The 60948-nt window shown below is 38.7% G+C and overlaps 1 protein-coding gene across 1 annotated transcript; it reads left to right on the top strand.

Moving 5' to 3' along the window:
* Nucleotides 1-13099: 13099 nt before the first annotated feature.
* LOC150089258 (uncharacterized) lies at nucleotides 13100-36128 on the top strand. The gene is made up of 2 exons (XM_090388681.1): nucleotides 13100-13274; nucleotides 32908-36128. Exons 1-2 carry the CDS (start codon nucleotides 13112-13114, stop codon nucleotides 35910-35912), a joined length of 3168 nt encoding a protein of 1055 aa, XP_090244807.1. The 5' UTR covers nucleotides 13100-13111; the 3' UTR covers nucleotides 35913-36128.
* The last annotated feature ends 24820 nt before the right edge of the window (nucleotides 36129-60948 follow it).

The raw sequence follows: 60948 nt of genomic DNA, 5'->3' as shown, positions 1-60948 counted from the left end.
CATCTGACAACCATTTAGGCCTGAACCTTGAACAATATTTCTTGGTTGGTATGTAAAGCCTGGTAGCTTCCAAGATTAGTTCCTTGAATGCTTCCCATTTTGAATTTGCTGTTGGTAACATCATCAGTTGGTCCCACTGTATAGAATTTAAATACTGTCTCAGACCAGCATAGTCGCCTTTACGAAAGCAAAAACCCTTCCCTTTACCTCTGATGGTAGTTACCTCCTTGAGTAAATCCCACTTCAGCACACTGTGATCACTGCCACCCAGTGGTTCATTTATCTGCAGATTCCTAATGCATGAAGAATCACTACTGATAATCAGATCAAGAGTATTACTCCCTCTAGTTGCCTCCCGAACATGCTGGTGTAGAAAACAATCATCCAGTAAATCCACAAAAGCCTTGCTAGTGTGTGAGTGACCAACCCACAAATTCCAGTCAATATCTGGGAAATTGAAATCCCCCATTATAAGACTCTCTGATTTACTGGCCCATTCTATTTCCCTGTACAGTATCTTATTATACTCATCAGAGTCATTAGGCCTATAGCACACTCCTACTCTCAATTTTGATTTACCTATGCTTATGTCACACCAAACTGACTCAACACTGCACTGTCCAGCGATGTCAACTGGCTTCACTTCCTTGGATTTTATGTGTTTTTTAACTAATAGCATAACCCCTCCTCCCTTCCTATCCTGTCTATCCTTTCTGTAGACGTTGTACTCCCCAAATTCCAGTTCTGCATTCCTTATATCTGTGTGACACCACGTCTCTGATATCCCAACAATATCTGCCTTTGATGTTTTGAGTAATACCTCAAATTCATCAAATTTATTTACTAAACTCCTAGCATTAGTGTACATGCAAGTATACATGCACCTGTTTCTATTCTTAGCTACCCTAACACAACCCATGTGTTTACTTGTACCGCAATGACTTCCAGCAGTCTCTGAAATATCCTGCATCTTGTTTTTCAGGCTTCTGCTCATTCCAATAGAAGCAGTGCAAGAATCTCTTTCACCTCTGCCCGTGGCTACTGTTAATCCATTAGTCTTTGTCTCCCCCCAAGCTAGCAGTTTTCCGACCCACCTAACACTGCCTCGATAGCATCAGCAAATATTCTTGCACCCTTTCTATTTAAGTGTATCCCATCCCTGTAGAAGCAATCTCTCCTGTTAACAAGTACAGTCCAGGCTGAAAAAAATTCTACCCCTTCAGCCTTGCACAATCTTTCCAGGGCCGAATTGATCGACAAGGCTCTCATCATATACTCCCTCCTATCGTGTCTGGGCAGAATTGCAGACACTTTCAAATTCAACCCTACTTCACGGCTTTTTTTCAACAGTGACCTGTACTTGTTAAGTAATTCCGCTGGTCTCCTACTCTTAATATCATTAGTGCCAACGTGTACAACTATATCACCTTTTGTGCCCTTAAAAGATGATATCTGCTCTACAACGTCATCAACCTTTGCCCCTGGCAGACATACCCTGGTCCTGTTCCACCTATCCTTTTTACAAAGCATGTTCCCCGTTTCCCTGACAATTGAGTCACCAACAACTACTAGTTCCTGTTGGACCAGCGCATTCTGCCTTGGGGGCTGCCTCTGTGTTGCAAGATGACCAAGTCCAAGCTCTGGTGTTGATGTGGGCAGCTGAGAGCTTGATGGGCCCCTCAATTTATTTCCTTCGAGGGCATCCACCCTGTCCTTCAAGGTCTCATATAGGCCCATAACAACGCCGAGTTGTTGCCTAATTTCCTTGCACTCCTTGCATCGTGCACACACAAAGACATCCCCCATGGCAGTATCATGTCCCGTACCCGATTGCTCCGCAAACATCAAGCAAACAGTGCATCTTAACAGGCCGTGATTCAGGGGGCAACCGCCCCCCTCAGTTCTCCCCTGAGTCACAGCACTTCCATTAGCTTGAGCCTTTTGCTTTGCTGCTCTGGTCAGAGTCATGATTTCGATTTAAATGTCAATAAAATTACAATTTCAGAACAAAATTAAAACCTTAAACTTGTATCTTAACACAGTTATAACGCTATATTTATTTTTCGGTATCGAGTGTTATCTACGAGTTCCCTTTATATAACTTCCGTATCAAGTATGTATTAATTATTTGTTACGTTTGTACTCTAAGTCGTTATATATATATAGTTAAAAGTACAATTTAATTGACAATGAAGTTTAACAAGATTAATAGATGTACTGATTAATTGACAATATTATATTATGCACTATACTATACAAAGCTAATGCTATCGAATTCCGGATATGCTGTATCGCGCTTCAGTAACGAGTGTATCTACGAAATCCCTTTATATAACTTCTGTATCAAGTTATGTATTAATTATTTATTTTTACTAATTATTTATGTTCCGTAACCTAAGTGGTTATATGTATAGTTAAAATTACAATTTAATTGCCAATGAAGTTCGACAAGATTAATAGATTTTACTGATTAATTTTCACGTAGCAATGGCGGCCGTTTATGAACGGTAAACACGTGGATTTGATACCCTTTCCGATACTAAGTAATACCTACAAAATCTCTATCTAAGTTATTTTAACTTTAAGTACCGTAAATAGGAATATAAAGCTACTCTAGAAATAAGTTAATATGTCAATTTAAACTAATAAAGCAGAAAATAAATCAGAAAAAACTTCTCTATTCCAAGAGCGGCAGAAAGGCACGTCCGCACAGGAAATCCTCGACCTCAGATATCCTTGTGTTTGACAATTTACTTGTGTTTTGTCAGTTGTATCACTATTCTAGCTAACCCAAAATCCCTGGACTTGTATAAGCAGTCAGAGGCCCAAGGGTAACATATAGTTACCGAAATAATAAATTAACAGTAGGTGGTAAAAATATATATATATATATAAATTAATTAAACAATTATATATATACTATAGTACACAGAGTAAAAGACTGTATGCCTACAAACTTTTCTCAGGTCTAGATGTTCCGACGTTCCCAGGGATAAAGAATTCATTGGAGAAGCAATAGGAAGAACACACGACACAGCTTAGTTGCAGGTTGGGCAAACAAATCCAATTCAGACATCGAGCTCCATTATTGAAAAAGATCCTGGTATTTCCAACGTCTACCACCTTTCTGATTGCGGACGTTTTGCTTAATAGCTTGTCACACTTCAGATGCTTGATTTATAAATTCTCGCTTTACCGGCACTCCAGAAATAACATTGTCGACCTGGCTGACAGCACCTAGCGACTGGTCTGAGAAGAGGAGGAAGAAATGTATAGGCTGAACGGAAAACACTGTCCAGCCCATGGCCACTATTGATCAGAGGCCCTGTGTAGTATGGACTACTATCAGCCTGTACACTGTAGTATTGAACGTAGCCATTCATTGCTGTCGGAAATGCAGCTTAATTAAGTTTTCCCACCTCTGAACGGAAAAAGCTGATCGCTGTCTGTGTATTTGAATAGATATGGAGTGGAAAGCTGAAAGTAGCAAAGGGTAATAATCTAGACGCGAGAAATCACCTCTGTTTCCGAAAGGTCAACTCGTAAAAGGGCGCTTTAGTGTTGCCAACAATCAGGTCTTCGTTCACGTCGCTGTAAATGAAATATGATTTGACGCCCCTATTTATATCGCTGGAGTATTTAGATCTCACAGTCCCTTCAAAGGGCGGAGATGGGAGAACCCCCCCCCCCGGTGCCATCAGACAACTAATGCAGTCCCTTCAAAGTCGCAGCCTGTGTTGTCAAAGCCTAAGAGATCCCCAAGGCATGTCTTTGGGAAGCGAAGATACACCCCACTTTTAATTTCGAGAGAGACAAATCCATGGGTATTTACACTTTCGGGTAAATTACTGTGGGAAATTTTACACTTGCGTCTGGTGCCACTTCATGGTCCACCGAACACTATTCTCCTTTCATCTGATTTCGGGGGAAAACACAATTTTATCATTAGGTATCCATTTTCCATACGTACAGTTAAAAACGTTCTGTGTTTTGTATTAACCTCATTCCTCGGTGTTGATTTCTGGTACAAGCCTATAACGTTAACAGTTCGGTACAGAATCACCAGCTCGCTTCCATTCTTGATGTAGAGGGTAAACCTCTCTCTTAACTTGGTCTGAAAACTTTCAACTCTATGTTATTGTTAAGATTACACATGTATTTGACCAGTTTGGAGGAATTTTCGTACTCTGGTTCCAAAACGTAAAATTCTGTTGTCGGGATGATAAACTTTTTTGGAAAACTGTAAACTCTGCCCAGCCTTTGGAAATATTATTCTAAGAACTAGGAACATGGATTTCTGCTAATGTCACCTCCCAAGTGCCTCTGAGTGTCACTGCATTAAGCAAAACAACTGTAAAATTTGACTATGTGTTCTCTGGATGTAGGTCCATACAAGAGTTACTTGGCAATGTTAAGAACATCGTCGGCATTAACCCAGGAGTTATTAGGAGGCAGGATATCGAAACCACTTAACCAGTAATTGCCGTTGACCACATCTTTTTCTCTCCTAAAATATGTTTTTGATCAGGAAAACGTCTGTCGACAGATCGTCTTTGAGATTAACTCTATGTAATCGTTGTTCGTAGAATGTTCCTTCGATCTTTCACTACACAACTGGCTGTGTTATTTTCAAAACTTGAGAAATTGTGAACACTTCACGGCTCCAGTTACCCCAGAATCCTTTGCAAAAGGGATGATAACCACTGCTTTGCAAGATGCGAGGTACTTTAATGAGCTTTTTTCACTCCATGGGCTGAGTTAGTCGGTCTCAGGAGGTTTCCTGAGAAACGGGTTTTTCATCCAGCAAAACAAACAAATCGACCAGAGAACACATGCCATTAAGAGACATAAGATACACAGCACGGCAGATGGATTTAATTATTCGGGTGGCCTAAAAAATAATATTTTGGTGTCGATTCATGAACGTAATTCTTACTTTTAGAATAAGTTATCCATTTATCCATTTTTTCTCTTTCAGGGTTCTGATGAAGTGCGCAGCTGTGGCCTAGTCTTTACCCCTTTATTTGTAAACTCCTTTCCTTGATCAGTGTTGTTATTGAAGGGTGTTTCTGATGTGAAAATAGACTTGAATGCCTTAACCAGCTCTTTTGAAGTCTTATTTTTAATAGTCCTAACCGAAATATATCTTGGAAAGCAATCTATACAAACCAGAGATTTCATATACCCCCATCCCCTTTAGACAGATTGGAAAGGTCTGCTAAATCACACTGAAATGTATGATGATATCCCAAAAATATTTTGTTCCTCGGAATATTAACTCATTGCGGTCTATTCTGAACATCAGTAGGCTGACTGTTCAAGTACTCTTTCACGATACGTTGAGGTGACCTTGTATGCTTTTACAAAGCATTAACAGAACTAAAACTACCCACTATACATGGGTTATTATAAATTGCCAAGATCTTGTTCTTTTTCAGATAACAACTATACGAAAACGCTTCGCTATTCTGATTGGTCCTTATCTCACTCGTGATCGGTATATTTTATGATGTCATTCTAGAAGAGCTACAGAGATGCATGACCGTCACAAAGGATATGCCCAAAGCAACCTTGAATGTGTCTTTGTTCAAATCCATTTAATGTGTACATAGGTGTTCAATAAAACTATGCTCTTTTAAATCTCTATTTGTCTGTGTGGTTCTTTAGTATTATTGGAAGATAATAAGTTTTAATTGCTAAACTATTGACAATAAAAACTAACTTATTACTACTTTTGGAAAATAAACAATCATTGCAAGAACACACTTGAAAAGAGACAAACACAACTTTTATTTACAGCTTTCAAACAGTTAGAACTAACGAGGAACTTCACAATTTTTATTTAATAATGATAATGACAACAGAGAACTTTGTCACGAAAAGAAAAATCGAAACATGAAGAATATTCACATACAGATACAACCACACTTGAAAAAAGGAAAAACAATTTTATTTTCAGATTTCAGACAGATGGAACCAGTGAGAAACTACACAATTTTTATTTCAAGTAGTGACAACAGACAGGAAATTTGTCAGGAAATAATCTAAACTTTAAGTATATCCACTTACAAACATAGTTTTAATCGTGGAAGAAAAGCAGCAAACACAATTTATAGTTTCAGGAAGTGACATCACAGAAGAAGTTTAAGGCCACATGGCCCCCATATGCACCACTTGATGCCAGTGGATTGCGACCCCAAAATGTATGAAACATTCGTCCCAGACGCTCCAAAAATACCCATAATGCATTGCCACAACTTTCAAAATAGTGAAGGTCCTGCACAAACCTTCCATCCCAGAATGCAACACTCCTGTGCCAAAAATAAGGTTCCCAGAATACATCTTCCTAATTATGTATACACTATCACATAACTTCCAAAATATTCACAAAAATTCAGTTTCATGTCACAACCGATACATCTAACCTTAAACTAATAGGGGGCATCAGCCGAGAGGAAACATCACCAACACCTCAGTTCGATTCCATCTCAAGGTAATATAAAAATTAAATTTTGAAAATACTAATGCCATCTAGCGAGAGAAAACTAAACCAACGACGTGAAATACATTTTTTTTTTCCCATTCATACCCTCGGAAACTGAAAGTGGCCGCCATTAATATCGATTCTCTTTCAGTTCATTAAAACTCTTTCAGTTCAGAATAAGCAATACCGATTCTTGCCTTTGTCTCCAACTGGAAGACTGGAACCACCTGCTTTATCACTGCCCTCTTTATGCTAATCTACGGAAATCCCTACAAGACTGTATAAACACCTTCTCACCTGGCAACGAAAAACATCTAGTAGAATCTGCCTCACACCTTAGAATCCTACAACAATTTGCTTCTGATTTATTTGCTAGAAGAAAACTTCTGTTGGCCAATCCTGCTTCAGCTTCACCTCCTACGGTTCCTCCAGCACCTTCAATAATGTCAGCCTTAACAGTGAGCGGCGTCTTACAAAGATAAAATATTGTCACCTTGAATCGCTCTTAGAAGATCACATAGATCCAGTTTTTTATTTTATTTTTTTTATTACTTTTTTTTATTTAATGGCGTCCACACCTTGCAGAGGAATGCCGTACCTCTGTGTTACAAGGCGATACGAAGTGATAGATGACTTTCATCAACTGGTGCAATACCACCACTTTGATTATTGCACGCTCGAAGTGGTGAAACCCATGTTTATCCCCAAAACAAAGCTCTGGCAATCCCCATCTCTTCCATGATGCAGAATGATTGATGTCTTTTGAGGTTATGATGGTCATCACAGCGAGATCCAATTTTCCTTACATTTCGAGGGTACTGCTCTAAAACGGTTTCGCAGGCTAGTTAGTCCGTAGGACCGAAACTATTGGTTACTCTCTAGGGGGTAACCAGATCAGATAGTGTATATTCTTGGTGTCTCTACTCTGCCAGAGAGTAACTGGAGGGAATCTGAGTAGTTTGCATGCAGGGGGAGGCATTGTCGAGGCCATGTTATGTCAAGGAACTGGGTATAATCTTGCCATGTGTACGCCATATCCAAAAATTTCATTACTTCACACATGTATTCCCTACCTTTTCTCACTACTGAATACATCATCATTAGCCAAACTCATAGAATATACGTATCTGCGAAAAGATCTAAAGACCCAAACACGTCCTCATTCATTTCACAAATATACGTGGTCTCAGTTCTAATCTAAATGATGTCCATTTCCACTGATAGTCTGCCAAGCCTCACTTACTTTTTTTGACATAATCTCAGTTATCGGTTGAGTGAATCACTGCTCATAACAATTGTCTTAACCATTCGCTGTCGATTCCTTTTCGCTTCAAAGGCGGTATTTGTGCATGTGTGCGCTCTGAAGTTCCCACTCAGATACCTAGCAATTTGAAAATTCCGCTTTTCAATAATTTCTGGCTTAAAATCTCTTTACCCCCATTCTGTTCAATTTATCTATTGCGTCTATCGTTCTCAGAACTCTAGTGACCACTTGGAACTATTTGACTTCCTCTCTTTGAAACCTCACTTTCTCCAGTTCACCTCTCTTAAGGGCGAGGCAATTTTCCTTGGCAATTTAAATATTCATAACGGCTGGCTTACATTTTCTAGTCACACGGACCCAGACGGTCGAGATGCTGAAGCTTTCGCAATTACTAATGACTTCACGCAGATTGTTATTTATTTACCAGTTATTTATAAATAAATAATTGGTAAATAAATTGTTATTTATTTACCAATTATTTATTTACCAATTATTTATTTACCAGTTATTTATTTATTTAGCAGATTGTTATTTATTTACGCTTGAGCTTTTTATGGCAAACAACAACAACACTTCTAACTTTATGGTCGAGGTAAGTGGTTCGAAATCTAGGCACCTAAAATGACAATCTGGTAATAATCTCTTCTCCAATTTCCTCTTGTGGCGGATCTAAACCTCAAGTTAATTGGCATTACAAGAATTCAAAATGAGGTGATCTGCAAGATTTCTATTCTTCTTATCCTTGATTAGATTGCCGTTTTTAAATCTTCTGATGTCAATGTTTGCTCAGATAGAGTCAGTGAAATTATTCTTGTCCCAATCCTTTATTTCACACTCCACCTTAAAATCGCATCCTTTATTTAAAGCTTGGTTTTCCAATACAAGTTCTAATGGTATTCAGCATAAGAATGTTGCATATCGCAATTGGGTTGTATCCAAATCTCCAGTACATTTTCTGCCTAACTAAAGTTTTCAATAATTGTAAAGCAACTAGTCGTCACTCTAAACTAGATTTTGAACAGTTTTGTTAAACTATATTTTGGGTAGAAAACTTGATTCGTATCCAAATTTTAGTCCAGCTTTCTGTTCTCTTGATATAGCTATTGACCACAACTTTTACATATCTCTACTCCTACCTCTATTAAAACCCAGTGGTTCTCTTGCGACCTCAGCTAAAGATAAAACCGACCTGTTAGTATCCTACTTTTCTTCAAACTCGTGTATGGAAGATCTTGGCAAACCACTTCCTACCAATCTGAATACCCTCCATTCATTGCCTCCTGTATTCTCCCATCAACAGGATGCCATAACAATTTTCAGCAGTCTTAATGCAAAGAAAGCGCCAGGTCCTAATGGTATTTCTCCACTTGTTCTCAAACTTGTGCTCCTAAGCTTACTCCTGTTCGATGGGCCCTTTTTACACTTTCTTATTTCTCTGGTGTTTATCTTTCTTTATGGAAATCTGCTGACATCCAGCCAGAACAGTCCCTAAAATGGAAGACAAATTTCTCTTCCCAATTATCATCCCATTGCACTTTTTTTCTAAAGTAAGAGAAAGAGAAATACATTATCCGCAAACTCCTAAACTGCATCTGCGTGGGTAGCACATTGGTATCGTCAAGGGCTTCTCAACACCGGGTAGAAAAGGCCCGTCGATGACGAGGAATTTATTTTATTTTATTATTATTATTTTTCACTCCGTGGCTGAGTTTGTCGGTCTCAGGCGTAGATAGCAAGGTTTTTCACCACAGAACCCGGGTTTTTCGTCCAGCAAAGCAGCCAAATTGACCAGAGAACACACACGCAATTTACAGGCACAATACACACATGGATAGTTGAATTAACATTCCGGGTGACCGTATAAATAGTTTTTTTTTTTTTTTTTTGTCCTCTTGGCCAGAAATCTCCCGTCTGTGGATTAAAGCCTAACAGCTTTACTTTATTCGTCAAAATTTATAATGTTTTTCATTTTTATTTATTTATTTTTTTCCTGAGTTTTGTGACCAACATTGCAACCATTTTAAAATGGACACGAGAAAGCTTAGGGACAGTAGTTCCTTTCTGCAAAACGGATATAATAACTTGCGCTCTGGAAAACTACGGAAACCTTAGACTGAGAAAGATCGGAACCCGGAATGAATTATGCCATACACAAGTATGGCATATTTCTAGTCCAAATATTTGGTCAATTTATGAGTTTAAAGAATAAATTTTGAGTAAGGAATAATTGAAAATTGATGAATATGTGAACAGCCTTTTGATGAATGTGAATGAAGTATGTGTGTTAAGCTTTACTCTATGGCAGCCATCGGCAACGTGCCAGTAGGTGTAGTGTGGGAAGATTTTTTGCAGCACGCCAATGGTATCACATTTATTTTAATTGCTTATTTATAAGTTCGCACACCTGTCCAAGTTGTACACCTGATATTTTTTATAGTTGTAATGAATGAATTATCCCCAGGGGCTCACATCTGGTGATTATAGGCTTGGCAACCCCACAGTCCTGAGCTGGATATCATCATTCTTCTCTTTTTTGCTTTAGCATTACATTAGGCATTTGATGCAAGAAAGCAAGCTTATGCAGCATCAGCCAAAAAATTAAAAAAATAAATAAAAAATAACCATTTCCGCTTCACCCCACTGTTCGTTCGAAATACCTGTCCAGCTGAGCCTTAAACTTATTCAGGCTATCAACCTCCACGACAAGGGATGGAAGTCTGTTCCACCAACCAACCACCCGCTGGCTAAAGGCAAATTTCCTCACGTCTATCCTACATCTGTCTTTCCTCAATTCGAATTTATGCCCTCTCGGGTGATTATTCTGAGCTAGAGGAAGAATCCCATCAGCATTGAGCATGCTTAAACCATTCAAGGCTTTATACACCTCTATCAGATCACCTCGCTGGTGCCTAGTCTATAGACACTGTAATTTGCAAAATTTAAGCCTTTCTTCGTAAGAGCACCCCTTTGTTCCATTCACCAATCTTGTTGCCCTTCTCTGTACTCGTTCCAGCATCTCTACATTCTTCTTGAAATGAGGCCTCCAGACCTCTTTACAGTACTCTAGGTGTGGCCTGACCATTGCCTTATACAAGGGAATAATCACCTCCTTATCCATGCTAGAAACATTCCTATATATCATAGACAATACACCATGAGCTACCCTTGCCGCCCGTCTGCACTGCTCAGAAAACTTCATATCTGCCTGCTCAACCACCCCCAGGTCCCTTTCATTCTCTACCACTGTCAGTGTAGTACCACAGAGTTGATACGTTGCTCTGGGGTTGCTGTTTCCCCATATGTAGTACTTTACGTTTGTCAATGTTAAACTTCATTTGCCACCTCTCAGCCCATCTGCTTAACCTTTCCAGATCCTGTTGCAGTAGCATAGTGTCAGTAGTGTCCTTGACAACCCTGTCAACCTTCGTATCGTCTGCAAACTTTGACATTAAGTTTGATATACCATCATCAATATCATTTATAAATACAGAAAACAATAATGTATCCAATACTGAACCATGAGGGACTCCACTAATAAAATTAGTCCACGATGAGCAGTGTCCATTGATTACCACTCTCTGTCTTCTCCCCCTCAACCGCCCCTTTATCCATAGCAGCAATTTGCCTCCAATGCCACACTGCTCCAATTTGTGCAGCAGTCTTCCATGTGCAACAGTATCAAAAGCCTTTCTAAGATCCAAGTATATAATATCAAAGTTATTCCCTGCATCCAGTTCTTTTGTGACTGCATCATAGTATCCAATCAAATTGGTCAGGCAAGACTTCCCCTTAACAAAACCATGCTGTGTCCGAGCTATAGCTGAAGTCTTTTCTAAATGATCCTGCAATGCTTCTTTAACTAGTGCCTCCATTAATTTTCCTGGAACAGAAGTTAAATTGACAGGTCTATAATTACTTGTGTCGCCCTTTGATACTCCTTTGTGAATTGGGGTCACATTTGCACATCTCCAGTCCATGGGTACTTCCCCTGAGTCCATGGAAGCTCTCATAATTATGGCTAAGGGTTTGCTTACTTCCTTTGCTGCCTCCTTTAATATAACTGGATAGATCCCATCCACCCCAGGTGCTTTTCTTGTATTTATCTTCAACAATTTCTCCTCCACTTTACTCTCAGTTATTGCAAGATTCTCTAGCTTACTGCCAGAGTTGAATACACCTCTGGCATTCCCCTCGCTGAATAACTCCTCATGTGTGAATGTCGATGCAAAATATTCATTTAGTTTGTTAGCTACCTGAGCAGGATCATCAACAGTTGACCCATCGATATCAAGTGGACCAATCTGATTCATCCCCTTCCTTCTAGAGTTTACATAAGTAAAGAACTCTTTACTGTTTTTCTTTGCATCCCTTGCCAAAGATTTCTCGTAGTCTGCCTTCGCCTGCCTAACCTCCTTTGTAACTTGGTTACAGATCAACTTGTATCTATCATAGGCTTCTGTGTCACGTGTTAATTTGTATGTATCCCATGCATTTTTCTTCTCTGCCATATGTCTCATTAGTTCATCTGACATCCACTTAGGCCTAAACCTTGAAAAATATTTCTTAGTTGGTATGTAAAGCCTAGTAGCTTCCAAGATAAGTTCTTTACGAAAGCAACAACCCTTCCCTTTACCCCTAATGGTAGTTACCTCTTTGAGTAAATCCCACTTCAGCACACTGTGATCACTGCCACCTAGTGGTTCATTTACCTGCAGATTCTTAATGCATGAAGAATCACTACTGACTTTCTTGGTGATTCCCTTCTACTTCTCTCTTTCTCAGGGTAACGCAGGAATTTTTTTTCTTTTTTGGCTAGTGCAGCTTAAGCCGCAGGCTTCCTTGCACCATATTATTATTATTATTATTAAAATCCATATGATGCAAGGAAGCCTGAGGCTTATGCTGCACCAGGAAAAAAAAAAGTTCCCGAATAACCCTGTGAGAAAGAGAGAGTGAGTTAAAAGTAGAAGGGAATCACCAAGAAGGAGAAGAATGATGATATCCAGCTCAGGACCCTGGGTGTGCCAAGCCCATACTCACCAGATGTGAGCCCCTATGGAATAATATGGCATTCTCTTTCTTGGTGATTTCCTTTTGATTCTCTCTCTCAGGGTAACTTTTTTTTTTTTTTTTTTTTTTTTGGCTGGTGCAGCATATGGTGCAAGAAAGCCTCAGGCTTTTTTGCACCATATGCTTCACCAGCCAAAATTATTATTAGTAATTATTATTATTATAATTAAGCTAATAATAAAAATAATTAGGAAAATAGTTATTGGCTCCTCCTGTATGACGTCAGGGCAAATATCATTAAAGCATTGAGTTTTAAAGTCACAAAGGGGGAGCCACTGTATTTACATTCAGAAATGGCAGACTTATCTAATGTGAGTGTTGAAGAGCTTATGAAATTACGCGTTACAGATTTGAGGGAAAAGCTTTCGAAATTAGGATTACCTGTTTCCGGTCTAAAAGCTGATCTCGTGAAGCGGTTTCACGAAGCCGTCAACGAAAAATCAAGAAAGAATGAGTGTAAGTTTCATTTGATATTCGACTTTCATTGTTTTGATAAAAGCAAAGCAAAGCTACAGACGTAGCCCAGTGGTCAGGAGCGGGAGTGCATAGCACGCGTTCCTTGAGTGGACCGGGGTTCAAGCCCGTGACTACTAAATACGATAAATATTTGTATTGACGATTTACTGTAAACTCTACTGACTTGGTTGTCGTGCCGGAGTATAAAAAGAAAATTTATTTCTCGATATTGTCCACTGATGTTGTTTATACTCGTAAGTAACGCTACTTTCGTAAAATACTCATGCAGTGCCTGACAGTTGTCAGGCTACTCTACTTGGGCTTTTGATAGAGTAACAAAGGCACTGGATGCAAAAAATAATTTTGATTATATTTCAGAAAAGGTTTAGATACTATTCCACATAAAAGACTGCTGGGCAAATTAGAGCAGTGCAGCATTAGGGGAAAGCTACTGCTATGGAGTGGTTAAATGGGCACTGCTGTTCTTGGACTAACGTTATTAGTGAATCCCCAGTGTTCAGTATTGGGCCCATTGTTTTCATTATTTATTAATTATATTGGTGAAGGCATACCAGGCTGTCTAAGTTTTGGCAGGGGGTTAATGGCACTAAACAGGGTATGCTACTGCAACAAGATCTAGGAAAAATGGGCTGAGAAGTGACATTTAACCTCGATATATGCAGAGTACTGCATATGGGTAGCATTAATCACAGAATAACTTCCATCTGTTATTGTGTGTTGCTTAGTTTAAATAAATTTAAGTAAAAACTAGACAAACCGTTGAGGGGAATGGACAGGTGATGTGCTGTTATTATTATTATTTTTTGCACTGATGCTATATAAGCCTGCTTTCTTGCATCATTTACCACTACTAATAACATACCAACCAGGTGGTATCATACTCAGGGTAGTGGAAAACGAAGAAAAGACCTGGGGTAACTGTGCAGTCAGACATGAAGTTCTCTGAGCAGTACAGATGGCCACTACAATAGTTCATGGAGTTTTTTTCAATGATATACAGAAGTTTTGTGAACAGGGATAAGGGGGTAATTATTCTGTTGTATAAGGCATTGGTAAAGCCACATCTTGAGTACTGAATACAGATCTGGAAGCCTCATTTTAGGAAGGATATGGATCTGTTAGAATGGGTGCAGAGAAGAACAACAAGATTAGTGTGGGAGAACAAAAAAGGGTACTCTCACTAAGAAATATTTAGTTCTTCAAATTGCAGCATATGGAAATTAGCCACATGTGAGAGGGTTTAATTGATGCATTTTAAGGCTTTGAATAATGAAGACATCCTTACTCTTACTTAGATAGCACATGTGAAGTGGCATAAATTTAAATTAGGGAAGTATGATTGAAGGATAGATCTGCAGAAATTTGCTTTCAGCCAGTGAGTAGTTGATTTTTGGAACAAACTCCCATCTGGTGTTGTGGAAGTGGGTAGTTAACATCTAACATTTGTATTTTATGGTTAAAGTTATCATATGGTCTAAGAACTTATGTCTGAGACTCTTGCAACCTCCCTTCATGAAAGCAAATATCTTTCTCCTTTATCAGTAGTAAATTTCTTTAACTGGCATATCAAACATCTACCTGGAATATCAAAGAAAGTAAAACTTATAAATTATCCATTGTTATGGTAACTTAACATTGAGTTTGGTTTTCTCCTTTTGTCAGTGCTTGCAGCCTTGACTTTTGAATACGTATACATAGTTGGCCGTGAAGTACTTTTATTTTGATACCAAGAATATTGTTTCTGATGATATTTTTAAGAATAGATATGTATATTTCCCCATTTCATGTCCCCCCCCCCCAAAAAAAAACTGATTTTTGAAGTAATGCCAATTGTACAACTGCTGCTGCTGTTGTTTTTTCTGTACCCACTAGACTGTTAAATAGATCCCACATTAATACATTGTGATCACTGTTTATTAGCAGTTCCTTTACTTGAAGATGCTGAATATCTGATAGATGTTTAATGATAAAGAGATCAAGAATATTTCTTTCCCTTGTGAAATCTCTAACATGTTGATATAAGACGCAGTCATCCAGCAAATCCTGAATTGGACAACTACTAGGTGGATGTCTAGTCTAAAAGTTCAGTCAGTATTTGGACAATTAAAGTCCCCCATAATAACATTTTGATTTAATGGCCCTCTTGTGTCAGTCCATTGTAGTCATCACAGTCACCTGATCTATAACACACTTCTGCTATCATCTTTGTTTTTCCAGTGTTTACGTCACACCATATTGATTCAATATAGTTATCTACTGGATATTCTTGTCTCAAATCTCTATACTTAGTAGTTAAAAGCATAACCCCTCCACTTCTATAGTGTCTGTCACTCATGTGATAGACACTATAGAAGTGGAGGAGTTATGTTTTTAACTGAATTTTAAATATGGAAATACATATTGCATTTCCATTTTCAAATTCTACCTCCAGTATATCAGAATAACATGTTTCTGATAATTCCATGATGCCTGCATTTTTTACTTAACCAGCATCTCAAATATCTTAGTTAAGAATCATATAAAATCGAAGGTAGTGCATCCAGTTGACATGGGTAGCCAGTGCAACGTTGAGTCAATTTGGTGTGACATAAGCACTGAGAAAACCAATATGAGGTGGGAGTGTGCTAAAAGTCTAATGACTGTGATGAGTATACCAAACAACTATACAGAGAAATAGTGGGCCAGTAAATGAGAATGTCTTTTAATGGGGGATTTTAACTTTCCAGATATTCACTGGAACTTGTAGGTTGGTCACTCACAGACTAGCAAAACTTTTGTTGATTTATTGGATGACTGTTTTTCTACAGCAGCAGCATGTTAGAGGAGCAACAAGAGGGAGTAATACTCTTGATCTGATTATCAGCAGGGATTATTCGTGCATTAAGAATCTGCAGATAAAAGAACCATTAGGTGGCATAATCACAGTGTATTGAATTGGGATTTATTTAAAGATGTAACTACCATCAAAAGGTGAGGGAAGAGCGTTTTTTTCTTTCATAAAGTGGGACCAACTGATGATGATTCTACAGTGGGACCAACTAATTTGTTACCATCAGCAAATTCTAAATGGGAAGTGTTCAAAGAATTAATCATAAAAGTTACTAGGCTTTTCATACCAACTAAGAAATACTCTTTAAGGTATCTAAATGGGTGGCAGAGAAGAAAAGTGTATGGGATGCATATAAATTATCAGGCAACAAAGGCCTATGGTAGATATACACTGGTGTTCAAAGAAAGTGCATCACCCCTTAAAATTGTAATTGTCGACCAAATAATGTAAGTGTATGGCAGTATTTCTTACAGATTGCATCAGATAAGATTGACACACGTAGGTGATGATGTAACATTGCATCAGCTATTGCTTTCAGCTATACAGGGTGTCTCAAAAATGTTGGTACAAACGTTTAGGGGAGGTAGGTAACATTTAAAGGAATGTGAATCGCATAGGAACCCATAACCGGAAACGTCACTGTAAGTCGGTAGACAGCACTGTTCATCAGTTCGCGAGAGAGAAAATTTCTGGTTTACTCATTCAAGCAGTAGTCGCTGCACGAAGAGCATGCATCGATATACAAACTGTGAGCTGGCAGACATGCACCTAGTGTATGGATTAGCAGAGGGCAATGGACGAGCCGCTCAACAATTTATGGAGAACGCTTCCCAGACAGACATGTACCGGACCAACGTTTGTTTGCGTGTGTGCATCAAAATTTGTGCGATTATGGGTCATTCAGAGGTAACAGGAGTAGTGCGGGCATACCACGTTTGACACAAACTCCCACCATGGAAGAAAGTGTGTTGAATGCCGTCCAGAATAATCCTACTACCAGCACACGTGCCATTGCCTCTGCCTTAGGAGTGTCTCGTTGCAGTGTACAGCATGCCTGTAATGACAATTCCTTACACCCCTTTCATCTCCAAAGGTTTCAGTTACTGCTCTCCCAAGATCATCCTGCAGGTGTGGCTTTTGCACAGAGGTTTCTCCAAGAAAGTGTTCAAGACTTGAATTTTCCAGCCTATGTTTTGTTAATGGATGAGGCTTATTTCACTCGGGAAGGCTTATTCAGTCAGCAAAATGCTAATGTGTGGGCACACGACAACCCACACGGTGTGTGCCCCCATGCGGCACAACATCGCTTCACAATAAATGTGTGGGCAGGTATGGTCGGTGATTGCTTAGTTGGCCCATACCTGTTAACATCCCGCATGAACTTTGCTAAATATCGAATCTTTCTTGAACAAGTTCTACCAGGGTTACTTGACGATGTTCCAGCAAATGTGAGACGCAACATTTCGTTTCAACATGACGGGGCGCCTGCTCATTACGGAAGGTGTGTTCGTGACCATTTGAACAGGCGTTATGGGCGTCGATGGATTGGCCATGGTGAACCCGTTGCCTGGCCCCCACGCTCACCTGATACATCGAGCCTTGATTTCTTTCTGTGGGGGAGCCCTCAAATCTATCGTGTATGAATCGCCAGTGGAGACGGAAATGGATCTCGTGGTGAAACTTGTCTGCGCTGCTGCTACCATCAAAGAAACTCAAGGTGTGTTCGACCGTGTCCGCCAATCCATGCTGCGTCGGTGTCACACATGCATCGCGTCTCATGGTGGAACCTTCAAGCATCTGTTGTAACATCATGAAATGCATCCATCTCTTACTCCATTGTTAATATTATGTCAAATAAATGTTTGCCACTAATTACTGTCTTGTGTCATTTCTGCTTCTTGTGCCCCTGCTACTACTTTCCCGTGACTTTTCAGGATATGGGTTCCCATGCGATTTGCATTCCTTTAGATGTTACCTACCTCCCCTAAATGTTTGTGCCAATATTTTTGAGACACCCTGTATAAACATGCTCAGCAAGAGTTAGTCATTTCTTGCTTGTGTCAGGATGGTGAGTTACGTGCAGTTGATGCCACGAAAAAGAGTGCTATTGTTGCTTTATGTGAGGAAGGATGTTCTTCCCATCATATTGCTATAGAGTGTCTTGTAATCAGTCGACAGTGAGTAGATTTCTTTCCAAACTCAAGAATACAGGTTCTGCTGATAGGAAAAAAGGAACCTGATGCAAATGAGTCTACTCCAAAACAGGACTGCATTTTGAAGCACTTATACCTTAAAAACCGTAAGGCTTCTTCATCTGAGCTGAAAAGAGAATGGGAAGAACATACAGTGGTAGCAAGTGCAGTAACAGTCAGAAGACGCCTCTTCAAAAATGGACTTGTAGCCCGTCATCCTAAGAAGAAGCCCCTCCTCACACAAAAAATGAAAAAGGTCCGATTAATTTGGTGTAAGGAGCATGTCAAATGAACCCCCAAGCAGTGGAAGTCAGTTATTTTCTCAGATGAGAAGAAATTCAACCTGCATGGCTCTGATGGGTGACAAACAAATTGCCGTAGACTTGGTGAAGAATTCCGTCCAGACTATGGTGTATACAGTGAAATTCACTACCAGTCAAATGATATGGGGTTGCATTTCGTATCATGGAGTAGGTCACCTGTAGTTTATAAAAGGTTCCGTAAATGCCAGTGGATACCTGGCTATATTGGAAGGCAAATTGCTGCCAACCATTAGAGACCATTTCAACGGGCCAAGTAACTGCATCTTTCAGAATGACTTTGCTCCTTGTCGTCGGGCGAAAAGTGTAAGTAGGCACTTCTGTAGTTACTTTAGCTTCATTTCTGCATTAGAGGTTTGACAGTAATGTGTTTACATTTGTTACAGGTGAAAAAATGGTTGGAAGAATAGTCCATTACAACTGCTAGCTGGCCAGGAAACAGCCCGGACCTGATTCCTCTAGAGAACTGTTGGCATCGTGTGGAATCTGCAGTTGCCAGAAAGAAACCAAAGACCCTTAATGAATTTCAGGAAGCCATAATTCCTGTTTGGAACCATGAACTATCAGTTGATTATCTTCAGAAATTGATGTTGTCAATGCCTCAACGGTGTGCTGCTGTCATCAGGGCCAGAGGTGGTTTAACTAAATATTAGTTTGCACCTGGTGAACTTTTCATTTTGTTTTCCATTTAAAATGATAAACTTGAAGCAAATTTAGGGCTTCTGATAACATTTCAGCCATAATTGTCGTGTTTACCAAAACTGTTGTATAAAGGTTGCAAATGCTCATTTTGGAATATTTTGAGGGCACCTGTAAAATATTACTTAGCTTTGCCTTAACTATTAATAAATATCTTTTGTTTATATTTCTATTTGTGATGCTAGTCATTAATGTAACATACCATTGCGAAAAGGGTTAGAAATGTGAAATTCCTAGGTGATGCACTTTCTTTGAACACCAATGTAAACTAGTCTGTAATCAAGTCACAAATGAGGTCAGGCAAGCAAAGGCAGATTATGAGAAATTTTTGGCGAAGGATGCAAAGAAAAACAACAAAGACATTTACTTATGTGAACACTAGAAGGAAGGGATGAATCAAATTGGTCCACTCGATATCGATGGTTTGGCTGTTGATGATAAACTGACAGGTTGATGACTTTTAATTTAAGTTACATTATACAGGGTGCAGAGAAATTCTACCGACAAACTTGAACAGGTGACAGAAGGTACCAAACGAAACATTTTTTGTCTAGTAAACATAGGTCGTAAATGAGTCATTATAGCAGCAGAAGCTATTAAAGGTTTGTAAAAATCAGAATAACATTCTGTAATTTAATGTCGTTTAATCCATACAAATCATTTGCTGTTGCACACAAAATAGAAAAAACAATCCATAGCATAGTGCTCGAACGTATGACTACCATCAACATTAACCTATGCATGCATTGAGAGGTCTTTGGAGTGGTGCGTATCTGCCGCTAATAGCATAAACGTGTAATGTCGATTATGATCAATACGGGTATAGACATGGAGTGTTTCGCCTTAACTATACATCTTGCAATATACAGTCAAGGCATGCAGAACAATCTTGACACAAGCTCTGCAGGTACTGGCTGGAGCATTACCTTTAGATTTGCAGGTTACTTATAGAGGATTTTTATACAGACTGAAAAACCAGATTGATACCGAATTTCTGAGAATAACCATCAACCTTCAAGATGATGCTAAATGAGAAAGAAGGAGACTGTGGAACGAGTTGGTTAATATCTGGCTGTCTCAATGGGATACAGCTCCCGTTGGTGCAACGAGGAAAATTTTTACCGCAAGTTTCATTTTTCCTGGATAAATGTGTTTGATTGTGGTTCTGCATGGATATATTCATGTCTTACCTGTTGACAGGACATGTATCAATGAATCAGTCTTTTTAGGTTCAATTTATCACAAACAGATCTCTGTTTGTGTAGATCACCAGAGAGTTGGGATCACATCTTGTATCATTGCTCCTTGTATGATGATCTCAGACTTCCTCTTCATGCACTTACTAATTTTCAACCAGGACAGGAGTCGTCTCTGCTTCAAAGCTCAATGTCATATCTGATTCTTCAGGCTTTCGCTCAAGGCATTCAGTGTTGACAGATCTCAACAGGAGGCAGCACAATGGCCCTGCTGATGCATAGCTGGTTAGATATTCTATAATAATGGATATGTAAATTCAAATCCTCAAGAAGTGTTAATTTTTCCCCTGGATGCCTGCAGACAAAATTAAGTGCTTTTCTTTTTTTTTGCAGAACCACTACTTTCTTTCTTTTATGTATTTATTTATTATTATTATTATTGTTTTTTTTTTTTTTAGCAGCACCACCACTTTCTTTTATTTCTTTATTTTTTATTATTTTTTTAATTTTAGCAGCACCACTACCTTCTTTCTTTTTATTTATTATTTTTTTTGTCTTATTTTTATTATACATGTTTTATTTTATTTTCTTCTACTTCATTTATTATTTCATTTTTATTCATTTCTTTTCCATATACAACACCATGGGTGGTCATGGTTCCCCCCTCCCCCTCTGGAATGGACCTCCAGAGGATCCTCGCCTGCCTTCTGATAACACCAGGTGGGTCAGTCTCTTTTGAGACAGTACGTGCTTTACATGGACTGGCCCACCTTCCTGTGGTGTGGATGAGTACCCAGAATCATCTGGGTACTCATCCACACCACAGGAAGAGTACCCAGAATCATCTCTCCAGGTGATTGATGCTTCTGGGTAGCCAAGAGGCCAGAACAGAACATACACACATACCTATGTCATTCACATTTCTGGCCCTTGTATAGCGTGGTACTATTCTTCACAGAGATAAGAGGCAATGTCGAACTGAAGTTCTAGGAGCTGCCCTTCACATATACACATGTCCACAACCCTTTTAAATGCTTTATACATTTAAATTAGCTGACCATATTCCTTATATTGATTTCTACAATTTTTCATTGCAAAATATTGTAGTTTAGCAAGGGAGGGGACATGGGTCCCTTGCTGCAATGGAATCCCAAAATTTACTTATACAGTGGTGTTTCAAAGTTACATGGAACAAATGTAGGAGCATATTCTACAGTTAAAGAATAAAAAGTTCCTATTGTTGCTATGGGGGCTTAACGACACATATGCTGCTAAGGCTATAATGTGCCTATTCACTTATTATATTTAGAGATGAGAGATTTCCATAAAGTCAGAAGAAATTCTGAAATCAAAAATTATTAAAAAGCCCAGTTTGCCTGAGGAAGTTAAAAAATTCAGTTAAGAAATATTTGCCTTATCACCAATGAGATTTTCAAGAGTTATTGGTTTTTGAAGATTTACCAGTGATCAAGGTTGAAGTTCTGTCTTGTTTATAGTAGGGACAGTCAGTGAGAATATGTTTAACAGTCAAATTGTTAGAACAATGTGTACACTGTGGTGGATCATCTCCTGTGAGTAAATGAAGGTGGGTCAGATGGGTATGATCTATTCTTGCCCTTGAAAGGACTACTTCTCGTCTTGATGTACGGACACTGGAGTGCCAAATTTTCGGATCTTGTTTAAACTGAAGAGTTTATTATTAGTGCTGTCCATTCTTATAGGCAAGTGGCATGAACGGTTAGTGCATAATCTGATGCTGGAACAGGGATATTGGTTAAATACAAGGTAGTTGGATTTTTTGCAGCTTTATCAGTCAGTTCATTGCCTAAAATACCTGAATGTGCTGGAATCCAACGAAAAGTGACCAGTTGGTGGCATTCTTTAATTTGTAGTAATAAGCTTCTGATTTTATCTAGAACAGGATGAACTTGATCTGAGAAATTACATAACGTCATGATTGAGCTGAGGGAATCAGTGTAAATAACAGATTTTAAGGAACAGTCAGAATAGAGATTTTCTAAAGTTAGTTTGATTGCATATAACTCATCTGAAACGATACTAAATTCTGATAGAAGGGATACTGATACAATTATATTTGGAAACACTGCAGCTGCTCCACATTTGAATTAGATTTAGAGCCATCTGTAGAAATTGGGGAAAATCAATATATCTTTGAGTGTTAACTGCATGAAGTTATTTGATATTTGATGCTTGCAAAATATTCTTTCTCCATTGACAGAGGTAAGTGTCACAGGTCAGAAGAGGAGGTGCCCAGTAGTTGAGTATAAGTTGCTACCTGTTGTACGGAATGGAGGGAAACATTCCAAAAATCATTCCTATGGGCATATCTCAAAAGTTTAATATCTCAGAAATAAACTCTTAAAAATTATAAAACAAAAAGAACCTGAAATAAACCTCTAAAAGAAAATATCTAAGGTAGTTTTTCAAAGTGATCCATTTTGTTTAGTGCAGTCTTCAACTCGATGAAGCCACTATTTCCTGAAATGTCTTACCATATCAGGACTATTAATTGTTCAGCAACTTCTAAAATGTTATTTCTGAGTTTGTCTTGTATGGAAATATGTGTAGAGCAAACTATGAATTTCATGTGACCCCACACAAAGTAATATATGGGTGTGAGGTTGGATGATTGTAGTAGCAGTTGTACAGGCCATTCTGCCTAGTCCATCTGTTATTGTACTCGGTAGCCAGAAGCATCACGAGAAAAGGAGGCTGGTGCACCACATGCTTAAACCACATCCTGTACTAATTTTAGAGGGTTATGTCTAATTTTAGAGGGTTCCAATGGGTCCCACAAGTTTCTCAAAAAAATGTAGGTATAAAATTCCTTGAAACCATACTATAAAAAAAAAATTAAGGATCAATAAGATTGTCTGCAAGAATATCACACCAAACGTTAATGGAAAATGTACAGTGATCATGAATACCGATAATCGTATGTGGGTTTTCTTTGGCACAGTCATGAATGTTTCTATAGTTGAGAATTCTATTTCTTGTAAAATATAATTCATCTGTAACCAGGTCATGGGTAAGAAATATACGTGGTCTCAATTCTAATCTCAACGATGTCCATTTCTACTTACAGTTGGCCAAACCCCATGTACTTTTTCTGACAGAATCTCAGTTATCGGTTGATTCAACTACTGCTCATCTCAGATGCCCAAATTATTCGCTGTATGATTATCCTTTTTCCCCAGAGGTGGTACTTGTGCATATGTCCGTTCTGATATTCCCTGTCAGACCTGGTAATTTGGAATCTCCTCTCTTCGATCTTCTCTGGCTTAAAATCTCTCTACCTCATTGTGTCAAATTCATCTGTTGTCTCTACCGTTCTCCCAACTCCACTAATCACTTGGAGCTCTTTGACTTCCTCTCTTTGCAACTTTACTTTCTCCAGTCCAACTTTCCTAACAGTGAGGTAATTTTCCTTGGTGATTTTAATGTTCACAACTCCAGCTGGCTTCCGTTTTCTAGTCACACTGACCCAGCTGGTCGAGATGCTGAGGATTTTGCAATTACTAATGACCTTGCACAGATTGTTCATATACCTACAAGAATACCGGACAATCCTAACCATACAGCCAACACGCTTGATCTTTTTCTCACAAACAATCCTTCTAAGTACACAATCGAAGTGAGAGATCCTTTAGTCACCTCAGATCACAACATGGCGATTTTCTCTTCTCCAATGGAGCCTTTATCTCATGGCTACTCCCAACCTCTTATTGTTTGGCGTTACAAGAATGCAAAATGGCCTGCAAGATTACTTTTCTTCTTTTCCTTGGTCGGATTACTGTTTCAAAACTTCTGATGTCAACGTTTGCTCAGATCGTGTAAGTGAAATTATTCTTGCAGGAATGGAATCCTTGATCCCACACTCCTCTTTAAAATCTTGCCCTTTATCTAAACCTTGGTTTTCCAATAAATGTGCTAAGGCTGTTCAAGAGAAGAATGTTGCATATCGTAATTGACTTGTTTCTAATTCTTCAGCTTCATTTTCTGCCTACACCAAAGCTTGCAACAATTGTAAAGCAGTTATTAATCAGTCGAAACTAGAGTTTAAACAGGCTAAGAGTAGAAAACTTGCTTCTTGCCCTAATGGTAGCCGAGCATTCTGGTCTCTTGCCAAAGCTATTGGCCGCAACTTTTGCCCATCTCTGCTCCCACCTCTGTCCAAACCAGTTGGTTCTGTTATCACTTGAGCCAAGGATAAGGCTGACCTGCTAGCATACCATTTTTCTTCCAACTCATGTATTAATGATCTTGGTAAAATACCTCCCTCCATTCCCAACACGCTCTATTCAGTGCCTCCTGTGGTCTTCCATTAGAAGGATTTTGACGAATTTTGATGCTAAGAAAGCTCCAGGTCCCAATGGTGTTTCTCCACTTGTTCTCAAAATCTGTGCTCCTGAACCTATTCCTATTCTTTTCCGCCTTTTTTCACTTTCTTATTCCAAAGATGTTTTTCCTTCTGCTTGGAAATTTGCTCATATCTAGCCAGTTCCTAAAAAGGGTGACAAATCCCTCCCATTCAATTATTGTCCCATTGCAATTACTTCTACTTTTTCTAAAGTAATGGAGAAATCATTTAACCACCAACTTTTAAACTACCTAGAAACCTTCCGTCTGATCAATGATCGCCAGTATGGATTCTGTCAGTGTCGATCCACTGGTGATATTCGGGCTTATGTTACCCATTTATGGACTAATTCAATGGAAAGGTTCGGTGAAACAAGTAGTTGCTCTTGATATATCAAAGGCTTTTGATCATGTTTGGCATAAAGGTCTTCTAAACAAACTTTCATCTTATGGTTTGCCATCTGTTTTTTGTAATTGGTTATCCAGTTTTCTCCCTAATCGCTCATTGAGGGTGATGGTAGATGGCTCTCTGTCTTCTAACTTCTCCACTAATGCCGGTGTCCCCCAAGGTTCAGTTCTTTCCCCCACTCTTTTCCTCTTGTATATTAATGACCTTCTTCCATTGACTGGAAATCCTATCCATAGTTTTGACGATGATAGCACATTGCTTTCCATTTTGAAAAACCTTGCTCTGCCCTATCAGCTTCAACTTCTTGAAAACCTGCTACCAATTCCTTAAATGCCGATCTTCAGGTAATTCTCCAGTGGGGCAAAGACAACTTAGTTGATTTCAATCCTTCTAAAACTCAGTCTTGTCTTATATCTTGCAAAAAGGATTCTTCTGCTCCTAAGCTTATCTTTGGTGACACTCCAATTTCTAGGCAAAATGATATATCTCTTTTGGGGATTACCCTGACTTCTAATCTCTCTTGGCACAAGCACATTACAAATATTGCTTCCTCTGCATCTAAAAAAATTTGATTTTCTCTTTCGCTTTCGGTGTTACTTTTCTTCCAACAGCTGTTCGCTCTGTACAAATCACAAATCCGCCCTACCATGTAATATTGTTCCCACATGTGGGGTGGTGCCCTCAAAACCTCTCTCAGACTTCTTGATTCCATTCAGAAGAGGGCAGTTAGGTTAATTAATGATTCATCTCTAACAGAGTCTCTCCACTCGCTGTCTCATAGACGTACTGTTTCTGCTGCATGCCTCTTCTACAGATATTTCCATGGGCACTGTTCTTCTGAATTGGCTTCTATAATTCCTGCTCTCTCTTTCAAAACAGTCCGAACACGTGCAGCCCCAAGCCAACATCCATTTACTGTCCAACTTCAAACTCACATAACCAACTTTTCATCTTCCTCGTTTATTCATTCAACTGCCATTTTCTGGAACAACCTTCCTTCGTACGTATTTCCTGAAAATTACAATCTACAGAAGTTTAAGTCCAATATCAACAAATATCTTCTTTCATCTTCTCAACCTCCAATTCAAGCACGGTACTAAGTACTATAAGTTCTAGGCGCCTCCGTAGCCAGGTGGGAAGGAGCAGCAGTGCGTAGCACACGCTTCTTGATTAGACCGGGGTTCGAGCCCGTCACCACCAAATACGGAGGATGCGGAAAGGTCAGGGAATGACCAACGCACTTCCCGGAGCAATATGGCCTTAGTTGCTAATGCTCCTAAAAACCAGATAACAATAACAATAAGTTCTAATACCTCTCATGTTTGGGGTTTACATAAAAAAAAAAAAAGAAAAGAAATTGAGGACCATGTGTACATTGCAAAATAAGCCACTAACAGAAGTTTGGGTTTATTCATATCTCATAGTAACAGTTCTTGTACAGGCATACTACAAAATGGATATAATTAGTGTTCATTTAATGTCTTCCATTTGCTTATATGTTTCATTGTAGATGAAACATTGACGTGACCTAACAACCTTCTGGTACTTGTGGTAGAAGCTACTTGTACAACAGAAAGTGTATTTACAATTCAACTTTTGCAGTTTGTCAAAATCTCTCTGTCAGCATTTACTTTTAATGGTTTCAGCTCACGTTTCTCTAATCTCTTCATAGTAGCAAATATTTCATGATTTGGTTCACATATACACCAGAATTTTTCAGCAAACAGTGATACAGAATGTTATGAATCTAATCATAAATTAAAATAATATCAGTTTGACAGAAGTAAATAGATTTGTAGTCTCATATAATATCACTTTAACAAATGACATACTGTCAAAAAAAGGGCCGTCATCATGGAATCTGAAACTCAAGTAATGGATATTTTGAAACTGCTAGTATGTACCTTTACACACACACTGGTTACTTAAAACCAATTGTTATACATATAGTAAAATATCACTGTTTGTCAGTTTGACTTATTGCACATAAAATGTTTAGCAGTTTTAGAGTTTTGAAATATGTGATTAATGTTTAATATTTAGATACACAGACACAAGGTAAAAAGTTGCCGCAAGCAGAGGCAAAAGTGATTCTTGCACTGCTTCTATTGGAATGAGCATCAGCATGGAAAGCAAGGCAATGGATATTTCCAGGACTGTTGGGAGTGATAGTGGAACAAATAAATACATGGGCTGTGTTAGGGTGACTAAGAGTAGAGACAGGTGCATGTATACTTGCATGTACACCAATGCTGGGAGTATAATTAATAAATTCGATGAGCTTGAAGTGCTAGTCAAGACATCAAAGGCAGAGATTGTTGGAATATCGGAGACATGGTGTCACCCAGATATAAGCAGCGCAGAATTGGAAATTGGGGAGTACAATGTGTACAGAAAGGATAGACAGGACAGGAAGGGAGAAGGGGTTATGCTGTTAGTTAAGAAACATAAAATCTAAGGAATTGCATCCAATTGATGTTGGTGAACAATGCAATGTTGAGTCTATTTGGTGTGACATAAGCACTGGGAAAGGAAAAATGAGAGTAGGTGTGTGTTATAGGCCTAACGAATCTGATGAGTATAATGAGCAATTGTGCAGAGAAATAGAGTGGGCCAGTAAATTAGAGTGTCTTATAATGGAGGATTTTAATTTCCCGGATATTGACTGAAATTTGTGGGTTGGTCACTCACACACTAGCAAGGCTTTTGTGGATTTATTGGATGATTGTGTTTTTACAGCAGCATGTTCAGGAGGCAACTAGAGGGAGTAATATTCTTGATCTGATTATCAGTAATGATTCTTCATGCATCAAGAATCTGCAGATAAAGGAACCACTAGGTAGCAGTGATCACAGTGTGCTGAAGTGGGATTTACTCAAAGAGATAACTACCATCAAGGCTAAAGGGAAGGGCTTTTGCTTTCATGAAGGTGACTACAGGGGTCTCAGACAGTTTTTAAATTCTCTACAGTGGGATCAACTGATCTAAATAGGAAGCCTTCTGGGACTTAATCTTGGAGGCCACTAGGCTTTTCATTCCAACTAAGAAATACAGTAAACCCCCGCTATTCGCCGGGGTTACGTTCCTGAGAAATGCGAATACTGAGTTATGGCTCCCATAGTAATAAAAGGGTTCCATTCCAAAGTATGAAATATATATGAAAAATTAGTCTAAAATTTTGTCTATGTATGTGTTATATGTACCTTCATAATATGACTATGTACATAGACAGTACATAGTGAAATACAAAGGGTACTAGGAAAGTTTTGCAATATGACGCAACAATGAATCACAGGAAGCTGCTTGTTGCTGCATGTTGAGACATGTTCATACGTGCATAGTAGCCGCCGTGCCAAGTCGATGGGCTCAGTTATTCATTAGTAGTGAGAGTGTAAAGTGCTTGCGATGGCATCGTGGTCACGAAATGAGATAAGGACAGTTTTGCGGTATAATTTTGTGCATGGTTTAACCATAGACCAGTGCTTAGAAGAAATGACTCTTGCACTAGATGATGATTGTCCACATCGTACAACGATATTCAGGTGGTATAGAGAATTCCAAAGGGGAAATTTCACTCTGGAGGATTCTGAGAGGCCGGGAAGGCCACGAACGTCAGTTACGGAGGAAAACGTTACTGCTGTGAGGAAAATGCTTGATGAAAACAGGCGAGTGACCTACCAACAGATAGAGGATACTTTGGGCCTAAATGCACCAGCAATTCGTTCGATTCTGCAAGATCATTTGCACGTGAAGAAACTTTGTTCTCTCTGGGTGCCGCATCAACTGACTGAAGAGTAGATGACACGACGTGTGACTTGTGCCGGGAGATGTTAAAAAAGTTTGATAAGGGACAATCTCGGTATGTGAACAACATCGTGACAGGTGACGAGACTTGGCTGTACTATTACCATCTGCCGACCAAAGCTCAAAACAAAGTTTGGGTCTTTGATGATGACGACACACCCGTAATTGTCAGAAAATCCCGATCTGTAAAGAAGAAAATGATAGCTGTATTTTTCAAATCGAGTGGAATTGTGGAACGTGTCGTTTTGGACACGCAGAAGACAGTCACAGCTAAGTGGTATACTGAACAATGCCTGCCTAAAGTCATTGGATCTATGAAGAACCTGCGGCCAAAGTCAAGAATGGACACCTGGTACCACCATCACGATAATGCTCCAGCTTACCGCGCCAAAGCCTGCACCGAATATTTGACCACGACAGGACTGAAACTTCTCGAGCACCCTCCCTACAGTCCAGACCTTGCTCCCTGCGACTTTGCACTGTTCCCGCATGTGAAAATGAAGCTAAAAGGGAGGCGGTTTTCCAGTGATGAGGACCTTCTATGGGCTTGGGACAACGAGTGTGCTTTACTCCCTAGTGAAACTTGGCAGAACTGGTTTAAAGATTGGTTTCGGAGGATGGAGAAGCGTATTGAATGTAGAGGAAATTACTTTGAAAAAATTAAATAAACAAAGCTGTACTGCAAAACTTTCCCAGTACCCTTTGTACAAGCATAAGGCATCGAAATGAAAATAAGAAACAATTTAATATTAAATGTAATATTTATTAGAAATTTAAAACAAATCTTTCAAATCAGCACCTCTGCTATAGCTAAAAAACTTATCCTGCCAGTGCTATCACCAGTTTCGCTAAAGTGTTGATAAAGGTGTTTTGCCATTTCACGAATGATGAGTGAACTTAACGGAATTTTATTTTGAGTTCAGTCTTCTATCCACAGATTTAAAGCCTTTTCCAGTTTTTCTAATTTAACATCACGAGATACAGAGCAAATTTTTGAAGCAATTATGCATTTTCAAGGACACTATGGTGGATTTTTTCTTCCAATTTTTTGATTGATCGTACCGTTGACTCATTCATTTTATAATGTTTTGCCACTGAAGAGACACTTTCACCATTAGAAATTTTGTCTAATAACTCCATTTTTCTCACTAATGTCATCACCTTCTTTGATCTTTTCACAATTCCCTTGTTATTCGTAGCCATATTTTTGTAGGGGTTAGAAAACAACTTGTCCACAATAAAGTCACTTGTTTTAACCATTAACACACTCGAAAAAGTCTGTTTACACTAACACACTACAAAACAGTAGATTTTTCACTTTTGTAAGCATATCAATGTATAAATTAATAAATTTATTCAATTTATAAGCATTTAAAAGCAAACGACGAAACCTTCCATCTCAAGCGCATAACACATACTGAACAAGGATTAGTGGGAAATATCCAAACTTGCGATTTTGTCACCCCCTCTCCCCCACTCACTGAGCGCTGTTTTGACTGGGAAAGATGATTTTAGCCACACCCATGTTTTTTTTATGGTGGAAAATGTTCAAGATGCTCTAAAATTCACATTTTTTTTAGATTTCATTATTAAATCAGCGACTGCGAATAACGGGGGGGGGGGTTACTGTACTGTTCAAGGTTCAGGCTTAAATGGATGTCAGATGAATTAATGAGCTTTGTGGTAGAGAAGAAAAATGTATGGGATGCATATAAATTATCAGGTGACACAGAAGCCTATGGCAGATTAAGAAATTTTTGGCAAAGGATGCAAAGAAAAACAGCAAAGATTTCTTTACTTATGTAAACTCTAAAAGGAAAGGGATGAATCAGATTGGATCACTTAACATGGATGGGTTGACTATTGATGATCATGCTCAGGTAGATGATAAACTGAATGAGTATTTTGCATCTACATTCACACGTGAGGGTTTATTCAGTGAGGGGAATGCCAGAAGTTTATCAAACTAACAGGGAGCCAAGTGATTTTGTAATAACTGAGAGCAAAGTGGAGGAGAAATTGTTGAAGTTAAACATAAGGAAGGCACATGGGCGGACGGGATCTATCCAGTTATATTAAAGAAGGCAGCAAAGAAAGTAAGCAAAGCCTTAGCCATAATTATGAGAGCTTCCTTGGACTCAGGAGAGGTCCCCATGGCCTGGAGGTGTGCAAATGTATCACCAATTCACAAAAGGTGACACAAGTAACTATAGACATGTCAGTTTAACTTGTGTTCCAGGAAAAATAATGGAGTCACTGGTTAAAGAAACATTGCAGGATCACCTAGACAAGACTGCAGTAATAGTTAAGACAGCATGGGTTGGTTAAAGGGAGGTCTTGTCTGGCCAATTTGATTGGATACTATGATGTGGTCACAAAGGAACTGAATGCCAAAAATAATTTTGATATCATATACTTTGATTACAGGAAAGCTTTTTATACTGTTGCACATGGAAGACTGCTGTACAAATTGGAGAGGTATGGCATTAAGGGTAAGTTTCTACAATGGATAAAGGGATGGTTGAGTGGGAGATGACAGAGTGGTAATCAATGGACACTGCTCTTCATGGAAAAATGTTATTAGTGGAGTTCTCCAGGGTTCGGTGTTGGGTCCATTGTTGTTTTTTATATTTATCAATGATATTGATGAAGATATATCAGGTTTAATGTCTAAGTTTGCAGATGATACAAAGGTTGGCAAGGTTGTTAATGACAGTAAAGACAGTATGCTACTCCAACTGGATCTAGATAAGTTGGGAAAATGGGCCGAAAAGTGGCAACTGAAGACGTTTAACATTGACAAATTCAAAGTACTGCATATGGGTAGCAATAACCGAAGAGAAACATACCAACTGTGTGGTACTACACTCAGAGAAGTGTAAAGTGAAAAAGACCTGGGGGTAATTGTGCAGTCGAATATGAAGTTCGCTGAGCATTGCAGACGAGCTGCCAGAGCAGGTCATGGAGTCTTGTCAATGATATATAGGAATTTTTCTAGCAGGGACAGGGAGGTGATTATCCCGTTATACAAGGCGGTGGTCAGGCCACACCTAGAGTATTGTGTACAGGTCTGGAGGCCTCATTTTAGGAAGGATGTAGAGTTGCTTGAATGAGTACAAAGAAGGGCAACAAGATTAGTGAGGGGAACAAAGGGGTGTTCTTACCAAGAAAGGCTTAAGTTGGGGTCTAGTTTCAAATTGAGGAAAGATAGTTGTAGAATAGATGTGCAGAAATTTGCCTTTAGCTAGCAGGTAGTTGATTGTCGGAACATTCTTCTGTCTTTTGTTGTGGAAGCTAATAGCCTAAATAAATTTACGGCTGAGCTGGACATGCATTTGGAACGAATAAAGGGGTGAAATGGGAGTGTTCTTTTTTTGGCTGATGCTGCATAAAGCTTGCTTTCTTGCATCGTATGCCTCTAATAATGCTAATTCTAATCAGTAAAAAAAAAAAAAAAAAAAAAAAAAATTTTTTTTCAGTCAAAAACATTCAAAAATGTCCATACTTAGGTTTGGGGGTGACCCACTCCTCTCCTCCCCACATGCCCATTCAATTTTTTGTAAAAGCTTGTGCTTCCAGCTCAGTTATATAGCTTTATATAATGGCAAGAATTTTAATAGTTATTCTTATATAATTAACCAATTTGGTTGCCTTTTCAATTTGTTCAAATAGTAAGGTTAATTTCTTTATAAATTTTTAAAATGCAAAAATATTATCCTTGAAATAATCTTCCAGATTTTTTTCACATAATTCACATTTTTTTTTTTTATATGTGATTACAGGTTCTCAAGATGACGGAGAAAAGCAAGAAGATTTACAGCTGCATCAGCTGGAAGAGGAAGAAGAACGAAAGCAGAAAGAACTCTTTGAACAGCAAAAGGAGGCTTTGGCTCTTGAACAGGTTCGTTTGTTGGAAGAGGAAGAAGTTCGCAAAGAAGAAGAATTACTGCAAAAAGCACAGCAGCAACAACAGATGATAGAAGCTGAAAAACAACAGCAAAAAATAATAGAACAACAGCGTCTATTAGCTGAGCAACAGCAACAGATTTTAGCAGAGCAACAGCAAAAACTCCTTGCTGAACAACAGAATCAGCTGTTAGAGCAACAGAAGGAAGAAGAATTGTTTAAGTTACAGCAGCAGGCACTGCTTGAGAAACAGCGGGAAGAACAGCAAAGACAGCAGCAGCCTCAACAGCATTTACCAGTAACGTCAATAGCACCTCCTGCTCCACCACTTCATGTACCTCCACCTCCTCCTGCAACTTTGCCTTTGTCTGTTGCACCTCCTCCCCCTCCACCACCACCGCCACCACCACCACCTGTTACTGTACCACTGTCTGTTCCACCACCTCAACCAACAACAACATCTCAGTTTCCACCTCTGACAATTATTCAAACTCAGACTTCTTCTGCGCCAGTTTCTTTAACCACAATTGCACCTTTAGCACCTATTCCACCTCCTCCACCACCAACTGCTCTCATGACTGCAGCACCTCCTCCTAGAATGGCCACGATTCCACCACCACCACCACCTCCTCCTCCGCCACCACCACCTGCTACAGTTCATCCACCACCACCTCGACCACCGCCACCTCCACCTACATCCATCCCCTCTATTCCTCCCACTGTATTGCCTCCACCACTTCGTCTCGGTGGTCCACCTCATCCTCATCCTCCTCATCCACTTCCACCTTCTATTAGACCACTTGTAAAACCTGTCCCAGTGCCTGTAAGAAGTGTTCCTGTACATAGTTCTGTTACTGTTAGTATTACTCAGAGTGATTCGGCTCAATCAAATTCTTCTGAAAGTGGAAAGCTGCAGCCTGTTTCTAAGCCTCAGGATGATAGCTCAAAGGAGATAAAATTACCTCAGGCATTAGAAAAAGCTTTGGCTTTCAAGAATGAAAGAGCCCAACAACTGGGAGTTGATCCTGATGCTGTGGAGGATCCAGAAGCCCCACAAGAACTTTCTGTTCCAGTAATGCATCAAGGAACAGTTTCATTAGTTGCAATGGATGCAGAAGAAGATGAGGCTGAAGAAGATGAACCCTCAAATGCATCAAAGGAGTCTAAAAATAGACGGCGAAAGAAAAAGAAAAAACAAAGAAAAGCACATAGAAAACTACAACAACAGCATCAGGATAAGAAAGAAAATGAAGATGCCAAAGAAAACATGGACATAGATATTGAATATGTTCAGGAAATTTTGGAACCAACAGACCCAGTATATTTCCAATTTTTAAAAATATTTGAAAAATTTAAGCTTCACGAACCTGAAAAGGCTAAGGAACAAGAAAATATGGATATTTCAAAAGATGATTCAAAACAAGAACCATTTAGTCGTTTGTTAGAAAGAAAAAAGCCTGCAGACCTTGATGAGCTCTTTGAAGAAGAAAAGAAGGAAGAAGAGAAACCAAAACTCTCTAAAAGAAAACTCAAAAAGCTTAGTCGAATGTCTGTAGCAGAACTTAAACAAAAGGTTAGTAGACCCGAATTAGTAGAAATGCATGATATCACAGCAAAGGATCCTGTTCTACTACTTCATTTAAAAGCAACTAGAAATACAGTACCTGTTCCAAGACATTGGTGTTTTAAACGAAAGTATCTTCAGGGTAAAAGGGGTATCGAGAAACCACCGTTTGAGTTGCCCGATTTCATTAAAAGAACTGGTATCATGGAAATGCGACAAGCATTACAAGAGAAAGAGGACCAAAAAACAATGAAAGCCAAAATGAGAGAACGAGTTAGACCAAAACTTGGAAAGATTGATATTGATTATCAAAAACTCCATGATGCATTTTTTAAATGGCAGACAAAACCAAAAATGACTATTCATGGTGATCTTTATTATGAAGGAAAGGAATTTGAAACCCGCTTAAAAGAAAAGAAACCTCGAGAGCTCAGTGATGAGTTACGCATTGCTCTTGGCATGCCAACTGGCCCAAATGCCCATAAATGTCCTCCTCCATGGTTAATTGCCATGCAGAGATATGGTCCTCCGCCATCCTATCCTAACTTGAAGATTCCAGGACTTAATGCTCCCATTCCTGATGGTTGTTCCTTTGGATATCATGCTGGTGGTTGGGGTAAACCACCAGTAGATGAAGTGGGACGGCCATTATATGGTGATGTGTTTGGTACCCAACTTGCTGAAAATCAGCCACAGATTCAAGAAGAAGAAATTGACCACACATTGTGGGGCGAGTTGGAATCAGAGTCATCTGAAGAAGAAGATGATGATGAGGATGATGAAGATGATGATGATGAAGAACAAAAAGGTGAAGATGAAACAGGTCTTGTAACACCAGCAGAAGGCCTCATTACTCCTAGTGGATTTAGCTCCATACCTGCTGGTATGGAAACACCAGATATGATTGAACTCAGAAAGAGAAAGATAGAAGCAGAAATGGAAGGAGGTGAAACACCAGCTCTTTATACTATTCTGCCTGAAAAGAAGGCAGAAAAAGTGGGAGCTGCAATGATGGGCTCAACACATATATATGATTTAGCTGCTGCTATTCCAGGTGGCAAAGCAAAAATACCTGGTGTTGCTTCACTTCCTCCCCAAGGGATAGAAGTTGCCCTAGATCCAAGTGAACTAGAATTAGATACAGCTGCTATGGCAGCTAGATATGAACAGACAGTCAGAGAACAGCAGTCACAACTTGAGAAAGAAGACTTAAGTGATATGGTGGCTGAACATGCAGCCAGGCAGAAAAACAAGAGGAAAAAGCAACAACAAGATAGTGGTAAAGCACCTAAAAAGTACAAGGAATTCAAGTTTTAAGTTTTAAAAATTACTCTTCATTAATGGTCTTTATTATTATGAAACAGTATACTACCTCTGATTTATCTTATGAAGTTAAGAAAAAGCAGACCATCATTAATCAAAAACTTGTTTATTTAAGAAATTACTGCACTTGAAAATGGGAAAACAGGATTTCTTTTTTGAGAACTCCATAATTCAAAAATTTCCACTCACAATTTCACATTAATTTGATATCCTGTCAGTTCAGATTGCAAAGTGTTAGTATTTTGTGACACAATACAACTGTCTACAAATTTTTACAAAAACTTTACAGAAAACTTTAGAAGTTTTTGCAAAATATTAATATAGTTCTCTTGTAACATATGTCATTTATTATTAACATTCTGAAATTATGGTGATTTGGAAATGTTCTTTGAATTATGGAGTTCTCAAGTAAAGAATTTTGTTTTCCCATTTTCATGTATATTAATTTTTTAATTCAACAATTTTTTGATTAATGGAAGATAGCCTGTGTTTTATTTCCCCTACAAGAGAAATCGAGTGTAGTATAATTTTTGTGTATAAATTAACTGATTAATGAAACATTAAATAAAGTCTACGTTTGAAATTTATAAATTAGGTACAAATCATATTACATGTATTGACATGCTTTTTCATCCTTAATATCCAAAACAATCCATAGGATTGAATTTTTTTTTTTTTTAGTGTAGGTAAGGAAACAGCATTGATGCAAAGCTTTGTTTTAAATTATATTTGATTATATTTTCAAGTGAGATTGGTTCAAGACATCTTAGTTTATATTTGTGAAGGGGTTATTAGCAGTGTTGCTAATTTTTTTTTATTGAAATTAACATTTTTAATGTTTAAGAATACACGTATACAGTATCACTTTAAAAAAAAAAAAAAGTCTGGCTACCAAATGTTGCCTACATCTTAACTAATATTCCATGATTGACATTGTGGGAATATGCCTTTGATATTTGGATATTAACTGTGTAAAACTGTTCACAATAGTTTTTACCACCAGTATAGTTGTGACAGTATATGAGAGTGATTATGGCTTCTCAAGCAAACCTAAAATTTGTTCCCCATCTTTTTTGGGGATAATTTCTATATTAGCTCACGTATTGCTGTGGCCATGGCTACGGGGAGACCATTAACATGGTATGAATTAATCACAGTTATGGCGGGCACTTTCTCATAACAGTCTCAATGTGTGAATTCATGACATATTGCATATTCAGGATGAGAGAACTATCAGCATCTAACTTATGGAGCTCTGAAAATTTCTTAATTTACCTGGTCATCTGGGAGTAATGTGATGCATACAAATATTTAAATAATCGCACATTCAGAAATCTGATTCTGTTATCAATGGCATATTCCCACAATTTTGGTGGGAATATTTTTTTGCTTCCTGATTAAAATTACTAGCATTCTTTGCAAATTGTTTTCAGTTTCTGCTATTAGTAATGCACCATCTGCATACTAGATATATTTAATTTTGCATTCTAACATTGACTTCATTAATTCATCCATTATCAGGCTAAAGAGGGGAGAACTCAATGAATCTTCCTGTCTTATTCCTTTAGTTATTTCTATTTCTTCTGTATTTGCTTGATGTTTTAATGGCATCTTTTCTACTAATAATGGCAGAAAGTGAAAAAAATTAGCAAAGAATGCCAGATAATTTTAATCAAGAAGCAAAAGAGTATAATGTGGAAATATCCATAGAGAAATTAAAGAGCCTAACAATAGCAAAATCGATTTGCAATGTCATCTGCAAAATTATGATTTGCAGATGACATTGTGATCATAAGCCATGATCCCAAAAAATTGGAGGAAAATCTTAACAGTTATGCAGAGTTAGTAAGGGTTTTAGACTAAAGATGAATATGGTTAAAACAAAAGTAATGATCAACAAGTATGCCACAGGAAGGGATATAAACAACGAAGGAGCAGAAATTGAAAAGATGGATTCGTACTTATCTTGGACAAGTCATTACTTGTAAAAATGATAAATGGCTGGAAGTCAAGAGAAGAATTAATTTCGGATGGATATTATTCAGGAAATATAGTTACACACTGAGAAACAATATCCCAATTTGTCTGAAACATAAAATAATGAATGTATATTCCCCCACCATGACTTATGGAAGTGAAACTTGGGCAATCACTAAAAGAACGGAAGAGAAGCTGAAAACTACATAGCGAAGAACGGAACAAATTATATTAGGAATCAGACTGTTGGATAAGAAAAGAAACAAGGATTAGGCAGCAAACAAGTAAAGGACATTCTTATCAAAACTGAAGAAGAGAAATGGACTTGGATAGGAGACATAGCTTGAAGACATGACGACAGACTAAAAAAAAAAAAAAAAACAATGGTATCCAAGAGGAGCTAAAAGTAAACCAGGAAGAAGACAACAACGGAGATGGACATGAAATTCAAGAGTTTGTGGGCAATAAATGGATGGCCGTTGCACTGCACAAAATAGAAAAAAACTGGAAAGTTGCTGGAGAGGCCTTCATCCTGCAGTGGATTAAAAATGGATGATGATGTTATTATTATTTGGTTTATTTTTTAGGAGCATTAACAACTAAGACCATATTGCTCTGGGGATATGCGGTGGTCATTCCCTGACCTTTCCACATCCTCCGTATTTGGTGGTCATGGGCTCGAACCCCGGTCTAATCAAGAAGCGTGTGCTACGCACTGCTGCTCCTGTCCACCTGGCTACGGAGGTGCCGGATGATGATGATTATGAAGGTTACTTATTACGGTTAAAGAAGTATTTTTATAATAACTCACATTTAACTGAATGATTCTGTTCCAGATCTGGGGGTAAATATATAAATAAAACCTAGAAAATACATAATAAAATAAAATAAACACCTAAACATGATATTCTATCTTGTAAAAGAGCCTTTTAATATGAAATATGAAATAACTTCACTGAAGTTATTTCATAAAAGTTATTTGCAGTGGATTAAAAATGGATGATGATGTTATTATTATTTGGTTTATTTTTTAGGAGCATTAACAACTAAGACCATATTGCTCTGGGGATATGCGGTGGTCATTCCCTGACCTTTCCACATCCTCCGTATTTGGTGGTCATGGGCTCGAACCCCGGTCTAATCAAGAAGCGTGTGCTACGCACTGCTGCTCCTGTCCACCTGGCTACGGAGGTGCCGGATGATGATGATTATGAAGGTTACTTATTACGGTTAAAGAAGTATTTTTATAATAACTCACATTTAACTGAATGATTCTGTTCCAGATCTGGGGGTAAATATATAAATAAAACCTAGAAAATACATAATAAAATAAAATAAACACCTAAACATGATATTCTATCTTGTAAAAGAGCCTTTTAAAAATATGAATGAACTGATATTGTAACTGGAAGCAGATATACAATATCCCTTTGTGGCTAATAGCCAGAGGATTTAAACATGTATGTGAATCAGATTCATCAAATGAATACAGATGAAAAAATTGTGGTACAAAAGATCAGCATATTTGATGTGTCTCGTAGTAAGATTTATAAAGTTTGCAGGCATGGTCAATGCATTTCAGTCAATCAAACTGCGAAACCTTTGTTATGGCTGAATGATCTGAAATTTCAACATCTAAGTTTAAAGGTTGCACTTTTTATTGTCTTAACCTTTTCCTTTATTTGTACTCATATTCAGTTGTGTTGAATTGAAGTAATGATATGGTAGTTGAATATAACTGTGCCCCCCTTCACTGAAGTTATTTCATAAATTATGTTTGTTTTTCTTTTTATGCTGTTTTAATATATGGTTTGTGTTTATGCATATGAGAACAAAAAATTCCATGATAATTAAGCTATTGTAATATATATGTATACATTTAGGGCCCTCTAGACTGGAGAGACTACATTCCAGTCTAGGGAGATCTCATTAACAATACCAGTGGGATGATGAAGAGGGTGAATCGGATGCATGTCCTATCCAATTCACTCTCCTTTTTGTATTCATGAACTAAAAGAACTCTTTGTCTCCATTTATAGCTATCTTTGCTAACACAGGCTTTAAATTAGTATCTCATGGTGGCCTCTAACTAACCCATGCCTTTTTCTTTTGTTTAATTAAAACCTTAACCTTTCTTGTCACCACTTGGCCATTTTTCTTTCAAAACTTCACCAGAAGAAATTCATTCATAGTTTCAAGGATAAATCCTTTGAATAAGTCCCATAATGAGCTTGTATCCAACAACAGCTTGTAGTTATCTCTCCAGTTAATAAAGCTCGATAAACATCTCAATGCACTATAATCACCATAATGAAATTCTATATCCTCTGATTTGTTGATTGCACCATGTCTCCATTAGTCCTATTATATTAGTTTTGGCTGACCTAATGAAGAGCTCAAATTCATTTAATAAATTTACAATACTGCATTGCTCCTGCTTATATAGATAAATTTTTAATTGGTCTATAGAAAACAAATTAGGTTTTTGGATTTTTACAACTCTGTCAGTTGCTTTAACATGCTTTTCCTGGTAGTACATGAGTACTGGTGGGGCATAAGCAGGGCAGCCCCAGGTAACTAAAGGGACTATAGTTAGGTTTCCCAACCATCCTGGATTGTCCTGGACAGACCCGAAATTGAAACCAATGTCCACAATTTTGATGAGTTATAACCAGAATGCAAAATGTCCCAGAATTCGAAACAAGATCACCGCCCGTTTTTTGCTTTCGTTCCAGTGTTCAAATTCATGTAGTTATAAAAGATTGCCTACTGTTCCCCACTGAAAAATAAACTTTATGTAGTAACTGCAACTTTAAATATTGTATTCCACGAAGAAAGGGTTACTACTTTTAGTTAAAATGTATTTTTAAACTTTCTTCCCATTTAAGTCCCAATGGAAATGGACTATAATGTAGTGAGTCGTCTGTGAGTCTTAGTTTGTTAAATAATTTAGTTTCATTCCATTGTTCGGGATGAAACTAAATGCCAACCCTGCAAATATACCATCAACGAAAATGAAAAGACTGTTTATAAGGACAATTGGGAGGATAACATGAAATTTAAGGACACTTGCTAAGGAGGATCAACAACAGTTGATGCAATTCTCATATTTTTCTGAAAAAATGAAGGCTTGGAGTTATGTAGATACATATGAATAGCAAAAAGCATGAGTAAGGGCCAATTCTCCAAGTCAAACTCAATTTTTTTTTTTTTTTTTTTTTTGTAAAAAAATTTTTTGAAGGGAATGTGGTAATGAAATCTGACCTCCTATCAGTATTTTATAATATAAAGCATGATTTTAACTCATTCTAAGCTCCATAAGATTTTCGAAGACAGTATACTGGAGCAGAGAAGTTTTCTTGTGGGCATACTAAAGCTATGACAATCACACTAAATGTGATAGGTCCATTTGCTCATCAATGCACTGTACATGGTATGGAGTCCAGCTATTTTTCCATCTCTTCTGATGCCTCTAATATGAGGAATATAAAAATGTATCCATGTAGAGTCCAGTACTTAGATAAGAACGAAAAAAGATTATTACAACTTACAGGAATGTTATCTGGTTTTTTTGCACAATGTCCTACCTTTGTTTCATAATGCTGTCCATGCACTGAAGGGTGATTTATGCCTATCCTTAGATGTTGACGACATTTCGCGAGACCTGTGGAATCAGCTAGAAACTCGAGTAGTAGAATAATTCTTTGGCAGTGATGTGATATCCATTCTAAAGAATTTGTCTGAAGAATACAGGGAAAAATGCATATTTCAAACTAATAGTTTTCTTACAAGATGCATAAGATACTTGAAAGAAAAAACTGATTATAGCAATGACAACATTGCTATAAAAAGTGTAAAATGTTTGCCTTTGAGTCGGGCGCCTCCGTAGCCAGGTGGGAAGGAGCAGCAGTGCGTAGCACATGCTTCTTGATTAGACCGGGGTTCGAGCCCGTCACCACCAAATACGGAGTATGCGGAAAGGTCAAGGAATGACCACCGCATATCCCGGAGCAATATGGCCTTAGTTGCTAATGCTCCTAAAAACCAAATAACGAACGAATAACGAACGAACGCCTTTGAAGCAAAATAAAGAAAATTGGGCATGACATGGAAGCAGTTATTAGCATTAGCACATTATGCAAGCTTATAAAGCATCAGCCAAAAAAAAAAAACTTATTTCACCCATCCACTCGCTCCAAATGTCTGTCTAGTTCTGCCTTGAATTGATTTAAGCTATCAACTTCCACAACGACAGATGGAAGTTTGTAACAGCAATTATCCACCTGCCGGCTAAAGGCAAATTTCCGCACGTCTATTCTACAACTGTCCTTACTCAATTTCAATTTATACCCAATTAGGTTCATAATCTGAGCAAGTGGAAGAATCCCATCAGAACTCCATGCTTAACCCATTCAAGGCCTTATACACCTCAATCATTACCTCACAGGTGCCTAGTCTCCAGCCACTGCAATTTGCAGAACTCAAGCCTCTCTTGGTAAGAGGATCCCTTCATTCCCCTCACCAATCTTGTTGCCCTTCTCTGTACACGCTCAAGCAAATCTACATCCTAAAATCAGGCCTCCAGACCTGTATCTCAATGTGTGGCCTGACCATTGCCTTATACAAAGGGATAATCACCTCCTTTTCCCTGTGAGCAAAATTCCTGTATATCATTGACAAAACCCCATGACCTGCTCTTGCAGCCTGTCTGCATTGCTCAGAACACTTCATCTCTGACTCCACAATTACTACCAGGTTATTTTCATTTTCTACCACCCCAAGTGTAGTACCACAGTACGTTCCTCTGGGGTGCTTCTATCCATATGCAGTACTTTGCATTTGTCAACGTTAAACTTCAGTTGCCACTTCTCAGCCCATCTACCCAAATTTTCTAGATCCTGTTGCAGTAGCACACTGCCATTACTGTCATTAACAATCCTGCCAACCTTAGTATCATATGCAAACTTCGACACTAAGCCTGATATACCTTCATCAATATTGATAAATATACAAAACAACAGTGGGCCCAACACCGAACCCTGTAGAACTCCACTAATAACATTAGTCCATTTATTAGTGGACTAATGTCATTAGAGCAGCGCCCATTAATTACCATCCTGTTTTTTCCCACTCAACCACCCTTTAATCCATTGTAGCAACTTCTCTTCAGGAGTGGCCTACTTAATTTATGATGTGATCTACTTTTTTCCTTAAAAATGTGCCGCGATCTACCATCTCAAAAAGTACATTGCACAAATCGAGGGATAAGTATATTTAAAATTCGTCGTGATCGACTCGTTGCCCCCCCCCCCTCCTTTATACCATTCTGCTCTAATTTGTACAGTAGTCTTCCATTCGCAACAGTGTCAAAAGTTTTCTTGAAATTCAAGTCTATGATATCAAAATTATTTTTTGCATCCAGTTCCTTTGTAACCACATCATAGTATCCAATCAAATTTGTAACACAAGACTTTCCCTTAACAAACTCATGCTGTGTCTGAATTATTGCTGCAGTCTTGTCTAGATGATCCTGCAATGCTTCTTTAAACAGTGACTCCATTATTTTACCCAGAACAGAAGTTAAACTAACTGGTCTGTAATTATTCGTGACACCCTTTGATCCCCCTTTGTCCATTGGGGATACATTGGCACATCTCCAATCCCTGAGTCCAAAGATTTATGGCTAAGGGTTTGCTCAGTTCCTTTACTGCCTCCTTTAATATAACTGGATAGATCCCATCCGCCCCAGGTACCTTTCTTATGTTTATCTTCAACAATTTCTCTTCCACTTTGCTCTCAGTTATTACAAAATCATTAAGCATCGTGCTACAATTTGACAACCTTCTGGCATTTTCCTTCCTTTATAACTCCTCATGTGTGAATGTAGATGCAAAATACTCATTCAGTTTGCTATCTGAGCAGGATCATCAACAGTCGAACCATCGATATCAAGTGGCCCAATCTGATTCATCCCCTTTCTTTTACAGTTTATATATAAGTAAAGAAATCCTTGCTTCTTTCTTAGCATCCTTTGCTAAAGATTTATCGTAATCTACCTTCACTTGCCTAATCTCCTTTGTGACTTGATTACAGACTGGCTTATATCTGCCATAGGTTTATGTGTCTCCTGATAATTTATATGCACCCCATCCATTTTTCTTCTCTGCCTCGAGTCTCATTAGTTCATTTGACTACCAATAGGGGCAGTGAAGTAAAATATGTTTTACTGATGAAACATGGCAGTGAGTACACTGTGGAGGGAGCAGCCTTCGTTTCTGGGAAGGTAAAGAGTGATATGAGTGTTCAGTGCGTACTCTTGCAAAAACCACTTATTTTCTTACTTTCCTAGTGTTGGAGGTCCACAAAGATGTCTGGGTCTTAATTTTTGAAACTATTGTTGCTATGTTCTTGCCATATATTTTTCCATTAGGAGTAATAGGTTTTTCGTATAACGGTTTTGGACAGGATTCTTCATATCAATTACATTTGAATTTATTGGTTGTTTTGCTGCTCGATCTGCGTTTTCTTTTCCGACTATTCCCCAATGAACTGCGATCCCGCAGAATACCACTGTATATTGTTTGTCTTGTAGCTGGATCAGTATAGATCTGATTTTTTTCAGCAGGGAAAAGATAAATGTGTATTTCATTCTGCATTGAGTTGATAAAGCTTAAAGAATCGGTTCAGATATATTGTGAGCTGATTTGAGAAGTTAGAGGTTTAAGAGCTATGTAGATGGCAAAACGATCTGCAGAGAAATTGCCCTGTTGGTAGAGAAGCAGAAACAATGAAAAGAGGTAATACTGCCACAGCACATACTGTCTTGTCTGATTTCAAGCCATCAGTGTATATCTGATTATATTCTGGATAACTCTGGATGTAGATGGTATGAAGTTGTGTTATTGTTAAGCTTGCCAGAGAATGCTTACAGCACTGACTGAAATTACCATTACATTTAATCATAATTGTAGCCCACAGAGGGTCAGGGAGGAGCACATCTTGATAGATTTTTTTTTTCACTCTCTAGATTCCAGTCTGAAGTGACCTAATGGAGTCTAATGCCTGCAAGTTTATTGAAATCCAGCTTATTTTTATATTAGCAGTACATTGATGCTGGAACAGGTAGGGCCAAACGGAATGAGCTGGCAGGCTCCGAACTTTGCATGCATAGTTTACTAATAAACTATGCATGCAAAGGCCGCCGTAGCCTAGTGGTCAGGCGCGCGGGTGCATAAGTACACGTGCCTTGAGTGACCGGGGTTCAAGCCCGTGACTGCTGAATATGGTGCTGTTTCTTGTATTCAGTCTATCTTGTAAACTCCTCTGACCGTTTGGTCGTCCCGGAGTATAAACAGAAAATTTATTTATTTAATAACATTTTCCTTCTGAGACGTAACGATGGTTCGTGAGCTTGTATAAAAAAGCTTTGAGATGGGAAAGTTTTTAACTTAGAACCAAATTCTCAGAGCGTTATTCTGGACAGGTTCAAGCCATGCTACTACACTCTTCCTGGCAGAGTCATAGACTGGACAGCCTTAATCCAAATGCGATATAATTAAACCTAGGTAAAGAATGAGAAGGCTAGAACAATCAGCACCCCCAGTTTTCATCAGATATTGCTCTAAGAATGTTAATTTTGTTCTGAGCAGTTTGCCCAGATATGCTTTATATGAGCCAAGAACTTAAGTTTTTTTGTCAAGTGTTAATCCAATGAAGCGCTTGGTACTAGTGCACGAGATGATATGGTCCTATATGTTCTTATTTAATGAATAAATTGCCTATGTTAGATTATATTTTGATCACAAGGTCAAGAGTGGGGATTTGTGCTTGCGAACACTAAACTGATTAGCAGTTAGCAAATAGCTTGGGCTTCTAAATCTTTGGCAAAGGATGCAAAGAAAAACAGCAGAATTCTTTACTTATATAAACTCTAGAAGGAAAGGGATGAATCAAATTGGTCCACTTGATATCGATGATTCAACTGTTGATGATCCTGCTCAGGTAGTTAACAAACTAAATAGGTATTTTGCATCTACATGCACACATGAGGAGTTATTCAGGGAGGGGAATGCCAGAGGTGAATTAAATTCTGGCAGTGAGCCAGATGATTTTGTAATAACTGAGAGGAAAGTGGAGGAGATATTGTTGAAGATAAACACAAGAAAGGCACCTGGGACGGACTGAATCTATCCAATTATATTAAATAAGGCAGCAAAGGAAGTAAGCAAACCCTTAACCGTATTTATGAGAGCTTCCTTGGACTCACAGGGGAGGTACCCATGGACTGGAGATGTGAAAATGTCAATTTAATTCACAGAGGAGGATCAAAGGGTGACACCAAGTAATTACAGACCTGTTTAACTTCTGTTCCAGGGATATTAATGGAGGCACTTGTTAAAGAAGCACTACAGGATCATCTAGACAAGATTTCAATTATAGCTCAGATGGTTGGTTGTTGGGTTTTATTGGCGCATGCGCCAAAACCAGGTGATATATAAAAATTTAAATTTCACTGACCTAATTACTTAGGTCGATATAAAATAACAAAGGTATAAAATGTAGAAAAGATAAATCAATAAAGAAATAACAAGTCAATTTTAAATACAAGTAAAAACCTTTATTGATTTAAAATACCTAAAAACAGCAGACACATTGTCATTGTCGGATAAAATCTGACTGAGTGTATACGGCTCAGTCAGATGATTAAAAGCGGTAAAGCGGATATTGATAAAATCTGGACAGTCAATTAAAATGTGTCTAATAGATAAAATTGTGCCACAGGACTCACACATAGGAGGATCATCAGCCCTCAGCAAAAACGAATGAGTCAAATGACTATGTCCTATGCGGGTCCGGGCAAGAACAACTTCCTCCTTACGATTCCTGCGCAGACTAGACTGCCACGGTTCAATTACAGGCTTTATACGATATAATTTATTCGTAGTCTGTTTATTCCACGAATCCTGCCATTGGGAGTATATTCTCTGGTGTATTATTTGCCTGTAGTCTATATAGGGGACTGATAGGCTGCGATTATTACTGGGAATTGCTGATTTGGCTGCGAATTCATAGCTCAGACACAGCATGGGTTTGTTAAGGGGAAGTCTTGTCTGACCAATTTGATTAGACACTATGATGTGGTGACAAAGGAACTGGATTCAAAGAATAATTTTGATATACACTGTGCTGCCACTTTATTAGGTACGCCTACCTAGTAACGTGTTGAGATTCCTTTAGCCTTCAAAACAACCTTAATTCGTCTAAGCATGGATTAAACAAGATGCTGAAAACGTTGTGCAGGAATGGAGAACCATGCAGACATGAGTGTGTCACGCAGTTCCTTGAGATTCCACGGAGGTGCAGGCCTGCAGCGAATAGCCCTTTCCAGCTCATCCCAAAATGTTCAATAGGATTGAGATCTGAGGACTGAGCGGGCCACTGCAGCAAAGAAGTCATTGTCACGTTCGTGGAACCATTCCATAGTGATTCGGGCTTTGTGCACCGGCGCATTATCCTGCTGGAAGTACCCATCTGACTGAGGATAAACTGTCAACATAAATGGATGCACTTGGTCACCAACGATGTGGCAGTCAGAAGTGAATTTATCGGTATCAATGGAGCCAACGTGTGCCAAGAAAACATTCCCACACCATAACATTGCCCCACCTTGCATAGAAGTCGTCATACATGACAGGTCCATGGATTCATGTTTTTTGCCAAATTCTGAGCCTTCCATCAACATGATGCACCAGGAACTTCGACTCGTCAGACTAAGTAACTGTTTTCTAACCCTCAATAGGCCAGTGCTGGTGTTGGAGACGTGCTCTCTTGTTCTTCATTGATAACAAAAGTACGCGATGTGACCGGCTGTTGTAACCCATTCCCAACAAAGTGCGACTAGTGGTCCGTTGCGATATTTTGTTCTGTGCACCAAGGTTGTATTCTGACGTAATGTGCGACATTGTGGCCCGTCTGTTTGCACAATTCTAGCCATCCTCATCTGACCTCTCTCATCAACAAGCGGTTTTCTTCCACAGGAGTGCCGTTGAGAGGAAGTTTCCTGTTCGTTGCACCATTCTCGATACACCCTTGAAATGGCGCGTGAAAAGTTCAGGAGAACTGCCGTTTCAGAGATGCTTTGTCCAGCAAGTCTTGCTCCATGCTACGTTCAAAGTCGAGTTAGATCACTCCTTTTCCCCATTCTTGCTACGGTTTGTACGCTTAACTGTTACTCAGAAGGTTGTTCTGCTGCATTTATATCCACAACTATGGTCATGTGACTTGCAACGTTGTGGGACGAACAATTTGTGTGCACAGCAGGGGTGTACCTAATAAAGTGGCAGCACAGTATATATTTGGATCTTTGAAAGGCTTTTGATATTGTTGTACATGGAAGACTGCTGCACAAATTGGAGCAGTGTGGCATTGAAGGCAAATTGCTGCTATGGATAAAAAAATGATTGAGTGGGAGAAGACAAAGAGTGGTAAACAATGGACACCTCTCTTCGTGGACTGATGTTATTAGTGGAGTCCACCATGGTTCAGTGTTGGGCCCATTGTTGTTTTCTGTATTTATAAATGATATTGATGATGGTATATCAGGCTTAATGTCCAAGTTTGCAGATGATACGAAGGTTGGCAGGGTTGTTAATGACAGTACACTGCTGCAACAGGATCTAGAAAAGTTGAGCAGATGGGCTGAGAGTGGCAAATGAAGTTTAACATTGACAAATGTAAAGTACTCCATATGGGAAGCAGTAATCCCAGAGTAACGTATCAACTCTGTGGTACCACACTGACAGTGGTAGAGAATGAAAAGGACCTGGTGGTCATTGTGCAAGCAGATATGAAGTTGTGTGAGTAGTGCAGACGGTCTGCAAGAGTAGCTCATGGTGTCTTGTCAATGATATACAGGAATGTTTCTAGCAGGGACAAGGAGGTGATTATCCACTTGTATTAGGCAATGGTCAGGCCACACCTTGAGTACTGCATACACATGTGGAGGGCTCATTTTAAAAATGATGTAGAGCTGCTCTAACGAGTACATAGAAGGGCAACAAGATTAGTGAATGGTACAAAAGGTTGCCCTTAAGAAGAAAGGCTCAAGATTTGCAAATTACAGCGTCTGGAGACTAGGCACCTGCGAGGTGATCTGATAGAGGTGTATAAAGCCTTGAATGGCTTGAGCATGCTCAATGCTGATGAAATTCTTCCTCAGAATAATCGCCTCGGAGGGCATAAATTCAAATTGAGGAAAGACAGTTGTAGGATACATGTGCGGAAGTTTGCCTTTAGCCAGCGTGTGGTTGATTGCTGGAACAAACTTCCATCTGTCGTAGAAGTTGATAGCTTAAATAGATTTAAGGCAGAACAAACATTTGGAGCGAGTGGATTGGTGAAATGAGAAAGTTTTTTTTTTTTTTTTGGGCTGATGCTATATAAGCTTGATTTCTTGCTTCGTGTGCCTTTACTAATGCTAATGGCCAAGTTAATCAGTTATTATTATTCTTTCCAGAGTTTTTGCAAGACAGCTGGATAGAGATATAGGGCGATAATTCCAAGGATTTGAAGAGTATTTTCCAGGTTTTAAAAGGCTGAAACAATTGAATTGCACCATCTCGTAAAATGCGGTTGTAGAAATGAAATATATTTGTATGAAAATTAATTTTACTAATTAATCTGAGAGTTACCTCAATATCCAAATAAGAGATCTTTTCCAACTTCCGGGATGAAATGAATTAGAATAAATCAAAATTTACAGTTAATTTTAAATCTCCGAGTATGAGCAATTTATAAAAATACTTCAATGTGCTCATACTTCCCATAGGTGAACCCTCCAAGCACCGGAAACAAATCGAAATATACCAGCCCCCCCCCCCACGCTAGATACCCAAGAGGAAAGACAGATGTAGGATATATGTGCGGAAATTTGCCTTTAGCCAGCGGGTAGTTGGTTGGTGGAACAGACTTCCATCCCTTGTTGTGGAAGTTGATAGCCTAAATAAATTTAAGGCTCAGCTGGACAGGTATTTCGAACGAACGGAGGGGTGAAGTGCAATTTTTTTTTCTTTTTGGCTGATGCTGCATAAGCTTGCCTTCTTGCATCATATGCCTCTACTAATGCTAACCCAAGCACTCAAGAAGGTTTAAAAAAAAAAAAAAAAAAAAAAAGGGAAACTGCAGCCATTATCAACTCACTGCAGGATGGAAGCCTCCTCACCAATTCATGCTGAGGGAAATGGAGCATAATCTGCCATGCTGGTTCAGTGCGGGCTGGCAGATCGACCCCATTTAGCAGTCAGGGACTTGAACACCGGTCTACTCAAAGAGCGTGTGCTAGTGCACTCCCGCTCCTGTCCACTCAAGAAGACTGAACACATTTGTCAAAATTAAAATCAAAACTCCATATAAAATCGTATAATATTTTCTAAATCTAAATTCCTTCTGAAGGGACCAAACTTTTCGATGGTAAAGCCCAGGGTCCTGAGCTGGATATCATCATTCTTCTTATTGGTGATATTCTCTCTCTCTCTCTCTCTCTCTCTCTCTCTGTCTCTCAGGGTAACTAGGGAATTTTTCTTTTGGCTGATGTAGCATAAGCCTCAGACTTCCTAGCATCATATAGCTAATAATAATAATAAAAAAAATCTGACCTTTCAAATTTTCCCCTTTATACGGTTAGTATGAGAGACTTCTGTTAATCGCGAATGTGCACAAAGGCCCAGGAGTCCGAGATTATAGAAGGACGACGAATATAGAATGTTCTCGAATTCTCATTTCAACAGTTTCCAACTGTAAGTAACTTGGTTAAATTCCACTGTATTGTGAGAACTTTCGTTTCCAGAAATAAAAACGAATGGTTTTTGTGAAAGAAAGTTCCAAAGCTCCTGACCGTTGAGCTCTAACAGAAGCTTCATGTTGTTTTAGTCTTACGGAAAGCATATTTTTTGAAGAGCCTATATATAACGCATTACAATCTCCACAAGGAATACAATACACGATATCATTCTTCTCACCACTATTATTTAAAAACAACGAAGAATTTTTAATTAAAGACTGAAGTTTACGAGTAGGCCTAGCCACTATTTTGAATTCTGTATTCATGAAAAGTGCATTTAATTTCTTATGCCACTGTTCGACATAAGGAAGCGGTATAAAATATTTTTTAGAAATTATGCTATTATGTGGGGTGTTTCTTATTTTACTCATAGACTGTAATTTAATATTATTTATGGTGTTTAGGGGATAACCTCTATTTAAAAGACGATCTGTTCCTCTATTTCAAGACGTTCCTCTATTTCATTCCTAAGTCAACATGGATAGTTATATATTTGTATGAGTTCATATTTAACCCCACGGGCTCACATCTGGTGAGTATGGGCTTGGCAAACCCAGGGTCCTGAGCTGGATATCATCATTCTTCTCTTCCTTGGTGATTCCTTTCTACTTCTGACACTCTCTCTCTCTCTCTCTCTCTCTCTCTCTCTCTCTCTCTCTCTCTCTCTCTCTCTCAGGGTAACTCGGGGAATTTTTTTTTTTTTTTTTGGCTGGTGCAGCATAAGCCTCAGGCTTCCTTGCACCATATGGCTAATAATAATAATAATAATAATAAAATAATAATAAACTGATTTTAAATAACCGACCGTTTATACGAAAAGGGGCTGTAGCTTTCATAATGTAAAAATAGGCCTACATTCGTGGGTTTTCTATATATTTTAAATTGAAGTGACCAGTTTACTCTCGTTAGAGACTAAACGGAATCGGAAATTAATTTTGCATTGCTCAGCTTAAGATCTAATTTTCTTATAGATTGCGCTGTATATTGCCACTGCTGATACATGAGCAAATGATTCTCTTACGATGTTTACGATATCTTGTGGAGAGGATCATTTGTTCCTATTCTAGTAGGTAATTGGAGAAAGCTTGTGGAAACTTGTTATCGAGCAGTCTGACCGTCCTTCCAAACTAGTCTGATGTCGGTGTCTTTGTTAACTGAAGTGAATCCTGATCCAGGAATCTTTCTTTACTTTTGTTTGTAGGTTACGAGGTTGACAGTAGTAGGATATTTGCGGATTCGGTACCATGCATTGTTTTTATTCCTTTTAGCTTTTGTACAATCTCGATCCCACAAGTGATTATTCCGTCTTCGGCGTGACGATATTTGTGTCATGGAGGCGCTTCCTGCGTCTATTATTTGCTTTGTTAAGTAGGTCATTTACTGCATCGATGGGTTCGGACCGGAAAAAATTCTGACCTAGTTTCACATGAGAGCTAAAGAGTATCAGTTTGTTTTTGTCAATTGCCACTTCCTGCAAGGTTCATCATTTGAGAGTTTTGCTATATTTGATGGTTATTGGAAAATGGTCGCTGTGTAGGGGATCCTTGTAAACTGACCATTTGCGATGCCTAGGTATAGGGAGGGAGCAGATGGACATAATGTTTAGGGTATGGCGCCACCTGCTGTCTCTCACAACTGCACCATCTGTACTCTTGTGAAGTATACAAGACTCTGAAAATGCCAGAAATGTGTGTGTGGCATGTATGTGTGTGTGTTGTGTTGGGTTCTGTTATTTCTCTGGATTCTTGGCCGCAGGGAAATGCAACGTAGGCTGGCCTCTGCCCGGGGCCACTTGAGCGGCAGAGGCCATAAAAAAAAAAAAAGTGTTGAAGAGAGTTCACAGGGAATAAGAGAGGAGGCAGTCAGACTGTGGGGTGAAAGAAAGTTGGACTAATTTAGGCGAAGTATCGGGAGGGAAGGGGATTAAAAGTCGCAGTATTGATACCCCTGTGTATTGATTTAGCACCCAGTTGAGTGCCAGCAGTGATTCCGTAACCTAAATTGGGTGCCAGCATGAGTCCTACCCATAAAGGGTTTAAAGTATTGTTTCTGTAGCACAGGTTTACATTTATCCTACTCCCGAAGGGAGTGGGGAGTATTGCGGACTGTCCTAGCAGTGGTGAGCTTGGTACACCTTGTGGTCAAGACAGCCTGGACAAATGAGTGAACGCAATATGTTTATCTCTCTCATTTAGTAGATCTTGCTCTTGATTGCGGGGAGTTCCTCGGATTACTGTAAACAGTTGTAACCGGTGGTTTTCATAGGAGGGGCACTCATACATAACATGGGTCGAGGACTCCTCATCTCCACAATGACAAAAGGGATGTGATTCGATACCCATAGAGTTGAGTTTTTGCTGGAATGATCTGTGTCCTGATAATAAACAGGTTGCTTGCAATCCAGGTGAGTACCAGGGTGGAGGCTTGGAAAAGGTGAAGAACGTTTGTTGTTTCTACTTTGTGGGTTGAATTCCAGGATTCCTGCCAGAGGCGCTGCAAGTCATCTGAGATTAGTCATTTTTCCTGTTTGTGGTCGCTTGGCAGGTCCAGTTGAAGATTAAGTAGCTGTGTACGTAAGCCAACACCATCATGAGCACCGGGTGAACCGTGTCTCTCTCTCTTCTATATAAGGTATAGCTTTTTATCATAGGATTAACTGAGAAAGTAAGGTTTCTTGTAAACAGATACCAACAGGATTGTATTTGTTTATTAAATAGTAAATAATTAATTCTTCTTGGAAAAGAAGGTCGAGTCTCACTGTTTGCTAGTATTCTGCTTGCGTTTCTGTTTTAGCTCTTTCCTTTGCAAAAAAGGATCGGTCAAAATTCGTATCGATTCCTATGTGTCTCAAGTAATGGTTCTTCCTGAAATTGGTGATCCATATCCATTTGTGATTATTCGGTCTCAATAATTGTTGCTGAGTTGGTTTTTTCATTGAGATTTTGCATTTGATGAAGAACCACTTCCTGGAAGAACTTATAACTGTATTACTAGCTTGATTTGCGTGATTCATGGGTTCTTTAGGTATCGAGCAACTGCCTAAACGGAAATTGAGATATCAGATGAGACGTAGAGGTTTGTGTGTTTCCTCTGAAGTGATACAGCATAAGGTCTGGAAGTGAGAAACGATTTTTTGCTTCCTGATAGTTATTTCGTTCTCTACTTTACATTTTCGGATTTTTTTCTAAACCTTCCAGCGTTATTATTATTATTAGCCCTATGGTGCCGGGAAGTGTGAGGCTTATGCTGCACCAGCCAAAAAAAAAAAAAAATTCCCGAATTACCCTGAGAGAGAGAAGGGAATCACCAAGAAAGAGAAGAAATATTATATCCAGCTCAGGACCCTGGGTGTGCCAAGACCACACTCACCAGATGTGACCCCCCCTGGTGCGAGTTCTCAAGATTTAGAATATGCTGCATGATTTCCATGCAATTTGGACATTTCGTTATTCTGATGGGCATTCTCTTTTTATGCTCTGTAGATCCACATCTCGGACAGACTGGTACTTCATGGCATGCTAAAAAGCAAACGGGAGTGACCGCATTTTTAACATCTAAGTGGGTTGGGGATAAAAGGACGTGTTCGGAAATTTAAGTAGTCTGCTTTCACTGAGCTAGGTAGAGTTGGATTGCTAAAGGTAAGAATAATGTTTCGCATGAGGTGTAACCTGTATGTTTACTCCACCAAAAGACGAAAGTTTCAAACATGCAGCAGCATGTTTCTGATTGAATGTTTCCACCAAGAGATCTCCAAATTTAAGGCGCTTTACCATTTGTCGTGAGTCGCAATTCTCCAGGTATCGTAGTTAACAAATGGAGAGATTTTACTTAGTGGGCCGTTGGCGAGGGAGAAATATTAAAAAATTAGGATAATTTCGATTCGCTGCCTCTACATTCTGTCTCTTCAAACTGATAGGTGAAAGGTCGTTATTTCCAGTTGCGTACATTTCTTTAAATGCTGGACTAAGCTTATTAAACTGTGGAAAGTTTTCAAAGTCCGTGATTCTCCTCTAGCCCTGCGAGGGTACGACTTTCAGCCTCGTCTAGGCAGATTGCAAGCTCGCTAGGCCTAACGATAAGTAATCAGTCAAAATAAGGAAACACTTATCTGTGGATGGATGTTTTGCCCTATGGGTAGTTCGGTTTAGTCAACTACGGTTTACAAATACAGTTCCTGATAAAAACTACTTGTTTCACTGAAATAAATAAAATTAACACCAGAACCAGTATTTGCGTCACCAACACGAATTTTTAAAAACGAAAATTCAAGAATACATAACCACCATACTACATATTTTTAAATGTTTAGGGAACTATTTCAAAAAATAAAAATTTAATTGCATTTTTCTGTACGTAATACTTCCCCACTTGTGTAATAATGGTTGATACCGAAGAAGAAACCCTAATCTCCTGCAGATCACCAATAGGAAATGGACCCTGATATCCTTACTGGTATGCAAGTCTACGGTAAGAAAGATGCTGCACGATATGTTGTGCGCAATTCAATACCATTTTGTTACAATGCACTGGTAATTTGTGCTTTCAGTTAAAGAGTTTGTGGAATTTAACTCGGGTGACGAAATGGAAATCTTTACACAATGAAATGCAAAAAATAAAAAAATAAAAATAAAAGAAATAAATAATAATCAAAAATGACGCTGTCTTCCAAAAACTATTGGATACTTGTTTTCATAGACCATTGGAACTTCCTGGATAACAAGTGACATAGACCGGTATATTATGTTTGTGCTCTACACAAGTTAGTTGTTCTCGTCACGACCCATAGAAGCGAGCTAACCTATTTAAGGAGCGGTGGTGTTGTCGGATGTCACTTTGATGGTTTGTTGATTCGTGCAATTGCTGATAGCCCATTCACACCATTCAAAGTTTACCCTAAATGATGATAACCCCAGGGACTCACATCTGGTGAGTATGGGCTTGGCACACCCAGGGTCCTGAGCTGGATATCACCATTCTTCTCTTTCTTGGTGATTCCCTTTTATTTCCGATTCTTGTTTTCTCTCTCTCAATAAATTCAGATTTTTTTTTTTTTTTTTTTTTGGCTTGTTCAGTATAAGCCTGAGGCGTCCTTGCACCATATGGCTAATAATACTACTACTGCTAGCCGAGTGGGTAAAGTACCTGCCCGACAACCCAACGGTCGCGGGTTCGATTCCCGCCTCGGGCTTGGATCAAAGTACTGCAAAAACCTTGGGAGGTGCAATATGGCCACAGAAGCCGATGCGCCAACAACTACCAAATCAAAAAAAAAAAAAAAAAAACTACTACTACTACTAATAATAATTATTATTAGTTATTTGCTTATAATAATAAGCCAACTAGCTTATTATTATAAGCTAGTTGGCTTCATCATCGGTGGGTGGGCAGGTACCCTGTTTCAATAGTGACAACCCAGTTATGAAGTATAACTCCACAATGACAGATGCATCTCATATTATTATTATTAGCCATATAGTGCAAGGAAGCGTGAGGCTTATGCTGCACTAGCAAAAAAAAAAAAAAAAAAAATTCTGAATTACCTTGAGAGAGAGAGAGAAAGTAGAAGGGAATCACCAAGAAAAAGAAGAATGATGATATCCAGCTCAGCACCCTGGGTGTGCCATGCCCATACTCGACAGATGTGAGCCCCTGGGGTTGCGTGGTTAAATCAAAAATTTTTCCTGACAATGTCTAAGAGACATTCAATCAAGAAATATTTTTCGAATTTTAAGCCTCGGGAATTTAACAAGTCTCGGGAATTTTTTTTGGCTGGTGCAGCATAAGCCTCAGGCTTCCTTGCTCTATATGGCTAATAATAATAATGAAGTCCTAACTGAGCAGGGTATGTAGAAAAGCACAGTTGTCGTCTGCATTCCACGTTACTCTCGTGTCAGATTTAACCATCATGATAACATTCCATTTTCTGGTATTTTGGATAACTTTTTCAGAGGTTATCCTTAAATTATGCTGCCAAATCATTGTTTAAGATTTTGAGGAAGAATAAGTATATTATTAATTTTAATGAAATATGTAAGTTAATAACCCTCCTGCCCGCCCTGCAGTCATCTTGTTTTGAAGGGTGTTGACGAGAGATCAGATTTAGTATTGGTATTAGAATAGTTAAGTAATGCAAGGAAGTTTTTTTTTTTTTTTAGCCAAAATAAATAATGTTCAGTGGTAACAACAAATCACCAAGGTAATACTTTATTTTACCTTTATTTTAGTGCTAGAGCGTGAGAGCGGCGAAGCGCTTCAGCTTTGTTTGATTACCCGGTGATTGCGTGTCGCCCACGTACTTTCCGCTAACGTACTTTCAGTAATTCTGAACAAATTAAATTTATTTTTACACTTTTGAAGTTTTTGGTCGAGATTCAGTATCGGGTATTCCTTCCACACTGCATGTAAAAAATTACTTAAAAATAAAATATGAAATGACAAATTAATTATAAATCGCTGTATTACCATTTAACCCATAAGACATACCTTTTAATCCTAAGGTTCTTCTGCGGAAAACATGCATCGCAAAAAACAACAGAACCTACACATTACTGATTATTTCAGCACAAAGACAAAGAACATTGTGAAGGCATCTTCAGCTTCGGTTACTGTAACAAATAGTAGATCCACACGTGCCTTCTTACTTAAATTGTTGTGTGCATACATACAGTAGTTTCATATTGTGAACTCTGGAATTTTATCACTTTATTTGGGACAGTGGTGAAAATATCGGTATTTTTAAATTCTTTCTGAATTACTGAAAGTACGGCCAAATATAAACAAAAATAATACAACTAAATACGTTTAGAGTATAAAAACTTTTTTTTATGCAGTTCTTACAGAATTCTGAAAGTCTCATAGAGCGACACGCATGCCCCCCGTCACAAATAGCAGGTTGGAATCACAAGTCGGAGCTGAAGTGCTTCACTCTGTGACGCCGCTACGCTAAAGAAATGGATTACCCCAAAGCACTTCAGTTCCGACTGAATAACAATTCCAACCTGTTATTCTGACGGAGAATGCTCATCTCTTGCTGTTTGTGCGTCCCTCCGCTGGGAGTTTCCGACATGCTTTCAGAGTTCTGAAAGAACTATATATAAAAAAGTTTTTTATATTTTAAACGTTTTTAACTATTATTATTTCTTTTGTTTTTATTTGCCCACACTTTCAGTCAGAAATAATTAAAAAAAAAAAAAAAATAGGTATTCCTATTTTCACCCATCCCAAATAACGAAGGGGACATCTTACCAAAAAAGGCTTAAATTCTGCAAATTGAAGCCGCTGGAGACCAGGCACCTGCAAGGTGATCTGATTGAGGTGTTTAAGGCCTTGAATGGGTTGAGCACGCTGAATTCTGATGTGAACCTTCCGCTTGCTCAGATTATGAACCTGAGGGGGCATAAATTCAAATTGAGGAAAGACAGTTGTAGAATAGAAATTTGACTTTGGCCAGCGGACATTTAATTACTGGAGCAAACTTCCATCTGTCATTGTGGAAGTTGATAGCTTAAATAAATTCAAGGAGGAACTGGACAAACTTTTAAGGGGAATGGATGTGTCAAGTTGTTTTTTTTTTTTCGTTTTCGGACTGATGCTGAGAGGAACGAAGGGGTTCTCTTACCAAGAAAGTGAGCTCATATGCTTGCTTTCTTGCATCACATGCCTTCATTACTACTACTACCACCCATGTTTGTTAAAATTAACAATTGTATTCAAGGGTGGGCAGATTGGGGGGAATGCGCCCCCCCCAACCAAAAATTTGAAATTAAAGAAAATGAATGCAGGAGGCATTCTAAAAAAAAGAAACTCAAAAGCCTGGTCATCATGCTCTCCCCCACTTATGATGGTACCAGGACCTGGTCACCATACTCTCTCTCCCTCACAATGATATCAGAACCTGGTTGCAATGCCCTATTTTATGATGATACCTAGATACACTATTATAAATTTGATAGAATTCTGCCTAATTTTGACAGACATGGGTAGTAATGTGATAAGAAATTAGCATTAGTAGAGGTACATGGTGCAAAAAAGCAAGCTTATACAGCATCAGCTAAAAAAAAAAAAAAAAACCTTCCTATTTCACAATTCCATTCATTACAAATGTTTGTCTAGTTCTGCCTTGAATTTATTTAAGCTATCAACTTCCACAACAACAGATGGAAGTTTGTTCCAGCAATCAGGAAAGACAGTTGTATTCTACAACTGTCTTTCCTCAGTTTGAATCTATGCCCAATTAGATTTGTAAACTGAGCAAGAGGAAGAATCCCATCAGAATTAAGCCTGCTTAATATACACCTCAGTCAGATCACCTTTCAGGTGCCTAGTCTCCAGAAACTGCAATTTGCAGAACTTAAGCCTTTCTTCATAATTTTTTTTTTTTTTTTTTTTTTTTTTTAGTACATCAGCTTCTGTGGCCATAATGCACCTCCAAAGTTTTTGCATTTTACTTTGATCCAAGCTCGAGGCGGGATTCGAACCTGCGATCTTTGGGTTGCCAAGCAGGCACTTTACCCACCTGGCTAGCCCGGTCGGCCTTTCTTCATAAGAGCACCCCTTTGTTACCTTCACCAGTCTTGTTTCCCTTCTGTATTCGTTCTAGCAACTCTACATCCTTCCTAAAATGAGGCATCCAGACCGGTACACAGTACTCAAAGTGTGGCCCGACTATTGCCTTATACAAGATTATCACCTCCTTATCCCTGCTCACAAAATTCCTGTATATCATTGACAAGACCATATGACCTACTCTGGCTGCCTGTCTGCACTGCTCAGAAAACTTCATATCTGACTGCACAATTATCCCAAGGTCTCTTTCATTCTCCACTACCCTGAGTGTAACATCACATAGTTGGTACATTTCTCTGGGGTTACTGCTACCCAAATGCAGTACTTTGCATTTGTCAATATTAAACTTCAGTTGCCACTTCTCAGTCCATCTACCCAAATTTCCAGATCCTGTTGCAGCAGCATACTGTTGTTACTGTTATTAACAACCCTGCCAACCTTTGTATCATTTGCAAACTTTGACATTAAGTTTGATATATCTTCATCAGTATCATACAAAACAACAATGGGCCCAACACCGAACCCCGAGGGGCACCACTAATAACATTAGTCCACGTAAAGCAGTACCCATTGACCACCACTGTCTGTCTTCACCCTCTCAACCATCCTTTTATCCATTGTAGCAATTTGCCTTTAATGCCATACTGCTCCAATTTGTACAGTAGTCTTCCATGTGCAACGGTATCAAAAGGTTTCCTGAAATCCAAGTATATGATATCGAAATTATTTTTTGCATCCAGTTCCTTTGTGATCACATCATAGTATCCAATCAGATTGGTCAGACAAGCCTTCCCCTTCACAAATCCATGTTGTCTGAATTATTACTGCTGTCTTGTCTAATTGATTCTGCTATGCTTCTTTAAGCAATTACTCCATTATTTTTCCTGGAACAGAAGTCAAACTAACAAGTCTCTAATTACTTGTGTCACCCTTTGATCCCCTCTACCCTTTGTGAATTGTAGATACATTTGCACATCTCCAGTCCATGGGGACTTCCCCTGAGTCCAAGGATGCTCTTATAATTATGGCTAAGGGTTTGCTACACTTCCATTGTTGCCTCCTTTAATATAACTGTATAGATCCCATCCACCCCAGGTGCCTTATTTATATTTAAATTCAACAATTTCTCCTCCACTTAGCTCTCAGTTATTACAAAATCATTCAACTCCCTGTTAGAGTTTGATAAACATCTGGCCCTCTTCTTCTTGAATAATTCCTTATGTGTGAATGTAGATGCAAAATACTCATTTAATTCAGCAGCTATTTGAGAATGATCATCTACATCAAACCATTGATATCAAGTGGACCAACCCGATTCATCCCCTTCCTTTTAGAGTTTATATAAGTAAAGAAGTCTTTGCATCCTTTGTCAAAGATTTCTCATAATCTGCCTTTGCTTGCCTAACCTCCTTTGTGACCTGATTGTAGACTAGTTTATATATACCATAGGCTTCTTTTTCACCTGACAATTTATGTGCATTCCACACATTCTTCTTCTCTGCCACGAGTCTCACTAGTTCATCTGACATCCATTTGGACCTGAACCTAGAGAGAAAGCAGATTTCTTAGTTGGAATAAAAAGCCTAGTAGCTTCCAAGATTACTTCCATGAATGCTACCCATTTTGAATTTGCTGTTGGTAACATCATCA

This window comes from Mastigoproctus giganteus, chromosome 2 (genome assembly GCF_048544385.1).
Source record: "Mastigoproctus giganteus isolate SK-2022 chromosome 2, ASM4854438v1, whole genome shotgun sequence".
Lineage (NCBI taxonomy): Eukaryota > Metazoa > Arthropoda > Arachnida > Uropygi > Thelyphonidae > Mastigoproctus > Mastigoproctus giganteus.
The sequence above is the reverse complement of the archived record's forward strand: the minus strand, read 5'-3'. Positions and strand labels throughout refer to the sequence as shown.

What these genes read in the sequence shown, in the direction of transcription:
- LOC150089258 (XM_090388681.1), top strand. Translation starts at nt 13,112, where the DNA reads ATGGCAGACTTATCTAATGTGAGTGTTGAAGAGCTTATGAAATTACGC. An exon ending in AAAATCAAGAAAGAATGAGT is followed by an intron (nt 13,275 to 32,907) that starts GTAAGTTTCATT and finishes ATGTGATTACAG; the next exon opens with GTTCTCAAGATGACGGAGAA.